Source organism: Nilaparvata lugens, chromosome 8 (genome assembly GCF_014356525.2).
Source record: "Nilaparvata lugens isolate BPH chromosome 8, ASM1435652v1, whole genome shotgun sequence".
In the NCBI taxonomy this organism is placed as follows: Eukaryota; Metazoa; Arthropoda; class Insecta; order Hemiptera; family Delphacidae; genus Nilaparvata; species Nilaparvata lugens.
The window spans coordinates 21,796,174-21,868,262 of NC_052511.1; the positions used below are offsets into that span (position 1 = coordinate 21,796,174).

The 72,089-nt window shown below is 33.9% G+C and overlaps 2 protein-coding genes across 4 annotated transcripts; both read right to left on the reverse strand.

The window, feature by feature from the left end:
- Positions 1–2,194: 2,194 nt before the first annotated feature.
- On the reverse strand, positions 2,195–32,026 carry LOC111058787 (poly(A)-specific ribonuclease PARN). Its single transcript, XM_022346361.2, has 14 exons — positions 31,899–32,026; positions 30,983–31,197; positions 25,351–25,499; positions 21,805–21,940; positions 20,237–20,390; positions 19,234–19,472; positions 17,071–17,189; positions 15,631–15,741; positions 12,885–12,954; positions 11,421–11,473; positions 8,776–8,862; positions 7,542–7,878; positions 3,861–3,925; positions 2,195–2,544 (listed from the first exon to the last, which is right to left on the reverse strand). Exons 2-14 carry the CDS (start codon positions 31,051–31,053, stop codon positions 2,459–2,461), a joined length of 1,677 nt encoding a protein of 558 aa, XP_022202053.2. The 5' UTR covers positions 31,054–31,197; positions 31,899–32,026; the 3' UTR covers positions 2,195–2,458.
- A 7,396-nt stretch (positions 32,027–39,422) lies between these two features.
- Positions 39,423–50,529, reverse strand: LOC111058778 (actin-5C). 3 transcript variants are annotated; one of them, XM_022346351.2, is made up of 5 exons: positions 49,980–50,529; positions 45,252–45,398; positions 43,592–43,831; positions 42,303–42,441; positions 39,423–40,964 (listed from the first exon to the last, which is right to left on the reverse strand). In XM_022346351.2, exons 2-5 carry the CDS (start codon positions 45,375–45,377, stop codon positions 40,339–40,341), a joined length of 1,131 nt encoding a protein of 376 aa, XP_022202043.1. In that variant the 5' UTR covers positions 45,378–45,398; positions 49,980–50,529; the 3' UTR covers positions 39,423–40,338. The 3 variants fall into 3 exon arrangements, with proteins under 3 accessions (XP_022202043.1, XP_039290183.1, XP_039290184.1); XM_039434249.1 differs by lacking the exon at positions 49,980–50,529 and adding an exon at positions 49,148–49,490; XM_039434250.1 differs by lacking the exon at positions 49,980–50,529 and adding an exon at positions 48,973–49,247.
- Between the last annotated feature and the right edge of the window lie 21,560 nt (positions 50,530–72,089).

Genomic DNA, 72,089 nt, shown 5'->3' on the forward strand with positions numbered 1-72,089 from the left:
CACATCTATAGACATATAGAATATTATTATTGTTGTCCTGTTTTTATATTGTTGATTTGTTATTAATATTATTATTGTTGTTAGAGCTACAAAACGTTGCCATACTTATTCATGTATTGATGAATGAAGAATGTTATAAATTGTAAATGTACCTGACCTTGTTATACAATTTGTTTTGTAATGACAATAAACAATTTTGATTTTGATTTTAATAGGTATGACTTCATCAAAACTGGAGTAACCACTAGAGTAGATTTTATAGTTCTTACTGGAGTAGGGACTATTTACCTAAGAGTGAGTTTATAGTCCAGTGAGAGTTGATGCAACGTTGCCAAATCAGCTGATTATAAATAAAAGTACATTCATATTTCATATTTTAACCTGATGAATTGTTAACGTCGTTTGGTTTTTGGGTGGGGGTGGGTATGGTGTTGAGGAGGCACTCTGCTGTTTCATTCTCAACAGGACTATTTTTATGAAATCTACTCTAGTGAATACTTTATAATTTTCACACTACAACACTGTATAACGTGCACTTTTCATTCCCAACAATGATCGTTTTTAGCAATTAGCAGTTGGTCTGATTTCACCCAAAAGAAGTTAGCGCCAAATCATGAGTCTCATAAATTAAATTCACCCCATAAATTCATCACCCCAAAATATACCTTTTTTGTTCCAACTCTATCATTAGTGATTGTATTGACAACTTAGTAATACTCTAATTACGATAAAAAATACCACATATCACTTTATAAGAAGTGAAAAGGAAAAGAACATGGATTTAGCGATTTTTCGCAAAGTTGAAAAAAATTAACAATTTTCAACGAGCTATAACTCGCTTCCTATTGGAGATAGAAAAACATGTAGAATAAAAATTGTAGAGAATTTGATGCTCTTCAAAAAAGAATAGAACAAAAATATTGATTGAACGATTAGTTTTTGGAGATATCGTGAAAAAACTGAAAAAAGTACCAAAATCTCTTGGTTTTCAGGCTGCCAAAAGTTATGCCTTCAGAAATTTTGGTGGGAAACCATAGATTACTCTTACTAATACCCAAATTGACTGATTAAAACAATAATATCAATTACCTTAATTATTGTTTTGTCCGATGTACTATTTGATTAGGCTATTAAATGCTGTAATCCAAGATTTGCACTGACCATCGTGTGTAAAGGTGACATCAGGTAAAGCTTATGCTGCGTATTCAATGTTAGAGGCTAGTCAACCAAACTTCCTACTATAAGCGTTCCAACTGCATAGAAGTAGACATTTTTAATAAATGCATAGAAGTAAAAATAATAATATCAAAGCTTCATGAATGCTACAATAGTTATTTGTAAAAAAATCTAAAGTGAAAAGTGCTGTTTTCCCGAGGCGAAGCCGAGGGCAACAATTTTCCTGAGGGAGAAAAAACATTTTTCACTCTTGATATACACAACATTTTTCCTCCACCTGCAAATTTTATAAAAGCTGCAAATAAAATAATTTTTAAAAACGTACGTGATCAAACAATGTGTTAAAAAAACAACATAATCTAAAAAGTAAACGAAAATAGCTGGCTTATAATCACAGTTCTCCGCCGACAGCGCTATCTGTCGGCAAAAGTTTTAACAAAAATGGCCGCCACAACTACAGCTATGATGAAGTTCCCGTTCTAATTTGATTAGTTAATAAGGAATATTCGTTGGCTGGTATTTTGAATAGCATGGAATATAAAAAAATATTTATGTATTTTTTAGTATAGTGATTTATGAAGTTTGTAATAATTTTAGCATACAAGCATATATTTCAAAGTTGATCAAATCTGGTTGAGGTATTGAATTTAGTTGGCTCAATGACTGACTACTCTATATGCTTCCTCATCAGAGCTTAGACCTTCTTACCTATTACAATGTAAGTTTTTAAAATAGAGATGCTTCCCATGTTATTTAAATGGAGTCACTTTTCCTCCCTATGGAGTTTTTTCTGTTTTTTACTACCGAGAGCAAAAAAAGTTACACTTTAGTATTATCTTTCAGGGAGTAAAGTAAGTACTTTAGAAAGTAGGTGGAGGAAAAATAATGTAAATACAGTTCGATTATCAATTTCCTCGTTTGCTAAAACTTTTTTCAATGATCACCAGAGTTCACCATTTATATTTGGGATTAACATTCTGTGATAAGGAAACCTTACACAAGAAATAAAAAGCATAAAGTTCGAGAAACTTGAATAAGTTTTATGTTCCTTCTATAAATAGACCTTACAAATTTATAAAAGAATTGTGAGATGTTATGATTTCAAATACTGTTCAACACTTACTTTGACAACAAATATCATTTTTACAATAACATCAATGACGAACACATGAGATCTTCAACAAGACAACAACACTAACTATTTCACTGCCCAGTATACCGATAATAGAAAAAGTTTGAAATTTTAGAAACACTTCTAAAACTTTCAAACGTTGATCAATCCTCAGTCCCAAGAATTATTCTCATCAAATTCCACGTTTTGATCTTTTTTGGGCAATTCTTCAAACTCGACAATCAGCCTCTTTTTTCCTGAAAATGCAAAATAATTTGCAATTAGACACAGTTGAATGAACATTGTTTGATATTCATAGTACATTGAATATTTGTGCATCACATTTTATGCAATTATTATAAGAAGATGAATGTATTTAATTTAAAAATTAATAGATTAACTTGACTTGTGAAGGGAAACTTGAGCTTTGAAGACGAATACTTATAAAATACGAAAATCAAAGAGAAGATATCAATTTAAAGCATTACAACTATCGAATCGATAGTCTATTGTGAGATTCAAGTTTTCAAGTCAGCACTTGATTAACATTGGTGTTGCTAACCTTGTCTGTCATTAAATATATCTGCCTTTTCTATGACAGAATGGCTCTATCCTTTTCTAGCTCCGCAACGTTGCCAGATTGTTTTAAACCATGTTGAAATATAATCAGTTACCAAAATAACTGATCTCAATTAACAAAATATCATTGAAAAATATATTTTCTTAACAAATAAAATATAATTTATTAACAAGAATGAACAGTTAATATTACATCAGATATACCGGAATCAGCTATCTTCTATAGAAGGCAATGGCAAAGCAGAGAATCGGCAACGCTGTTGTTCTATCTTTTCCACTGACTTTATAACGTAAACCTCACTTTAGTCTTGTCAACAAAACTATCCACTAGTGTCTTACAAGCAGAGCATGAACTTTCATCCTTCTTCATTCAAACTAATTTAAATATAGTATAAATTTTATAATATTAATTATAATTATAAAATATATAGTATAAAACACTCAGAGTCGACAAGCACTCGTCAACAAAGCTATCCGAGTTGCTGAACTGCAGTTTCTACCCAGTCATTCAAAACACTCAAGACACATCACTTGTTCAGGAGAAGTAAGAATTGATCAATGCAATAAGTTGAAACTTACAAGAGAGCAGAAACATAACAATTGAGAGGTTGTAACAAATAAAACTTGATTTTATACCTAATCAGTTAATACTTTCAGATAACATGATATCTAATCAGTCAATATATTCATTTATTAGGTCAAAACATTACAATATTGGACAGAAAAAACAGGCACTAGTCCAAAACTTCTTTTGTTCCTAAATTTAGTTAAAATATATGTATCCAATACATAGACTGATAAGTTTCAACAGCTTCAGACTCTCTGTACATTGAAGAAGAGAGATAGACATTGAAAGAGAAGATTTCAAAATAATTGAGAAGAACCTCTCTCATAGTTTATTTATCACACTATAATGCTCATATTTACTCAATTTGAAAGATTTAAAAATACATCAAGTCAACTTACTATACTGAGCACAAAAATTAGTACTCACTTATTGGAGAGTCCACATCCTCTGATTCCTCCGGAATGGTTTCAAAACTTCTTCTGGAAAAGCTTCTGAAAAAATCATCATAATGCCTTGAATTTTACATTTTTCAATAATAATTCTATAAGCATAATTTATCGAGTTTGGAATGAAAATAAGTTTACACTTATAATATAAAAAAATATCAGAACAAAAATTATTGTAAAAAAAATTGAAAAACTATTTCGCTATTTGCATTTTAATGTATGTTCTTGCAGCTTTGAGTGAAGAGCTACGGATGACATACAAGGTTAAACACCAATTTGAAGAAAACGCAAGATTTTGCTAACACCTTATTCACAATACAGTAATGAACCGCAAAAAATGATGTAGGCCTATCTATATAAGAGAGAGTAGGGTTGTGTTTGTTCGTGTGTTCGTTTGTTCGTGTGTTCGTTTGTTCGTGCGTTCGTTTGTTCGCATCAGAACATGTCAACTTGTGGATTGCAAACCGGAAAAACGGGAATGATTTAGATCTCCCAATTTTGCACATAGATTCTAAAAATATCAATCTAGTGCACCTGGAAACCCAAATTTCAATTTTCCATCTAGATTTTTCAGAATTAATGTCCAAATTTCATCTATGCTACCCTACCGTACATGAAGTTTCATAGGCTACATTGTTGTAGCCCAGAAGTGTTTTTTTATGAGGATTATAATGCTGTTACAAGAAACATTTTCGAAAGACCGTGTAGCGTAACGGTAAAACACTCGCATTAGCGATAGTTCCTCGGTTTGAATCCCGATTCTTCCCAATTTTTTTGTTCTTAATTTTTCCCTCGAAACGTATTATTATCAATCATTTTTTGAAGGAATTTGTTTTCATTACAATTGAACTTGGATTTTATCAAATAATTATTTTTAATGTAAAACTTTGCCACCAGTACAAATGAAATGGACATAGTCTTCATGATGTAGACCTATAATTGAATTTCATAAGAAAAACATGAATAGATCACAATAAAATAAGTAATAATTTATATTCTTCAGTTATAATGTAATATCAGACACAAATTCGCAGTGAAACAAGTATTTTAGGTATTTATTTTGGAATTGGGAAAACAAAAGGCTGCCTGATTCAAATTGAGGAGGATCTAATCGATACTAAAATTTATTGATGTATTGAAAAAAATCAATATGATTCTGTGAGGTTTTAAAGTATTATGTCTTCCTCAGTTTTCAATACTATAATAAAGGAAAGAACTGGCTTATACACGTAAGGAATAGGGAATTATGTTTGTCGCATCATCACGTCTGAAATACTCAACTGATTAATTTGAAATTTTGCATATAGATTCATAATTAACCAAGGATGGTTATATGCCTACTTTCAGTTCTTCAAGATTTCATTAGGTCAAGTTTTCAATTTGTCATGCTTCCAGTTGTTGTATAAAAGCAGCTGAACATTTATTATAAAAGGGACATTAGATGATTGGGGATCCTATTCGAATAAAAATAACTGATTTTCTGTCGCATCAAAACCACACCGATTTCTCAAACCGTTCAAAAGTTATTCTCATTCAAAGATACTGATAAGTCATTCATCTATCCATAATCTTTACTATAATAATGGAAGAGCTGGCTCATACACGTACGTGATGTAGAAAAATTATGTTTGACGCATCATCACGTCTGAACTACTGGACTGATTGATTTGAAATTTTGCATAAAGATTCTTCATTAACCGAGGATGGTTATAGGCCTATTTTCAAATTTCGAATTTTTTATTACGTCAAGTTTTCATTTTGCAAAGTTTTAAAATAGACCCGTGCGAAGCACGGGTTACCTACTAGTTATATATATTTCTTTCTGATAGACATATTATTAGTCCAGGCAATGAATGCTCAAAAACGGTATAGGAGGAAAAGTTTGGAAGACAAATTTTGATTCAATTTCCTACCATATTCATCTGAGAACTTGGTCTCTAGTTTTGAAATAAATCTTAGGGCCGGTTTCCGAGCTCGGAATTTAGCTAAGTCCTAGACTTTAAACAGCTGGAGTCAGAAAATTGGTTTTCAAAAACGGGGCGTAGTCGCAGTCATTGTCATAGTCACGTTTGAATTAAATTTCGAAAAACTAGAAAATTGAACCCAAAATAGAATAAAGAGAAAATAGTGTAAAGTTTCAGCTATTTTGAATTTTTTAGGAATGTCTAATTTTGTCAAGGAAAAACGTTTCCAATTTTAGAAATGTGAAAATAAAAACTACGACTACTGTTATAAAAGCTGCGACTACGCCCCGTTTTGGAAAGCTAATTTTCTGACTCCAGCTGTTTACAGTCTAGGACTTAGCTAAATCCCGAGCTCGGAAACAGGCCCATAAAGGTGTGACATTTTTGAAAAAACACGTTTGTCACCATATTTTACTATTTTAGCTCTTATAACTTTTTTAAAAATCGATGGGAAGGATATATGTTATAAGCTTATAGAGATTCAAATTCTCTTCAATTTTAAGTATAATTTCACGCATTTTTCCACAACTGTTGCAGCAGCTTTAGTGTTGTGTGTGAAATCTTCATTTTCCCAACAATGGACAAAGAAATTTGGAGGGGAATGTTTAAACACAATTTTTGACTTTGCAGCTTTGGCTTTTCCACTGGAAGTTATGCTCAACGCTCGTGGAGGGGAATAATTTTCAGTGAAAGGGCCACAGTTCGAATTGAGACGTAACTGGGAAAACATGTAACGGTGTGCGAGCCTAGGTCCTCTGAATGGGCCCATTTCCCATTCAGAGGGACAAATTGTTATGTTTTCAGTTATCAGTCATTTTTATCTAGTTGAATAGGAAACCAAATTTTATAGAGTTAGTAGGAGTAGAATCAGGAAATTATTTGGGCGTGTGAGTTCAAGTATAGTGAGTTTTATTAAAGCGTATGTGAGTGTTTCTGAAGAGTCCAAGTTTGAATATTGTTAAAATGGTGAGTGCCGAACTTTTGTTGTTTTTCTTATTAAGCTCATAATTTAATTTCATAGAATGACCGAGGCCCAAATTTAAATGCAGCAACTTAGCAGGTTCCCAAAATGTATAGATTAAAAATTGAGTATGTCTTCTTGACCTGAATCAATTGCTGAATAACTTTGTTCTGTTTGAAAATTTGACATGTTACCTGACTTTTATTAATTCGTTCTATATATTTAGAGTTCAATAAACCTGAAGTTTAATTTTATTAGTATTTTTCATTGAAGTTCCTGGCTCGTAGTTGCTAGTTGCTAAAATAGGTGACAATTAGTTAATGATGATAATCTGAGCATTTGAATGAACGAATCCACTAAAAGCTCCCAACCAATCAAGGATTCAAATACCGGTAGATGATTTGATAGCAGTAAACTTTAGCAAATATTATAGAAAAGAAGAAACAACCCCCCTCCGTTTACAGTATTATCATTCATCCCATCATCATCACCTAGGCTTAAAATACTTTTAGAAAGTCGCCTTTGTAAAATAATAAAAAGAATAATAAAATCAAGAAAACTAGAAAAATATTACTAATATACGGAATCTTCTAGGGCTACTCAAATATGTTATTAATGAGTATATAATTTACCGCTACCCTTTACTTATATGTTCTTTTTTCTAGTTTTTATGAGGCTATTCAAATACTTCGCTATGCCTTCAAAACAATAATTAGGCTAAATAAACGCAACTCACTCTCTACTGCGACTGCGTCTCCTTGCCGCAGCCGCCAGCGCCGCACTAGCGCCACTTCCCGTCGACTGCACTTCGCGTTTCCGCTTTTTCAGCGCCGAAGACGTGTCCGGTGAAAACAACTGCGAAGGCGTGACTGAAGGTGTACCTGACGGTGTACCTGACGGTGTGCCTAACGTGGGACTACCGCCGGTCACGCTCTTGCGTTGCTCGTACGTTTGGATGGTGACGTCATTATAGCTAGATGTGTCTATTAGAGTGGGTACGCTGTCAGCCATTTCGGCGTCATTCAGAGTCACCCAGGCTGACGCATCGGTGATCCAGTTGACTAGAATTGTGCCTAGAAAAAAACAATTATATAGAATTGTAACTAGAGAAGAACAGTTATATAGAATCATATCTAGAAGAGAACAGTTATATAGAATTGTAACTTGAAAAGAACAGTTATATAGAATTGTTCCCAGAGAAGAACAGTTATATAGAATTGTATCTAGAAAAGAACAGTTATATAGAGTTGAACCTAGAAAAGAACAGTTGTATAGAAATATACCCAGAAAAGATGTGGGTGGTCAATGATACAAAACTCAACATAAACTGAAATCAAGAAAACTACAAAAATATTACTAATGTACTGAATCTTCTAGGGCTACTCAAATATTTTATCAATGAATTTAGAATTTACTACCACCCTATACTTATAATTTCTTTTTTCTAGTTTTTATGAGGCTATTCAAATACTTCGCTATAATACAAATATTCTTGGACAAGAGATCGTCTTCAATTGTATAAGAGTCAAGACCCACCTTCAATTCAATTTTATTTTTCATGCTATGCATCGTATATTGAGGAGGCGGCGTTCAAAAAAGATCTTGTCACCAAAAGCTAATTTCTCACAAATGACAAAAAAACTGTTGTAACAATATTAACCAGTGTGGAGAATTGAATTTTTCACATGATTAATCAGGCATCCGAGACATCATACAGTACTAACACGAGTCATATCACATCAACCTTATTTTGTATTAATGAATTGTAAATATTTTATTATTTTGTAAATATTGTAAATTGGATTGAATAAAATTTGAATTTGAATTAATGACATGTTATCTTAGCTAAACGTTTTTCAAGAGACAGCACCGAAAACCTTATTGTATTCATTTGAAATGAGCAAAAATTAATTAAGTTATTTGATAAATTGAACAACAATTTACATTGAATTATACAAAAATCAACTCACCAACAGGTTGGAATAAGTCGGCTATCTGTTTAAACCTCCATCTACTAGGAAACGTGACATAGAAAACGTGGTTTCTTGAGGATACCGCTGAAAACAGAGAAAAAAAACAACTCTGAATAAATTAATCGGCAATAAGGTGAGAATGAGTAGAATGGAACTTGGTGAAAAGTTGGAGCATAATCGAGGCGTATTGGCGAATTTAAAGTGACGATTGAGAGGCGGAAAAACATTTTTGCCCGTGGTGCGAACGCTATTTTTCGCCACACACAAAAATAAACAATACATATATGAGAATAGTTGTTTACTAAGCACTTCCGAAAGCAGAAGTGGAAGGTGATAGCTCTAGCAAATCTGAGGTAATCTGAATATCAGGAAATTGTCCAAGTATTTTTATTTTTTATTCTGATTTGTCTAAATAACCTAAAAGATGATGTTCAATTATGTGGGAGGTTGAGTTTATACTTTTTCGCCACATTGCACAGGAAGCAGATGTTTTCCAGTCCCTAAGTAGATCTGAAAGACATTGTTTGCAGACGACTCTCGTCTAAAGTCAGAACAGGTTTCTTTCCGGCCATAATTGAGTACCCTTTCCAGCCGCTAACATGGAACTAAGAAAGGTGATCAAAAAACTTTTCATTATTTGTGTTCATTATTCAATAATTAAAACATTTATAATAATATCATCTTATTGTCATTTGAAAGAATAAAAAGTATAAACTCAACCTCCCACATAATTGAACATCATCTTTTGGTTATTTAGACAAATCAGAATAAAAAATAAAAATACTTGGACAATTTCCTGATATTCAGATTACCTCAGATTTGCTAGAGCTATCACCTTCCACTTCTGCTTTCGGAAGTGCTTAGTAAACAATTATTCTCATATATATATATATATATATATATATATATATATATATATATATATATATATATATATAATATATATATATATATTGTTTATTTTTGTGTGTGGCGAAAAATAGCGTTCGCACCACGGGCAAAAATGTTTTTCCGGCTCTCAATCTTTTCTAGTCCTCGGCCTACGGCCTCGGATTTGAAAACCGATTTCGAGCCGGAAAAATCTCATTTTCTGCTCTAGGTGCGAAATATACTATTTTATTCTTTCAAATGACAATAAGATGATATTATTATAAATGTTTTAATTATTGAATAATGAACACAAATAATGAAAAGTTTTTTGATCAGCTGTTTTTTGATCACCTTTCTTAGTTCCATGTTAGCGGCTGGAAAGGGTACTCTTTCCGGCCTAAGCCGGCTTAGGCCGGAAAGAAACCTGTTCTGACGTCAGACGAGAGCCGTCTGCAAACAATGTCTTTCAGATCTACGTAGGGACTGGAAAATAGCTGCTTTCTGTGCAGTGTGGCGAAAAATGAATTGAACAGTAATAGTCCAGTCACTATATAAATTGGTGCATGCAATTTATATTGTAGTTCTGATTTTTTAATATATTATTTGGGTACATAAGAGAAGTCCAGAACCAATTTCTTCATGCAAAATTTCCTTGTGCTAAGTAAAGGGTGGCCCAAAAACCTCGTATTTTCGGCTCATTTTTCAATTTTCAGCTATTTCTGCCAAATCTCGTAATCGGACAGAAACATTTGCTCTTGCCCTTTTTTTAGATTATAAAATTCTGAATAAAATGAGATCATTTGAAACTCTCTATCTCTAATGAGTACTGAGTTATGATTTTTCAAAAATGAGTGAAATTTAAAGAAAAAATCAATTTTGATGAATTTTAGTTTTTGATTAACAATATCTTCCGATTGTTACCATATAGATGTATAATTCAAAATCCCTCTAGGCGTATTTTTGTGCTCTACAATCTGAGATTAGGTAGAGCGCTCTATCTTATAAAGATTTCCAGGTACACCTGACAACAATGCTTCTTGTATTGTGAAAAACACCTAATTTTCAGCTTCAACCATCATCACCAACTACATTGTCCTCACATTGATATTTCGCACAATGACATAAGTTTATGAGATTATGTTCTAAGAGGATCACCCGTTAGATTCACTTCATTTCAGTATTTCCTAGTTGAGAGGCGCGCTCAAGGACACCTCAAGGATCAAAATTTCAAACATTTATAACTTTTGATACAATACTCAGATTCCATCGTACTACACTTCATTCTACTCGTCTCGTCAAGGCGGTCCAAATTCATGCATTATAAGTCAAATTCGGTCGAAAATGGAAAATGTTATGTTGAGTACTTAAGCCCATATTTCAATACCCAAAAAATGGCCAATTTCTATACTCAACATACTCAGAATTTTATAATCTAAAAAAAAGGCAAGAGCAAATTTTTCTGTCCGATTACGAGATTTGGCAGAAATAGCTGAAAACTGAAAAATGAGCCGAAAATACGAGGTTTTTGGGCAACTCTGTATTTAGCACAAGGAAATTTTGCATGAAGAAATTGGTTCTGGACTTCTCTTAATGTACCCAAATAATATATTAAAAATCAGAACTACAATATAAATTGCAAGAACACCCCCTTTTTTATGTCTATATTGACTGGACTAAACTAAATATTACTATGAATATTTTATATTACGATAGAGTTGAATTTTGAATAATAGTAAAATAAATATAATAATGTTATCAATAAGACTACTTACGGTCATTTCCACAGATATTTATGTATGAATCGTTGACTTTCATTAAATGTAACCTGAAAATACAAGGAACCTATTTAATAACAGATTAAAATAACGGAAGTACTCATCCAAATTTCAAAAGTTACCAGATTTTGTCACAAAAATGAGACAAATTTTACAATGTGAAATTTGAAAAATATGATATTAACCTTATTTTTCTAATAAACTTGTTATTATTTATATTTAATAACTTCAACTATAAGTAAAAATGCCTTGGAAACTATTCCAATGCTATATGTAATGCTATACTATAATAATGCCTTATTAAAACAATCGACGTTTTAATACATTATATATTGTATAGTAGCATATCTCAAATTAATCAGACAAGATTTACTGATTTTTGATAGCAAGCGTACAAAAATATTTCATGATTATTCAGTTGCATCTACATGTAGAAGCGAAATGGCTTTCACTCACTAACTCACTTGTATTGGAAGTTAAGTTCCGCCTAAAGTTGAGACGCCTAAGTTCCGCCCAAAATCGGCGGTGTTTGAGCGTTTTTCTCTGATTTTTCAAGAACTAGTTGAGATAAAATGTTCAAATTTGATACCGAAGTTCATATTAGGGTTTAGAAATTTTGTCTAGAGAAGACTTTAGAATGAAGCTCAAGATTTTTCTGCTTTTTCCTAACGCTCTCCAGCTTTTTTCTGTTTTTTTCTCATATTTTTCAAAAACTAAAATTGAGGTAAAATGTTCAAATTTAGTACAGAATTTCATCTAGGTTCTGGACATTTTGTTTCGGATCAAGCGAGCCTGCCGGCTAGTAAATGATGATATAAACTTATAGCTTTTTTGACAATTATAAAACGCAAAAACCCAATCGTTGCAATAAGAGATCTGTTCGAATGATACCATGATTCATTTTTGAGAAGAACTATTTATTAGTTTATCTAGGACTATGTTTTAATAGCATTAAGACATCACAGTCAATCCCACAACAGGGATCTTTTCGTAATGCATTATCAAAATTACACTATAATTTGAACATCATGTGAACTCGACATTCTAACACGATTTCCGATGCTGGTGGCATATACACTAAAACATGGTTTCTGATGCTAACAGCAGGTTTCACTTTGTCAAGTTTTCAATAAATAATGTATTCAATATACAAAGTTTACAGTTCAAGTGTTTAGTACATCAATCTATCATTTTGTCAAATTTTCAATCTGTCAAGTTCTGAGTTTATCAAGGTTTCAGTTTATGAAGTTTTCAATTCGTCAAGTTTTCATTTTCCTGTTCATTCTCTCTCTTTTTGTGATTTCAATCACAAAGAACCTCATTATAAAACTGTTTTATAAACTACTATTCTCATGATAATCAACTGATCAACTTCGGGGCCTATTCTCACTGATCAACTTCGGGGCCTCTGGCATGACATAACGATTGTTATTGACGACTGTAACATAAAATGTAGCCTACCTATTAATGAAAGGCGCCAAGATTCCTCTTTGTGTGACAGGAATGTCATTACTACCAATTTTCTTGCTAGCTGAAACAAAAAGATTCACCAGTTACTGTAAATTATACTATGTGATTAGAATATTCCTTGATGTTTCAACTGTTAATATAGTGAGATACACTTCATAGTCACGTAATAGGAAGATATTGTAGCCACTTAATTATTAATGTTATTCAGGAATTAATGGATAATAATTCATATTAATCAGGTGCTGACTTTATAACGTAAATGTTACTATAGAAGCAAATTTCAGGGAAGGATAGAAAACCAGAATTTTCAAGCACTGACAACATAGTAACGTGGAATAATTTTTTTTTCTAATCTTTACATAACCTGCCTATCAATATTTTAATTTTCTTTGCCAATGTTTATCTTACTTACATACTTGCATACTTGTGATGATCCCACTGGAAGCTTTGCAGCCGTGGTCGTCGTTTGTCCGATTCAACTTGAGGTCAGACGTCCTCCCAGAACTCTTTCATGGAATAGTAGTTCTTTTCCAGCAGATATGTCTTCAAAGATTTTCTGAAGATTGCAGGATCACTATACCTCCTTATGTCTAAGGGGAGCCTGTTAAACACCCTGCTGGCTTCATTCCTCGTACTATTCAAGGCTAGTGTTGTCCGTTGTCTATCTATGTGGACGTTCCCTCTCTGCCTAGTATTGTGGTGGTGAATGCTGGAGTTTCTTTCAAAATGATCAGGATATTTCAGGATTGTTGTCGCTGACTCCAGTATGTACACATCCGTTAATGTTAACACTTGTAACTTCCTGAATATTGGTTTGCAATGTTCAATATAGTGTGCACCACTTATAATTCTGACTATTCTTTTTTGCAGTAAGAATACTCTTTCTGCTTCTGTGCAATTTCCCCAGAATATGATGCCATATGTTAAAACACTGTGGAAGCAGCCATAATAAACTTTCATCAATACTTCAGTGTCCACTACTTTCTGCAGGCGACGTGCAAGGCAACACACTACGTTTAATCTCTTAGCAACATTATTAATGTGTTCTTCCCAACGTAGATTTTCAGCAATGTGTACTCCCAAGTATTTGGCATTTTCATTCAATTGCAAGTGTTGATCACCAATGCGCAAACGTGGACTAAAGTCTCTTTTCTTAACATTATGGAACTGCATCACACACGTTTTCTTTTGGTTTAGTACCAGCTTATTTTCTGTGCACCATATACTCATCTCATTCAAACCTTGTTGCGTTTTCTTAATTGCTTCAGAAGAATTCCTGTCTACTAAGAGGTGACACACATCATCTGCAAACATCCAAATCTCCCCCGCTTGTACTGAAGTTGGAAGATCATTCACAAAAAGCAGGAAAAGAACTGGACCCATATTTGAGCCTTGCGGCACTCCTATGTTAACATCCTGTTGCACTTGTGATCTTATATGTCGAATAACATTATCCTTTCCCATGTGACTCAAAGTGACCAGTTGTTGTCGGTTTTTCAAGTAAGTCATTATCCAATCCAAGGGTTTTCCTGTGATTCCATACTTGACAAGTTTTAGCTTCAACCTTCTGTGATTAACACAATCGAATGCCTTGGTCATATCGTAGAATATTGTGTACACCTCGTCCGTACAATCTACTTTATCGTACACTGCAGTTAATAAGGCAAAAATTGCATCTGCTGTGCTTTTTTTCTTACGGAATCCGAATTGTCTACCACTTATCAATCGGTGTTGCTCCAAATATGGAATCAATCTGTCCAGATAAGCAACTTCAAAAACTTTGGAATAGACTGATTGTACAGCTACAGGTCTATAGTTGCTTACTACATCTTTTTCATTCTTTTTATATATTGGGACCAGTTTAGATGTTTTAATCGCTTCTGGAAACTTCCCTTCTTCAAATGACTTATTAATAATCAACGACAAAGGTTCAGCTATAATATGCGCTGAGGCTTTAACTAGTCTACATGGGATATTGTCAACTCCAGCACTTGGTTTATTGCACACTCTATCAATAATTTCAATCACTTCATCGGCACAAGTTGATCTTAATTGAAATTGACGACCATCGATTTGCTCGCAAACATCCTCTATAATATCTTGATTGTGTAATTCATCACCAACAAGGCTCTTATCGTCATATATTTACACCTGGTTATCACTGAAATCTCCTGCAAATCTTTAGTATAAAGAACTGTACATTTTCTCTGTTATTAATTCATCGTAAGTCATGGTTTTTATTAGTATAGCTATTCATTAGCTTTTATAAGAAATATCTTTTCAAGACAGATAGTCTCTTATCATTTTACCCCTACTAGAAAAATAAGTGAATGTCAAGATATATAATTATTCAGAGGCAGATATACAATTTCGATTTTTTCACCATTTTCTGTCCACCTCTGTCTAATTATCAATAAGTCTAACTGTTCAATTTATTTATAAAATGGTTAGTTTACAAATAATTTTCAACTTTTGAAAGGCCTCCATCTTCAAAACTGTACATAATAATACTGAAAATGTTGATAGTCTTGATCATCTTGTCAGTATAATAATTGAACTCTTACAAAGCAATAACGTTAACTAGGAAAGTTATTGTTTCGATGAAACAGTATCAAAATATGGTACAAAAAAATAAAATAGCAATTTTTGACTTTGATAATACATTATAACATTGTAACTAATTTTTCTATTAATTCCAGAATAGACGGGAAATTCTGTATATATGAACAATACTTACCTAGAAAGTTTGAGAATGCTATAAATACTAGTCCAGTAATGTATGCATCAAATCCGGCCTCGTGGTTTTTCGTGGAATTAGGCTCATAACCATAATCTTCATCAATACATCCTTGAAAAAACAAAATAGAAAAGTTTGAAAAGTACTGAAAAAGACAGTATGCGATACAAAATTAACTCCAACAATTCAAATAACTCCAAGTATTTATGCATTTTGCATACAAAAATATAATATACATACATGTATTCTAGGTACCATGGCACAGTATACATACAGTATGGAAACTCGGCTAGTACCCTGGCGCAAAAATCCGCCATCTTGTTAAGAAGTTCCGTATTGTAATAGTATTGATGGGAGGTTCGGATCACTTTACTGATCCGGATCAATTGATCTCGTTCACTGCCACGAGCCAATCAGAAGACCAGGATTGGAACTTCCTAAGGTCACGTTACGTGTCTAGTATTTGTGCCATGTAAAAAGCATTGTTTGGATAGGCGTTTGATTGATAGTTTCCATTCTGTATCTATTCTGTGACCATGTTTTAAACGACGATTGATCAGCTGTTTGTCTAAACATGGCATGTAACACATAATAAACCTATCTTCATGTAAACCTATATAAGCATAAATGTAGATGTGATAAGTGATACCACATATACACAACTTGTGTGTTGACTGTGGTGACACACATGTATCAATTTATTACGGATTAGACATGATGAAAAATGATAACTAACTTTTATTAACAAAATTACGAGTTTCGATAAAGATGCTAACCAGTCAATACTTAATTTATATTAGAGTTTTGGTTTTGGATGAATTATTGGGGCCAGAACAAATTAAGCGTTTTACAAGCGTTTTTAAAGTCAGCCGGGCAGGAAGCTCTCCGATTGGGTTGAAAAAACACTTAGGGCCGGTTTCCAAACTTGGAATTTAGATAAGTTCTAGACTTTAAACAGCAGGAGTCGGAAAATTGGCTTTCCGAAACGGGGCATAGTCGTAGTCCACGTTTAAATTGAATTTCGAAAAACTAGAGAATTAAACATAAAATAAAATAAAGATAAAATAGTGTAAAGTTACAGCAATTTTGAATTATTTAGGAATGTTTTATTTCGTTAAGGAAAGACGTTTCCAATTTCTTATAGAAATGAGAAAATAAAGATTATCATAAAAACTACTACTTCGCTCCGTTTAGGAAAGCCAATTTTCTGACTCCAGCTGTTTAAAGTCTAGAACTTAGCTGAATCCCGAGCTCGGAAATCGGCCCTTAATATGGTCTGGCCCTTAGGAGAAGACATTTTTATGTTTAATGATTTATTAAGGATACACATTTGTTTGAGTGAAGAGCTATATTTTTCAAGTATTGCATAAAATCAACAAGTGATTCATTGTCAGTTGAAAACTTGCCAACTTGATCTAAAAGTTTTACTTATCAACTTACCAACTTCAGGAAGTTGGAACGGAACTTCACTTATTGCAGGTACAAGATGAGCAAGAGTTGATGTTGAAAGGAATGATTTGAAAGGCTCAACGTAGCACATGTATTTCGTATCCAGTAACCTATAAAAATATAAGAACCACACACAATTGATAAATTTCTCAAACATGTAAAATTATAAAATAATGAACAATAACAGATAATAGTTAGTTATTCATTTGATGAGGCAAACAAATACAATATAACTTATTTAAATACGAATAAACAGGCAATAAGCCTGTTGTTCCTTTCCTAATTATTCATAGTTGAGGATGATATTGTATGTATCAATGTATGTAAGTAAATAAATATCCATTCGCCCAAAACTTCTACTTCGGAAATTTCGTCTCATATTAACCTGTCAGTCCGGTTATTTATTCATGTATACATTGATAGATACAATATCATTCTCAACTATGAATGATTGGGAAAGGAACAACAGGCTTAAAGTCCAAAACTGGTCCTTTCTCAAATTTGGATAGAAATTGTCCAAAAATAGGTTATGTTTATCACTTCATAATGTTTTGACACACAATAAGTTTCGGTTGACGTGTAAGGTTCTTTGAACCTTTGGATCTTTGAATCCGTCCCTTCAAAACATAAAAACATCACTTCATAAGTTTTTTTTTTTCAATTTTGAGGCCAAAATATATATAAACTAGGAATTTAGAATTCAGATACAGTAAGTTGAAAACCAAAATAAATAAAAATATTTCTCTAAACCATCACTGATAACCGAAAAAACTGTATTGAATTTTTTTAAACTTTATAAAGAACTCAGACTTACTCAAACTCCCGGTTGAATGGAAGCATTGATGTTATTAATTTTATTAAGAAAGATGGAAGTGGATCACACTACAGATAATACTGTTGCGAACTTCAGACCAATAGAAATAATATTAAAATAAAAACTACAAATAGGAGTTGATAGGAAAATTCTAATAGTTTTGTGTTCCAGAATTGTTAGATATTCACACTGATTAAATATAATTCAATGTTGGCAAACTGCCAAAACTTGTGTTATTTATATGGAATGCTCATAGTTAAAAGTGGAACCTTAATCTAGCTGAGATAAATAATTATAAATCACTAATCCAGCAAAGATGAAACAAGAATTGAAAACACAACACAAAATAATATTCCAATATTTCAAAGTAATAAACTTATCTTAAAGTAATCAAATTATCTTAAAGTAATCAAATTCATCTTATTTTTATATTGAAATCTATAATTCCCGATCTAGTAATTTCTAATATAATATTTTTTATAGTAAATTTCTTTAGTATTCAAGTCTTCTTGAGTAGAGAGTTTATATTATTTTCTTGAAGATTTGAAAGTATAATTTATAGTAGCATGAGTACTATGGAATGATATGGTGTTACTCTTGTAGTTTATTTGTTACTAGCAGGTGACCCGTGCTCAGCAAGGGTCTAATTAGAAATTTGAAATAGGCCTATAGCCATCCACGGCGAATTAAGAATTAATATTGAAAATTTCAAGTTGATCAGTCCAGTAGTTGAGACGTGATGATGCGTCATTCCTGAATTTCCTATCCCCTGCGTGTATAAGCCAATTCTTTCCTTTATTATATTAAAGATTATTACTTTTATTTCATTTCTATTTTTTCCTTAATATCTTGGTTATGGATCAATAACTATAATTTTCATTAACAAAGTTTTGGTACGATATGTTATTATGTGTTTTAGATATTTACCAAATAAAATGTGTAGTTACTTCTGTAGTTGAAAAATATGCAGGTCATTGCAGCTTATACATTGATTAAACGCAGTATACTTGATCCACCTGGTAAACCAGATCCAGAAATCACCCCTACACACAGGACACAGACGTATAGTATTGGGTATTCTTGTAATATTAATACGATTGAAATATTGATTGAAAAGTGCATTTCGGAGAATAAAAAGTGATTTGATTTGACTGGTAAGGTTGATTTATTTGAATAAAGTTTTATTCCAATAAGACTCATTACTCACCTAAGTAAGTTGAAATTTGGCAGGCAATACAAGTTATACAAACAAAACTAGAATGACATTTTATTGATGGATTGTTACTATATCGCCTATTGTAATATCAAGTCACAAATGAGAATTAGTAAAATATACTGACCTTGGAAATGTATCATGTAGCATATATTTGAACTCTGAATACTCGTGCGGTAGTGGAGCGAAGAACTGATTCAAAATGTGACACAGATCCAGCAGTAAATTGTGGCCAACAATCAATTTGTCAGATTCAGCCAGCTTCCTCATGACTAGGGTGAAACCAACAGCATCTTGCAGTTCAATCTTCTCAGCTTCGTACTTTTCAATTATCTCTTTCTCTTTGTTGTAATCCTTACGAGCGAGCTGAAATAAAACAATAAAATATCGGTAAAATTGGGTTTTTATAAAGAACGGCAGAATGCATTTATGCCTAGCAAGCTAAGTTCATCTTGTGTGCGACTCTCTATTCCTGAGCCCAACCATGTAGGAGGTGTTGAAAACAAAAATTAGTTTACGAATGCTGAAAAAAGCTATATAGTAGTTAATAGTAATATTATACCACTATAATATATTGGGTCGATTCATATGCGCTTGGCGCAAATTAAAGGTTAGCGACCCTATATGAGCTGAGTCAAATTATATTTTGAGAAAAAATGGTCAGAAATGTTCATTTTGAAATAGACGTTTGACAAAAATTGGACTTCTTTATGACAAAATTTACAAATGCTACTTGGATTTGATAGAATATTCAAAAAAGCAAGCAGCATAGTGGGTTTAGAGTAGTACAATTTAATATACTCTTGGAAATTGTCTAATCACTTTTTAGAATTTGTTATGTAGGCTAACTTATTAAAAGCATCAGTTGAAGAATTTGTTCACCTGTTTTGATTTGTGAGGAATTGTTTAAAAACATAGAATTAATGCAAAAATAGAGATGTGTGTAGCAAAAGAGGTTGATGAGATAAATAATGAAATGAAAAATCTTATAACGAATTAAGAAAGAAAGAAAAAAATTGGGAAACGTTGAAAAAATATGCTGGATGATAAAGAAATGAGTGAATATGATTTAATAATGTCAAAAGTAAAAGACTTGTGTGAGAAATAATGGAAAGTTCAAGTATAATTACCATGGCTTTATTTGATGAGACCAAGCCAATTCCTTTTTCAGAGAAACGTTTGCTAACTTGCTGGTGTACCAGTTTCTTCGCGAACGCATTATTTTTCAGTAAAACAATTTCTCTTTCTTTGTCCTCCGATTTGATGAAATCCTCTACCTGAGCACTACAAACAAAATAATCATTATATTTAATCTAATAACATTGAAAAATACTGAATGTTCATAATAATTCTACTCCATAAAAAATTCTCTAATGAAATTAAGACAATTTTCCATATGAAGTTGGTATTCAGATATCTCAGATGGTATTTAAATTGTTCAAGAATCTGTGGTGTAGTTTTGAACATTGCTGTTTTTCCGGAGGTTTCCTTCCAGTGTTTATGAAGTTTTCCCGGAGACAACCCGGGAAATTTTGAACTTTGGTACAGTGGCTCAACCAAAGTGCACAAAGTGATCTGGAAAGTATCATGGATACCTCCTAAATCGGCGTTTTTCCAGCGTTTTCGAGAACATAAAACGTTTTGATCTGTCAGAACAGAGGTTCTACAGAGGTACAGCTAGAGAGAGCTTCAATATTCTGCAAAGGGGTTTTTAGGGATAACAGGACTTGAAAGTTTAAACTCGATATGAAAATTCTGTTTGGGTAATGGCGGTGCTACTTCCAAGGGTTCCTTTTCTACTGCTTTTCAATGCAAACTTCTATATCTTTCTGGAAAATTGAACTTGAAAGGATGAAATGAATGTTTTATAAGTTTTGCACATTGTTTCAAAGAACTAGACTGAAATACAATAATTTTCATATTTTCATCACTTTACGTGGGAAATGATATTCATATTCAAAATGGAAAGATATTATTTTTTCAACTCTGAGCTACATAGTTAATAGCAATTTTTTCGAGAACTGGAAGATAGTAAACGTTTATATTCGGTAAAGAGGCTCAGCTAGTGTCTAAATATATTTTATAGAGAAAGCTTCAAAATTTCGCCAGCGATACGACCAAAATGGGTATTTTTCAGCATTTTCATGAATGGTGTCAGTCAACTGGTGATTGAATTGAGCCTAAAAATCTGTACGCCTATTTGACAATTTGACGGAGGAAGCAAGCTCAAACAAAGAATGCTGGCGAGCGAAGTATTATTTTTAAGTGAGTGTTTATATTATAATTTATAATAATATAAACATCGCATGTAAATCATCAAACAAATAAGAGGGCATCGAATATTGTCATTGCAAAAGCTATAACAAATTTTAGCTTGTTTCTGATGTATTGATCATAGAATAGTAATTTCAAATCAACAATATAAATTGACATCATTTATTGGAAAATACCTTCTGCCCCCTTGAAAATTGAGCAATATAATACTAATGTAATGTGAAATTCGTACAAGAGCTCCAAAAAATCATTGTTCATATGAAGAAGCTTTTCCAATACCAAGGAACTAAAACGATTGTTATGTATTCTATAATACACATTCAATTGAAATATGAAATGCATTACAAATGGGTCTCACATTACTGATATCGATTATTATTTTGAAAATTATCAATTGGAAAGCAAAACCGACAAATAAACTTACCAAGCATTTTCGACACACAACTTAAAATCACTTGGGACCGTGATGATTTCGTTGTCAGAGTCTAACAAGTTTTTCTTGCGGTTCTCTAACAAGTCCAGAGCTTTTTCCTCGTCACATGAATTCAAATAAGAAATACCTGGAATTAATGTTATAATATTGATAATATTAAAATACAATACTATAGTTTATCGCACTAGTTATAATTTAGTTAGTTATTCTTAGAGTTAGTTAGTTCATTTCAACATAAATTATGCATAAATAGGGTTTGTTAAAATTATAGTAGCAGCTTAATATTTCAACTAAAAGGATAATTTGATGGAAGTCATGGAATTTGACATCGGACATCGTAATTGAATTAAGGAAACTACTTTTCTGTCGCTTCAAAATTTTGGTCCGCAATCTTGGATCAGCCATTTTTAATCCAACTTCATTTTAAATGGGAAGGTATGTCATATGATATATGATTTCTATATAGAATTTCAAGAGAGAATGAATTGTGAAAGCCGTACATCGATATCTCGAACCGTTTCAAAGTTATTCACATCCAAAGAAACAAATAAATTATACAGAAATGAAATAAATGACTACATTCAAAATAATAGTCTACTTGACACATCAAACTTTTCTATGTTAACAAACACTTGAAAAAGTGAAATTTGATGGTTTAGATTTTTAATTTACAACTCATTTTCATTTTTTTATGATTTATTTGTATCTTTGTTATCAATTTATATGGCATCTTGAGAAGGTATAGCTTATTTTTTAAGATAAAGATAGAATCGAAACAGCTACGAGTATATACATTATTCTAGGTTTGAAGTAAAAAATTCCATCCTTGTAAGCATTTAGGGGCGAATATTCATGTTTCTCACTCATAATCCTCTGCTTTCTCTGTCAACACAATAAAATCCTTGACATTTCCTTTGTTAGCTCTACCTTGACCGTGTCTTACTATATGCTTCACTGTCTGTCGGGCCTCTCCAAAGTCATAATTTGGGTTTTCTCTCACTGCTCAGTCATAGAGTGCTGCAGCACATCGCCGCCCATGGCCAGTTATAATTCTATGCAGAGTACACCAGTCCTGACTACTTAGATTGAATCCATCTATTTTTGGACAATTTCTATCTAAATTTGGGTAAGGAACACTTTTGGGCTTTAAGCCTGTTGTTCCTTTCTTAATCATTCCTAGTTGAGAATGATATTGTAACTATCAATGTATAAATAAATACACTCTCCCAAACTGGGTAGCTCATACATACTGAGGGAGGAATTCTCCATCCAGTCTTCTCTACACCTCCCAACTGTTGAGTTCTTTGGCTTTCATCAAAGGACCTTTGTATGTGAATGACTTTGAAACGGTTTGGGATATCGATGTGCGGTTTTTGCTATTCATTTCCTCTTGAAATTCTGCATCGAAATCATATCATAAGGCCATCCTCCCATTAAAAAAAATGAATTTGGACTCAAAATGGTGGATCCAAGATGGCGGAAAATTTTTTTAAAGCGAAAGAAAAGTAGTTTTCTTAATTCGAATATGATTCAAAATGTAAAATTTCATTACTTCTATCAAATTATCATTGAAGGTGAAATACGTAGGCTATCCACAAAAAAGATTACGTTTTCGTCTGTGTCAGCTAGAGGCGGGGCTAGCGCGGCCATTTTGGGGTCAGAGCGCTGTGCAGCTTAGTAGGCATCTAGCCGTGCTAGTGAAAGGTTCGTACTGTGCTCAGTTAAGATACTGTGACGGTATGAAATGTCTGCGGTCATTGAAAATCCCGCGATCTGCGTGCAGTAATAAGGTTTCTGACTGCAAAAAAACTGTAAACCGATAGAAATCTATCGGCAGCTTTGTGAAGTGTATGGGGACAACATTATCACTGAAGGTGGAGTGCGTCAGTGGGTCATCAAATTTCAAAATGACCGAACCAATGTTCACAGCGAAGATTGGAGTGGGAGATCCAGCATAGTGACAGCCGAACTTGTAGAAAAAGTCGATGCTTAAGTCCGTGAAAATCGAAAGGTCACAATAACGGAACTTTCTTTGAGTTTTCCACAAATTTCGCGAAGTTTGTTGCACGAAATTATCAGCGAAAGGCTTGGTTACCACAAGTTTTGTGCAAGATGGATTCCAAAAATCTTGACAGAGGACAACAAAAAATCAGCGAATGGCTGCAGCATTGAACTTTTTGGACGCTTACAATACGGATGGTGACTCTTTACTCAATCGCATCGTTACTGGTGATGAAACACGTGAACTGTGAAACAAAATTGCAATCAATGCAGACTTCCACCTATTCTCAGCAGTGAAGAAGTGTCTGGCTATGCAGTGTTTTGATGACGACGCACAGCTGCAAGAAGAGGTAACAAATTGGTTGAAGGCGCAGACGGCTGAATTCTTCGACACAGGAGTTTCCAAGCTCGTTCATCCCTATGATAAATGCCTTAATTTGAATGGTGACTTTGTAGAAGATCTGTATATAATAATAGCTATTTATGTATTAAGAGCGTAATGCGCGACTTTATCGCTCACACAAAACAGTTATCACGTGACGCGAAGCAGAGCGAGATAATTTTGCAAGAGCGATAAAGAAGCATTACGCGCGAATTACATAAAAATGTTTTTCTACAACTGCCCAAACCTGTTAAATTACTTATATCTGGCGGAGTTAATAATATTTGGTCTTCACTGATATCCATCATGACTGCAGAGTGCAGAACCGGTACAATTACCGACTTTTTAGGTTAAGATATGACCTACTTTTGGCGAGCTGCTTATCATCAGCTGATTAGCGAGCATAAAGAAACTCTTCTGCGCATGCACAGATGATTAGCGAGCGTAAAGAAAATCTACTGCGCATGCACAGATGGTTAGCGAGCAAAAAATTAGATTCTCCTCAGAAATAAGCTGTTTTACGAGGAGAATTGAGTATGAAAATTCTTTTTTTTTACGCGCAGTTGTAGAAAAAATTTGTTTCCTATACTCAGTTCATTTTTTATTCCAAAACGTAATCTACTTTCTGGATAGCCCTTGTATTAAGCTGTTTTCATAAAAGAAACGTAACATAGTTTTTTCAATTCGAATAGGATCCCCAATGAAACCTACAGCCAAATTATCATTGTAAAAGGAATAATAAGCTGATTTAATAATTTTCACCAACTCTGTATATGAAATCCTTATTAAGGCTCGTATAACATTAGAACACCAGGATGGGTAGCCAGTGGGACACCAGTCGTGACCATGTGTAAAGCAAGCTGGGACACCAAAACCTGGTGTCCCTAGAGTAATAAACACAATAAGAAATAATGCCCTATGACACGGTTGGACACTTGATGTCCTCATGTAATACGGGGTCTAAATTAATTTCATATTAATACAGACTTGATTTCTAGAATTGAAATACCGAACTGAAACTTGGAGTATAATCACAGACAACTAGGCCTATAATGAATGTTACTCACGCTAAATGAATTCGACACCATTGTGAAAAAAAGCTATAGTTTAGGTCGCTATGATATAAATTTCAATATATAAAACAAAATTATCACCTTGTTTGAACACCTTGTTGAAGTCGAAACCATGTTCAGCTAGAAAATCAATGCACGAGCTTTGACAAAGAAACCTAGAATCGGCAACATGTCGAGTTTTAGAATTTGGTCTCGGAAACAGGTAGAAGTTGTATGCTTTGTGATTGTACCTATTAAAAACCCAAAAATAAATGCGTTAGTAGAGATCCAAAAATATGAATGAGAAATAATAATGATATAAGTTATTGAAAGACGGATCAATCAGAATTAAATATTGTCGAACAGACAATTATAAATCTGGATGATCTTCTGTGCTAGAACATTGAGTAGTAGAAAAAGGAGGTAACAACAATATGGAGGACACTGACAATAATATGGTTTCAACTCATTTCTTTGTCTTTAGTCATCAACTTACCAAAAGTAGCTGATCCACTGCGTTTAGTTTATAAAACTATGTTAATAATTGTGTACAAATAGGACAAAAATAGCATTCAAGTGAGAATATCCAGTCAATTTGTATGAACAAATCTCTCAGATCATGCAAAATTTAACACCAAGTTTTATGAGATGAGGAGGCCTTTACACTTGCAACTTGACAAATACCCTATGCTTGTTTACAAATTCAGACGATATTGTTTGTGCTAACCAAATAAATAGATGAATAAAATAGCTCAAGCTCAATCGAATTATTATATTAAGCCGTGTCCACACTGAACAAATGTTCAGTAATTCAGTTTTCTCCATCCATGACCAGCACTTGCTGGATAGATTGCGTCATTAGGTCAAACTTTGAAAAACGAGATCGAGATGGGTGGCAGTTGAAGTGAATTGAAAAAACCCTGTATTGCCTCCTCATTCAGGGAGTAAGGCGGCAGGTTTACAAGCTTTGCCCGGAGCACCCTCTCAAATATCTTCACTTCCTGCACACGGAGACTCACTGGCATCCTGTTGAATATTTTTAGCGCACTGACAGGAAAACTACTGTGTGACCGTGTGAGTCTTGCATGAGGTCGATCAATGTCAGCCCGCTATCTTGTGTTGTGATCATGCACTAAACTTGTCCTCTTTGAAGATAGGTGTGCTGTCCTCTTCTCAACAGTGACAGGGAGCTGAACAGATACTGACTGTAGATTGTCGTAAGCTTCAGCCTCCTGAAGATCGGCGCACAATGTTCAAGGCGATGAGAAGCAGTGATGAAATGGAGAACCTTTTTCTGCAGGAGCAAAATCCTTATGCAGCCACCTGCATGACCCCACATCACAATACCATAGTTGATATGGCTGTGGAAGAGACCATGGTATGCTGATACAAGGTACTCCTGGGAAATATGACTTCTCAGCATATGCATTAGATAGATTACTCTTGACAGTCTATTAGATATCATGTCAATATGTGGCCCCCATGTGAGTGTGGCATCCATCATGAACCCAAGCAGCTTCACATTACAATCCCCAAAGGTTGGCGGATTCCGCTGCAGAGTGCAGAGCAGATGCTGAGTCTTCCTCTCATTCATTGACAGGCTGTTCACTTGAAACCAAGCACTGGCAGCCACCAACAGTTCGACATACATGTTCGGCAAACATGTTTGTTGAGGAGCTCAGGGACAAACATTTTAAAAGGTTTGGACAATCAATGTTTGTCAAACAAAAAATTACTGTTTTCCAAACATTTTCAGTGTTGACAGCTGTAAAACATAAAACCTGTTCTCACTTACAAATATTTTGTTTGGTGACGCGTCCACACTGGCCACGGGCAAACATTCAAATCAAATCAAATCAAATCTTTATTTGTCCCAAAAACATAATTACAATGACAAAAATGGTTATAAATGAAAAAAGTAAAATACAATATAAAATGAAAAAGAAAAATACCATTAATAGGATTATACATAACTATATTAAAAACGGGAAGTCCCTGCAAGGTTCGAGGAACCTGAGCGCAGAGGCCGAGTGTTCAATGCTTAACAGTATATGAAAATAATAATGGGATATTATTAAGAAATAGGGAAAAGAAAAAGTGAGTAAGGAAGGGAAGAGAAAGAGCAGAGTGAAGGATAGGGGAGAGTAAAGAATAGTTGAAGATTACATAAAAAACATGAGAAGTCTTTATACTAAGCTATGAGGAAATTACATTGCCAAAATTACATTGTTCGAGATTATCCATGTATGAATTTCAATTAGCAGTTTTCTATTCAATTTACTAGTGATAAAATGGTTAGGAATAACATTGATGAGCTTTGATACCTGATATAAAAATTGTTTTCTACAAATTGATAAAATAGTATCTGTAATTTGAAAGGTAATAGATGAGGGACGGAGGTTATATGGTGAAACACGCAGGTTGAAAAGATTCATATGTTTATTTATGTAGATGATTAAATTTTTGATGTAAAGCTGCCTGACAGTTAAAACATCTAGCTCACTAAACAGGTACTCACTTGGATAGAGTCTGGGTTTTCCCAATATAGCTCTTATAATGTGTTTTTGAATTACAAAAAGTTTCTCCAAGTGGTTTGAGTATGTTCCACCCCAAATTTTTATTCCATATTGCAGAAATGATTGAATGTAGGCAAAATATATGAGTCTTGAGATTTTTTTATTACTAACTTGGCTGATATTACGGAATTTACTTATCCAATGTCTGAGTTTGTTACATGTACTATTGATGTGAACATCCCAACGCAAATGTTGATCAATCATTACACCCAAATATTTAACACGATGTTCTCTATTAAGCTTTGAGCATGTACAATTTATCCAATCAGACTCTTTGCAATTTACATTATGGATTTTAATGGAATCCAAACCTTGCGGCTGGCCTATAGAATTTGGAGAGAAAGACATGAAATTACTTTTTTTATGTTCAATGTTAATATATGCTCATCAAACCAGGATTTTACTATTTTAAGTCCGGATTCTGCTGCTTTTTTAGTATCCTCCCAATTCGTTTCACTGAATAACAATGAAGTGTCATCAGCAAAAGCAATTGAGACACCATTTTTTAATTCTAACTTGAGAAGATCATTAATGTAGATTAGGAAGAGAATCGGCGACAAGACTGTTCCTTGTGGAAGACCGTAATCAGTGAGTTGTTCAAGGCTGGTTTTACTATCAATTTTGAGCAATTGGAATCTATTTTTTAAATAGCTCTTAAATAATTCAAGGGCTATTCCTCGAATACCCAACTTTTCCATTTTTATCAGAAGTTTTGAGTGAGGAATAGTGTCAAAAGCTTTAGCAAGGTCTAAAAATATGGCTATTGTTTTATTTTTGTTATTGAAATTTTCTGTAATTTTCTGTGTTAGAAGAGATATTGCATCTACTGTACTTTTTTTAGACTGAAACCCAAATTGATTTTTGTGAATTATATTATGCTTTAGGAGATAGCTAACTAAACGGTATTTTATTAACTTCTCAATAATTTTGGAAAAAGTACTCAACAAGCTGATTGGACGATAATTTGATGGATTAGAAGCATCACCTGATTTATGTAGGGGTATGATATTGGCCAATTTTAAACTATCAGGGAAAAACCCCTCCGCAAAACATTGATTTATTATCACCTTCAATGGTTTTATAATATGTGGTGAAATAGTTTTTAAAATCCTATTGCTAATATTGTCAATTCCTGGAGCTGAGTTATTGTTTAGAGAGTTTATTGTAGCAGTAATTTCATTTTCATTGGTAGGTGTCAAGAAGAAAGAGTTGTAATGCTCCACACATGAGTCCTTGAAATGATTACATGTTGTTGCAATGGGATTATTTGACTTCAATTCTCAGCATAAAGTTTTCCTACGCGAGCAAAATGTTGATTTAGTGTATCAGCTTCTATTTTGGGAATTTTTTTAGTATGTCTTCTACCTAACAATTCATTTAAAGTTTCCCAGATTTTCTTAGAGTTGTTTATATTCTGATTAATTTTATTCTTATAATACTCACATTTATTCTGTTTTATTAATTTATTAAGAAGATTTCTGTAATTTTTATACTCATTTCTTAAACGGTCATTGAAAGGCTGCTTTGAAAGTGTTTTAAACAATTTGTCCCGTTTTTTAATGGAATGTACAAGTCCACGCGTAATCCAAGGTTTAAGGGGTTGTAATTTATGCGGAATCTTTACTGTAACTGTTGCAAGTTTAATGTGATTTGATATTTTGTCAGTTAAAATTTGCATTGCTTCATTCACATGTAAATTGTCATCTAATAAGTTATCCCAGTTTTCAGTTTCAATGGATAATATTAATTTATTGAAATCTATTTTATTGAAAGAATTATTTTTACTTACAATTTTGTCAGTTGAAAGATCAATGTGGATGCTGACACAAAAGTGATCAGTGATGTTTGTTTTTATTACTGAACTTAATACATTGTCAGGATTGAAAGAGGAATTCTTTAAAAATATGTGATCGATAATCGATTCAGTGCCGTTTTGAACTCTAGTAGGCTTGTTTATGTATGATTTAAAACCATTCAAAGATAAAATTCCGAAATATTCATTAGTCGCAAGCGTAGACTTATTCAGATGTATATTCAAGTCACCGGCAAAAATTATATTGGGCTTATTTTTGATAAAATACAAACAATCATTCAAACAATTGAGAAAATTATCCACATTGGTTGAAGGAGACCTATAAACAGCGATAAGTGTTATCTTATCCTTCGCACCTGGCACTTGTACATCCAAAAGAATTGAGTTAGATTCTTTTATTTCGTAATCCAACTCATCTACTATAAAATTACATTTGAAAAAGACACAAATTCCATCACATTTATTTGTTTTACATGGCTTGTTAACCACTGAATAACCATTCAAATTAAAATTAAAATCATCCTCTTCAACTATCCAAGTCTCACTGAGGATAATAATATGAAACTCTAATGAACAATTACTGATAATGTATGACAGCTCATCAAAATTCTTTCGCAAACTTCTTATGTTTACGTGGATAATGTTCAGGTAAGATTGATTATCACTACTACCAAACAACTCAATCTGAGATTGAAAAATATCCTCTATTATAATAGTATTGTGAGTCTCAAGAGAAATATGCTCTTCAGGGTCATTTATAAGAACCATACAATAAAAGGAAAAATTAATAGGAAAACGAAAAATAAGCTATTTAAAATCTTGTAATAAAGGATAAACTTAAAAAGGAATTAAGAAGGAATAGAATTAACTCTGAGAAAAGAATAGGAGAAAGTTAAAGTTAAAGTAGATAAGAAAGTCTATTACTATTAATGAAAGAAAGAAAAAATACAGAGCTCGGTCATCTCGTGACACATATCGCCACATTTAAATATATATATCAGTCTTTAAATAATAGAAACCAGTAAATACAGTGTAGTAATACATTTATTCAAATGGTTTGAGGTCCTCCTCGTTAGTTATACGTTTTACCGGAGAGTCTTGTTGTTTACGAATGAGAATCATTGTTTGTCAAACATAATAAAATTTGCCCAGACTGTTTCAACAAACATGTTTGTCCAGTGTGGACACGGCTTTAGAAACAAAGTGGTAGTCGGCAGTGCCAAAAAATGGATGACTTTCATTTTTTTTACTTAGCTGAATATTTTGGTAAAATTAATTTGATTATGATTCAAAAATATTTTTTTACAATATAGCAATAAGGTGACACCATTTAATTTCTACTCACTTTTTTGTAGCTCTATCGAACTTAAAAGCAGCCAGTCCAAAATTGAAAGAAAAGAAATTCCATTGATCCATCTTTCAGTTTCTTGTAATATTCGGCCGGCGTATCGTAAGTGCTTGTCTCGATTCCATTGTTTAGACCCGTAAATTCACCGTCAATAGTGAAAAATTCAGCATCATCAATGTCGGCTTCAATAGTTGGTAACAACGTTTTGAAATCTGAAATGAGGCACTCATATTGATTTTACAATGTTATTGACAGAGAGATCTTGCATACCCACAGGGATTGGCCAAATAAAAATATTAAAAAACACTTATATTTGTTCAATGCCTAGGCCACATTCTTGCCAAATAGCCAACAAGTGAGGCTTGCGTCCATAAAAATTAGTGGAAGGAAGACAATTGCATTCAATCGTCCCAACTCCATAGAAATTGGAGCAAAGGCAAATCGAGTCGAGTGATGGCGAGCTCTTGCGCTCGTCATTTGTACGCACTCGGCAAGAGTATGGCAATGGCATAAGAGACCACACATAAATATTGTTACTGGGATCAATTATGATAAAATTAATCTCTGATTTTAATTAAGTACTGCATAAAGTAAGCCTACTGGCTTACATTTGACCCTAAGCGTCTAAACCAAGATTCATTCAATTACGAGAATATTTTCAACTATATTCAGTTGAATTCAGCCTAATTTAAGCAAACGCAGAAAAAATTCAAGCAATATAAATACAATGCAATTTTATATAATGTAAACAATCAAAGCAAGCCTATACCAGAATTCAAATAGTAACTTAGAATATTAGATAGATAGCGGTCCCAATTTACAAAGTAAAATCATGAAGGTGTATTTTAATACTAAATCTAATGAAGCTTTTTTGTCGTGTCCAATTATATAAAACGAATAGGGTACCACTTACTCTCTCTGGTAACTTCCATCACAACTTACAACGTTTACATTCAAAATCACACAAAACACTCAAACATTGATCTGTGAACATGAATGCTGACTGAGCCTAAACAATGTTTTAGTTTGAGGTTAGAAAATAATTAGTAATTGGAAGACATGGCCCAGTGCTGACAGGCTCAAAGATTCGTGCGAGGCAAGCTTCGAGAGCATCAATGAGGCAATGTGCGTCCGTCGGTATGTGTTGTACACATGCCTCGGCATTCGGAAAAAAAATATTTCAAATTCCACCTAGTATAGCCACATACTTCCAGTTCCTGATATTCTCAATTCCGATGACTGACAAATATGCCGAGCTCCACCCAGCAACAGTTTTCAAGCAGAGGACATTCAACATGAATATTCTGAGTTGCAGATATTTCTAATTCCGTGGTCCCGTGAGTCAATTTTGGTATCCAATGAACTTGACCTGTAAAAAGGTTTGAAGAATACGTCTTTAAAATTTGAAGTGGTTTAAAATTTTTCTAAAGTTATTGTGGAACTTACAAACAAACGACGGGCTCTAGTAAGTCAAAAGTGAAAACCTCCGTTTCACTCACACAAGGTCCCATTGGAATGGACCTTCAAGTTCCGGATATTTCCAATTCCGCTGGCTGAGCTGACAAATATGCTAATTTCCACCCAGCAAGTTTTTGAGCATTGAACATTATGGATATTTCGAGCTCCAGATATTTCCAATTACTGTACCTTCATCGAGTGCCACCTTTAGTAGCTGACGCACTCCCTGACAAATAAATACTGACAGGGTTTTGGCTCACACACACACGCCTCAGAGCATAGTGAATTAACGGGTAACGCACGCCTCACCCGAGGCATACACCTATGAGTAAGCCGATTAATGCAAGTCAATACTGAGGCCCGATTGCACAGAATCCAATTAAATTTCAACCATGATTCATTTCACAAGAACCAATGAGAGAAGGTGTTTTTGGAATGACTGCTTCTCTGATTAGTTCTCGTAGACTTGGACACGTTTAAAATTTAACCAGTTTTTATGCAACCGTCACTCAGATTCAGATGGCAATGATACTTTTGATTCAATCCAATTTTTGTTGATTCAATGAAAAATTGAACTAAAGTATGACATTTTTTTTTGTTTTCTCCGATTAACCTCGAATCAAGTAGTTTTAAAGAAAAATGAGCCAAATAATTAATGTGGCCACTCTCATTGCAAATCCATTGATGTATATTGTTATGTACTTGCGATTCAATTTGACGCTGTGGAAGGGGAAACAGTCGAGGCGGAACGGCGCGGCTGACTCTCTTAGCCATAGTAAACAGCAAACTGGAAATCAATTATCTCTGTAACCATTAATCGGAAAAAAATCTATCATATGTCATTCGATTCGTTACATTATGGACTAAAATATTAGTCGTATTCATTTCCTCAATAAATCAAACAGTTTCCTTGATAAAATAATATATATGTAAAAATTGAGGGGGTTTGTGATTTGATTTTTTTGTTTTCTTCGATTAACTTCGAAGCAAATAATCTAAAGAAAATTAGACAAATAATTAATGTAGCCACATTCATTGCGAATCCATTGATGTATATTGTTATTCATTTGCGATTCGATTTGACGCTGTGGAAGGGGAAACAGTCGACGCGGTATGGCGTGGCTGACTCTCTTCACCATAGTAAACAGTAAAATACAGTAGTAGGACTACTGCTTTCTAAGTTGCATCTTATTCACACTATGGCGCTTGAAACAATCAATTTTGTCTATTGTTTTGACATGCGATGAAACTAATTTTTCACATTTTAATTCTCTTAATTCTCTAAAATAATTTTGTTGTTATAGATGTGCTAAATCATGCATTCTATGACAGACAAAGATATTGTTTGCAACCAATAATATATTCATACTATTACATAATATAATACATATTTAAAATATGTGTGTATGATCATAATTCCATGCTAAAATGTATCAAAAGTTATGTCAAAAACTGAGATAAATCATAGATTACAATAGTGTTAACAGTGGCAATTTCCTGAAAAATAATAGCGTGCAGTGTTTACGGTTTTCTACAGTAATTATTCTTCAAGCCAGGTTGATAATAAACCTTCAGTTGAGCAAAATATATATGACGGCTGAGGCATGAAAACAATTATACATTGGGCTTGTTGAGTCGAAACTTTCTGTGATTCTCTCTGTAAAGTAGCTTATCTTCCGTTCTTACTAGTTGAATCTAGATTATTTAGACAGTCCAATATGAAAATTCAGTAGATTCTAAAGATGAAAGCCATGCAAACATACAAATTAAGGAAGAGTAAGCATGCATAAAAGGTAGGAAAATCATGAAAGAGTTTCACATTTAACCACAAAGTACCCTACAGGCCATTCCACACAGCACGTGGCGTGCATGGCTGGACGCACGCTAGCTACTTTTCAAAACATCGCTTCCCAGCTAATCAAATGAAGCAATTCACATAGCAGCCACGGCCACGCGGCAACGCTTGCTATATATACTAGCCACGCGTGGCTACCGTTCGCTCTCTGAGCGATCTTTTCAAACGTGTCCGGCCACGTTTTGGTCCGAGCATGCGCAGAACGTATACTAGACGTATACTATCATTGTCAGCCTCAAGGTCGCCCATTAAATGATGGAATTCCCCATAGGTATTCCTTTTTTTATTGATTGGATGTAACCACTGGTCCCGTGCTGTCACCGAATACAATAAAACCAGCTCATTATCATTACTACTGCTGCTGTTGGAGTCATCAAACCAAGGTAAGCCACAAGAAAATCCAGATTCACACCACAGGACCGTCGGAGTTGACATCTTCCTGCATACTGACGGGAAACGTGGCCGGTGTAGCATCGCAGCAGTCGTGGCGGTGTGAATTGGCATGTGGCTAGCGTGGCCGGCGTGGCGTGCGTCCAGCCACGCACGCCATGTGCTGTGTGGAATGGCCTTACCGTATAAGATTAATTGAAAGACGATTCATCATCTTCTATTATTTTTGTTAACATATCGATTTTTCACCTTCACTCGCATCTTGTCATTCACTATACAAGGTTGGCAGAAGCTTTTCTTTATGTCGATTAATGTTGATTGAAATTGATTTTGATTAGGGCACCAAAAGAATAGATCATTTTCTATTTGAAGCATTCAAATTGAATCTATTGAACATGATTTCTTATGACTTAGCATTCACAGATTTAGTTGGGTGAAGCTATTTGAAAAATGTACCTGATTATCAATTCCATGGTTTTTATACCATATTCTAGTTCATTGTGATCATTGAAGGGTTGAAGTGATGAGTTAGTTCAAGTGAATTCTAGTACACAAGTATATTGTGCTTATGATGGGCTCTTCTTCATTTTCTATCGATGTTTTGCTCCAGTAGAGAAAATTTAAAATGTTGGTTTTACATTTTATAAGCTTTATAAATAATATAAATTTGATAAGTCCAATATTAAATTAATCGATGTTGACTTTCATTGTATCGCTTTGTATCAATGTTACTTGCACTGTTTGCAATTCATCACTATTCTCTCAAGAATTAGTTTTTATGAATTTCATGATCTGAAAATTGAAATTCAAATGCTATTTGGATGACGTTCACATTCCACTGGTTTTTTTTCAATAATTGTTACATTGAAGAGTGAGGCAATTCAATCCATTTGGAAGTAAAAGGAAATCACAGTGCGATTGAACAGTGGATAGTAACTTTGAAATTCAGTTGCTCAATTCATTACGGCTTGATACTATCATTTATAATTATAGTTGATCAGAAATATGGATTGTCTATAATGTTATATTTCAGTTTGACCAATCTTCTATCACAGTCTCGCTTTCATTCATAAACATGATAATCCTAAATACGTTGGTTACCTTAAAGATGTAGCTTATCTTACGTCGAACAATGTACAATATAAACAATTTTCATTAAATTACTATTATGATAATCATTGGAATTTCTGCCTGTGATTGAGAAAAAGTCATTTTATGAGCTTTGAAATTCATACCTAGAAAAAGTTGCATTATTACTAGAAATTTTGTTATTTTTACTATTTATTATAGGTACTGTACATTGATTTTTGTGATTATAGAGATCAACGACTTTATTCTGAATCAGGATAAGGATAAATAGGGAAATTGTGAGATGGGGATAACATCCATAGTTTCATAGCATCAATTTGAAAGCTCTGATAATAATGATTTGAACGGAACTGCGATTCTGGCTTGGTATTTCCTCTTCATGTTCAGTGAGAATAGTAAGCTTCAGAATAATTCGTTCTCACTATATGTGATAATATTTGGTAACATTTGTTAATATTTGAACCGAATGTGGAACAAATTAATCTACTTTCAGCTTGAAAATTTTTTTGTTCACGTGATCTGATGATATTCATTCCATTATCAAGTGTTAAAATTATAAAGAATGATGAAACAAGTTAAAACACAAGAAAAGCTACGAAAATAAATTTTGAATCTTCATTTTTCACAAAATAAGGATAAGATGAAGGAGTCGGACACATAATATATTTTGAAACTTCGTTGAAAAACATCAATATATGAAACTAGAGTTATCAAATTGTGTTAACTCTGACTCGTATAGAGAAGGCACACTTCATATTAATATAATAAATTCTGTGAGAAAACAACGAAATTCTGATTTTTATCATGAGCATGGTTAAATCAAGAAAATTGTAATGTTTTTTAAGAGTATTGAAAAGTGAAAATCTATATACAGCGCATGTCAAAACAATAGACAAAATTGATTGTTTCGAGCGCCATACTGTAAATGAGATGCAATGTAGACAGCAGTATTATTCTGTTTACTATGGTGAAGGGAGTCAGCCGCGTCGGCTGTTTCCCCTTCCACAGCGTCAACTTGAATCGCAAATACATAACAATATACATCAATGGATTCGCAATAAATGTGGCTACAATAATTATTCGTAACATTGTTCTTTAAAACTACTTGCTTCGAAGTTAATCAGAGAAAACAAAAAAATCAGATCGAAAAACCCCTAAATTTTTACATTATATTACTTTATTAAGGAAACTGTTCGATTTATTGAGGAAATGAATTCGACTAATATTGTAGTCCTTAATTTAACGAATCTAATGGCATATGATAGATTTTTTCCGATTAATGGTTACAGAGATAATTGATTTCCAGTTTGCTGTTTACTATGGCTAAAAGAGTCAACCGCGCCGTTCCGCGTCGACTGTTTCCCCTTCCACGGCGTCAAATCGAATCGCAAATACATAACAATATACATCAATGGATTTGCAATAAGAGTGGCTACATTAATTATTCGGCTCATTTTTCTTTAAAACTACTTGCTTCGAAGTTAATCGAAGAAAACAAAAAAATCAAATCGCAAACCCCCTACATTTTTACATATATATTATTTTATCAAGAAAACTGTCAATTTTATTGAAAAAATGTATATAACTAATATTGTATTCCATAATGTAACGAATCGAATGGCATATAGTAGAGCTGTTTCCGATCAATGGGTACAGAGATAATTGACTTTCCGTGATTACCTGCATTTTTCAACTTTGAGGGGTGCTAGGGGGGAAAGCTCCAAGGGGATTTCTTGGGACTTTTGGGAGAATGACCCTCTGTGAGGGTTCTATCGATGGTAGAAGATTCAGCTTTTATTTAATTTTCGGATCGAAAAAACCTTTATTGACTGGGCTACTAGTATAGCCACATACTTCCAGTTCCTGATATTCTCAATTCCGATGGCTGACAAATATGCCGAGCTCCACCCAGCAACAGTTTTCAAGCAGAGGACATTCAACATGAATATTCTGAGTTGCAGATATTTCTAATTCCATGGTCCCGTGAGTCAATTTTGGTATCCAATGAACTTGACCTGTAAAAAGGTTTGAAGAATACGTCTTCAAAATTTGAAGTGGTTTAAAATTTTTCTAAAGTTATTGTGGAACTTACAAACAAACTACGGGCTCTAGTAAGTCAAAAGTGAAAACCTCCGTTTCACTCACACAAGGTCCCATTGGAATGGACCTTCAAGTTGCGGATATTTCCAATTCCGCTGGCTGAGCTGACAAATATGCTGATTTCCACCCAGCAAAAGTTTTTGAGCATTGAACATTATGGATATTTCGAGCTCCAGATATTTCCAATTACTGTACCTTCATCGAGTGCCACCTTTAGTAGCTGACGCACTCCCTGACAAATAAATACTGACAGGGTTTTGGCTCACACACACGCCTCGGAGCATAGTGAATTAACGGGTAACGCACGCCTCACCCGAGGCATACACCTATGGGTAAGCCGATTAATGCAAATCAATACTGAGGCCCGATTGCACAGAAGCCAATTAAATTTTAACCATGATTCATTTCACAAGAACCAATGAGAGAAGGTGTTTTTGGAATGACTGCTTCTCTGATTAGTTCTCGTGGACTTAAACACGTTTAAAATTTAACCAGTTTTTATGCAACCGTCACTCAGATTCAGATGGCAATGATACTTTTGATTCAATCCAATTTTTGTTGATTCAATGAAAAATTGAACTAAAGTATAACATTTTCTGTTGGTTCGGATACCACTCAAAACGGTAGTCCATTCTAGCCAGCATCACTCTTATATCATGTATAGTATATCATAGGCATAACATGCTAATTATAATTATCTGTAGGCTAAATTTGATTGCACTAGCCCACAGTAGTCACCATGTAACGAATAAGTTAAATTTTAACCGTGATTAACTTTACGAGAACCAATCTGAGAAGCAGCCTTTTCAAAAAAGCCTTCTCTGATTGGTTCTCGTAAAGTTAATCACTGTTAACATTTAACCGGCTTTTGTGCAGCCGGGCCTAAAATTATCAAGAGGTTGCCAATAGACAGTAACCTTTGCTGTTCCCAGCAGACAATAATCAAATTCAAACTATTTTCTGGCAGTCACCAATCCCACAGCAGTCTTTGGTGCCCGGGACTTGTCCTCACAACCACTCTCTCCTTTCCTTATTGGATGTTCCTGTTTCCTCGAAGAACAGGATTCCAGTAGGTCATCCTCAGCAAAATATGAACCAGTCGTAATTGTTCATTCATAGTAATAGAATTTTACATTTACATAAATTATTTGTTTAGAATTTAATCTGCTTTTCAAGACCTCTATTTACACGACTTCGTAATGGTGTATACTGAATGTCTTGGATTTAGTAATGTTTTTCCAAGTCCACTATCACAATATAAGGTATGCCAAGTGAAAATTCAATACCACTTTGTATATCAATCAACAAGTCTTCAAAGAAGATTTAATAGATACTTCAGGAGAAAGCTAAAAGATTTCAGCTGGAATATAAAACTTGAGATTCTGCATAAATAGTACATTAATTCAATAATGTATTTTTCAGTTGTTCCTTTATTCTAATTGGAATAACAGAAAAAGGCAGACTATCATATGCTGTCCAATGCAGAAGTTGAACTAATTCTAATATAATGACACCACAGGTAAGGGTAGCAGAAATGATAACATGTTTTAAATGTATAATCAATTTTTATTTTCCCACATCTATCTGTTGCACGTGGGAATAAATAATACTTTGGGCTTAGTGCAATTTTCAACGATCACATATGGGAAAAATGCATTATAAAAAAAGTTCTATCCATTTCTTGTGCCGGGTGAGTCGAGTGCATTAACCCCTTTTCGCTGGGGCGCACTTTCGCACACGCGCGCACAACCACAATCCTAAATTACTTACGCTTTAAATAATATTCATTATACTTGTAGTAGTAATAGTAAAAAACAAAGCACAATAATTATCGGAGCACAACTGATAGAAGTTGCGTCGCGGGCCAAGTAATTCTTCAACAGCCAATACACAATCATGTATGTAAAAAACTACTAACATTACTTGAAAAATGGAATGCAAAATGTGTCTTTTCTCTCTTAAATTTTTCATTAAACGTTTTCCAAAAATAATACACAAAACAATAAATAATTGAATGAAGAAACAAATATTGATGAATGCATATGTATATATAATATAAATATTATGATAATAGTAATTAAGAAAGTGTTTGATGTTTTTGTGTGTTTGAATGATGGAACGCGACAGAAAGTTGGCAGCAACACACACACCTCTCGAACCAGTTAACGTTGATCAAAACTAGTCCATCCATCAGTTAACCGTTGACCTGGAACTAGTCCATCTCAACACACAACACGGCACGACGAGACAAATACAATGCAATAATATATATAATATAATACAAAGAATAAAACCATGTGTAGATGTTGGGCTTGTTTGCTCTCTCGCGCTGGATGGTGGTTGTCGAATGATGAAGGGGAGTAGGGGGAATACAACCACCACACGCACACATGCAGTCTCTTTCTCGAAAGAAGGGGGGAGAGGGGAACAGAAATAGGGTTGGTGGGGAGAGGGAAATGATTTAGAAGCACTTCCTGTGCACAATTGATGGGCCAGACTCGTCGTACTCCTGTTTCGAGATCCACATCTGTTGGAAGGTGGACAGGGAGGCCAGGATGGATCCTCCGATCCATACGGAGTACTTCCTCTCGGGCGGGGCAATGATCTTGATCTTCATTGTTGATGGGGCGAGGGCAGTGATCTCCTTCTGCATGCGGTCGGCGATGCCTGGGTACATGGTGGTACCTCCTGAGAGGACGGTGTTGGCGTACAGGTCCTTACGGATGTCGACGTCGCACTTCATGATCGAGTTGTAGGTGGTCTCGTGGATTCCACAGGCTTCCATTCCCAGGAAGGAAGGCTGGAACAGAGCCTCGGGACAACGGAACCTCTCATTTCCAATGGTGATCACCTGACCGTCGGGCAGTTCGTATGACTTCTCCAGTGAGGAGGAGGAGGCAGCGGTGGCCATTTCCTGTTCGAAGTCGAGAGCGACGTAGCAGAGCTTCTCCTTGATGTCACGCACAATTTCTCGCTCGGCGGTGGTGGTGAAGCTGTAGCCTCGCTCGGTGAGGATCTTCATCAGGTAGTCGGTCAAGTCGCGACCGGCCAAGTCCAGACGCAGGATGGCGTGGGGCAGAGCGTATCCTGAACAAAACAGCAAACACACATTCATTAGATTCAACCAAAATAGAAAAACATACTTCAACCGAAAATGACTTTGCAATAATTTTATAAATGGAAGAAAATTTATTGAAATCAAAATCAACTGTAATTTTCAGACTCCCCACCAACAGCTCTGAACAGTTATACCAATCTCAAGATTTTCAAGAAAATGAAAGAAAAATTAGTTCTTTGGAGTCATTTCTTGACATCGTCACTCACATAAAAGTATATTCAAGAAATCTCAAGAAATATAAAAACAGAAGACGATTCGTTTTATTTAATTTCTATACAGAAATTTCATTCAGAAAAGAGCATTGACGGCTTATTACAATGGAGCCTTCAATTCAAATATTCAATTGTTGAATGAGAGATATACAATTATTCTTTCTATGTCCATTTCAGCAAAGAGCGTAGACTTACTGCTTATTTCAATGGAGCCTTCAATCCAAATATTCAATTGTTGAATGAGAATATACAATTATTATTTCTATGTAAATTTTTGACATAGTGTCAATCATGATACTAATTTTTCAATGGTTCTTTAATGACTGATACTAATACTTGAATGGTTATCTAAAGTAATCCTATTGTAAGATATCTTCCAGTTCAAGTTACGGTTGAATGAAAGTGACAAAAACACAGATACTAATCTCTATTTCGGATTCAAATGCATATTAGTTTGTTAAGTCAAAATTATCGAAGTTCGTTGCCAAAATTTCTTCAAGTCATTAGACTTATAAGAGATACTGACACAGATAAGACTGCAATACTTTAATCTATCAATGTCAACAGGTGTTCCAATTGGGAGTTCATGTATCGTCAGTACGAAGTTTCATGAACAGACTCCTGTAGGGGGTGCCCACAAATTACTAGTATTACTATTTTACAACCATCAGGGATTATCTAAAAGCCGTTCACTATATTGGCCTCGATGATAATAAATTAAAATCACTAATACCATTGAAAGAAGTATTACTCTAGTATTCAAGATGTATTCAAGATGAATAATTTGTTCCTTTATCATATCAAGTTTTCATAAGTTCCATGGAATAGACTATAACAAGAGCCTCACATGTACCAAGAAGTCTTACGAAAAAGAGCAGGAGTATATTATTTCTTATGAAATACAACAAGTCTCACAAGTACAAGAAGTCTTATGAACAGACAAGTACTACTGGTAAATATATAACCTCACATGTTATATATAGGTTATGGACTCACAAGTAAATGTAACCTCTCAAGTTGTTTTTAGAAACTGACCCTAGTGAGACTGCATGACTAAGCGGGAAATTTTTAGAGATTATGCATTGCATTGCATACCTTCATAGATGGGCACAGTGTGAGAGACACCATCTCCAGAGTCAAGCACGATACCGGTGGTACGACCGGAGGCGTACAGTGAGAGCACGGCTTGGATGGCTACGTACATGGCGGGTGTGTTGAACGTCTCGAACATAATCTGCAATATCACAAAATAACAATAATCAATATTTGATTTATAATAAGAAATTACTGTACACAAAAACATTCACACTTAAATGACATCAAGTCATGAACTGTTACACATTGCATGTATCCTACAATAAAATACATTAAACGGATACTGCATAAAGTTTACAATGAGAAGATTCTTACATAATCTAGAATAAAAAATAATAATTATATTCAGAGTTTCAACACAAAACTCGAGGTCACTAACAGCTTTAATACTTCAACAGTGTCCCTGCACTCTAATAGAATCTTCTCCTCATTCAGATCAAACTTCAAGGTAGTTGATGAGCCAATGACAATCCTAAGAGTACAGATGCAAAATTTTATAAAGGGAGTTGACTAATAGTAAACTCAAATGTAAAATTAGTCTATTATAATCTATTTTTTCAACCTTAAGAGTAATTCTCAAATTTGTGTCAAGATCAATTACTATTTTGCATAATTCAATAAGAAATAACTCTCCTCCACATAGAAAAAATCTTGTTATAGAGATTACACAAGAAAGCATTGTAGAATGTTTCTACGAATAAAATTAATTTGAAAATCGATCAATTTAATTAAATCTCTGGGATTATCAAGAATATTCAACGAAACTTTGTTTATTTTGAATCACATGTGAATTAAACGCATGAGAATGCATGTTAATAGTTTAGAGCCAAGACATTAGGTATTCAAATGATTCACAATCCAATAATAAATTAATAACTAAAAAATAAAATCAGTTGAATTTCAACAACTTAACTAAACAAACTTTAGTAGCTAGCATCTGAGCTGCTGAGAGTGATTTCGACATAAAACTCTAGGCTTGTGCGTGGAAACTGAATGTATGTTGATGTATGTAGGACCCTACAGGTAAGTTTTAGATAGATTCCACAGAGAAGCAAGTTCAAGCTTATGCATTTGTAATAATAGGGCTCATTTTCTGGGTCACTTATTTTGAATCTTACGTCAATTGAATCTATAGCTTCAATGGACATAAAATTCAATAAGTGTACAAGAATCCGGGCCCTAGAGTAGGCTAAAATGGTCATCCGTTCAACGGCAACAGCGGACACCCTCTCTTGAAACTATCATTCCCGTTGAATGAATCCTATTTAGATTGTGTTGCGGTGGGCTACCTGTGTCATCTTCTCCCTGTTGGCCTTGGGGTTGAGTGGGGCCTCAGTGAGCAGAACGGGGTGCTCCTCGGGGGCGACTCGCAACTCGTTGTAGAAGGTGTGATGCCAGATTTTCTCCATGTCGTCCCAGTTGGTGACGATTCCGTGCTCAATTGGGTACTTCAGGGTCAGGATACCTCTCTTCGACTGGGCCTCGTCACCGACATAGCTGTCCTTCTGGCCCATACCGACCATTACTCCCTGTACCAAACAATAATCAAATTAGTCACGTTTCCCCAATGTGTAATCAATAGGTTACAATATTGTAATCAATAGGTCCAATTAAATAAACGATATCAATTGCTGATTCTAAGTCATTTCCAAGCAAATGCTTGGATTCGAGTCAGCTGTATAATCTTTTAAATAGCTAGAACTAATAGCTAGTTAGTTGCTATGAGGAGCCTTTTTCATACTGATTGTATATTTTTTTATTGTAGCCTTCCATTGTTATGAACGAAGAATAAATAACTTAATGTCATTTCATATTGGGGAAAATGTGATCAACTAGATTCATTTCTGTGATTGTAAAATGCTAATGAAATATACTTAGGGATTTTGCGACAAGGGTGACTTAATAAGAAGGTTTGAACGATTTTACAATGAATAGGTGACTGCAATCAAATTAATGAAATATCATACTTTGGTAAGTCCTTCAAGTCATGTTAATGGGGTAAAGTATAATTTAAAACATCCAGGAAACATAAACACATTCTATTTAACGTAACAAAGTGTCATTACTGAGTTTTGATTCAAGATAACTAGCTCATATTACTGGAATATGATTCATAAATGTTCAAGAATTGATTACAAAATGATGACCTTGGAATTATTCACGGTAATCATTTGTTGAATGACGAATTGAATGAGTTTCTCAAGGAAAGTTGCTATCAAAACAAATGTGAGTCGACACCAACAGCTTTCATTCTGTCAGCTTTTACCAACATATGTTTATGCCAATCTGTACTGAAGTTGAATGAAATATAGCTTGAACATACAATTCTACGACATCAAGTTCTTGATTAGTCATTATTATTGTTCAAAATGAATACAAATATAAATTAGTCTGATGATTTGAATACATACTTGTAGATACAAGTAGAAAAAAACTTTTAGATAAACAGAAAAAATATATATAAACATATTATAAAGAGGGATGAAAAGTATGGTTTGTATCGAAAAGGTTGGGCTACTATGACCACATCTGATTATAATGCGATGAATTTAGAAAAAGTGAAGAATTTCTCATTAACAAACCTTGTAAAATAATTGAATCAGTTTGTAGAAAAAGTATGTACAGTACAAATATTATTTTCATCCCCAGAGTTTTGAGTCTAAAGCCCTGCTTCCAAATAAAGTGATGCTCTGCTGAACAGACCAATTCTATTGGTTGTTACAGAAATGTACACATAGTGACAGTCTGTTACTGTGTGAACACTCCCAAAAGAACCATAGAACCATAATATCCAGCTGAGCATGAATTCTTTGAAAAGTAGAGCTTTAGTACTCAATCAGCAGATATATCGAAGGAGTTGAAAATCAAGACCACATTGATTGGTCTTAAGAATGAACAGTCTTGATAGATCAATGTAAATTTCTTATTGTATATTTTGAGCAGACAGACCTGATGCCTGGGCCTTCCGACGATGGAGGGGAAGACGGCGCGGGGGGCGTCGTCGCCGGCGAAACCGGCCTTGCACATTCCGGATCCATTGTCCACGACAAGAGCGGCTACTTCTTCGTCACACATTTTGTTTGGTTATTGGTAGATCTAAACACACAAACAACAAAAAATCGTTAGATCGCTGTTATTATAAACAAAATTTCATTAAACAGAACAGGATTTCTAGAAATACACAATATCTTTCAAAAACGTTTGTTGCTTCAAACAACAGTAAATTAATTATTCCCAAATACTAGACCTCATTGGAGGAACTGTAACAACCCTAACTTGGCATTTCAAGAACGGTTTGAGTATGTATACTCCAGGTGAGGGGGTCGGATATGAATGACACTAACACAAAAGCCTGTTAAATTTTAATCATTATTAATTTCACGAGAACCAATTAGAGAAGCCTTATTCTAAAAAGCCTTCTCAGATTGATTCTCGTGGAATCACGATTAAAATTTAACCGGCTCTTGTGCAATCGGGCCAAAGCTCGTATAATATGCGATATTAGGGGTTGATAGAATTGACTAACTCGGAACTCGCTGACTCCATGTTAAACTGCCGTATGAATCAAAACTTCTCTGATCGGTGTAGTATTGATTCATATGGCAGTTGAACATGGAGTCAGCGAGTTCCGAGTTAGCCAATTCTATCAACCCAATATTAGACCTATGTTTAATATTATGTCAAATATGAAGTGACAAATAAATAAAAACACCAAAAAATTGAAGATATAATAAGGATGTCTTGACTTGCTATCAAAGTATAACTTTGGATCTATGACTTCTTATGTTGGGATGTCAACATTTTAAACTTGAGCTTGAAGTACAGGAGGGATAAGATGGAAAAAAACCTACTACTTTTTGCTAGGTTCCCCACGAAATTTAAAAATGACTCATAACTTTCAATGGAAATGATGAAAGTGAAAATGTTTCAGGTCGGAAAAAGTACCTTTGGGCCTAATCCTTGAAGGAAGACGACGAATTTTCAATGGAACTAGCTACAAGGATTCAACCTTCAAAGGGAGTAAAAAAGTGGTTGATTTTTTTAAATTCTAGAAAGTTAGGTGAAGTTATTGGTTTAGCTCACGTGGAACCCCAACTGAGATATTACAAAGAAATACAATTTTGACAGACCTTTCTAATTTATAGGGACTATGATTATTACAAACAAAATTTCATTAAATTGAAGAATGGAACTGAAATCCTAGAAATACACAATATCTAAACTGAATTATTAATATTATTGTTCACTATTAGATTATTCAAATAAACCTTATATAGACCATACTATAATACTGAATATATTCCCGATAAAAAAGTAATTTCAATTGTCAGATTAAATTATATGAGCTTTTAAATCAGTTAATAGTTCAAGGGGTTTTTAAATGAATAAGTAGTTTGAAGATAGCTGAATAGCTCTTTATTAGTGATTGACATAAATCTGATATACACAAAAACTGAATCTATTGATAGAGTCAACCAAACAGCTTCAAAGAGTAACCCTTTATAAAGCTAGATTGGCACACAACAGTGACAGTGACAATCAATTCCCATAAGTTCTAATGTTATTATTCATATTCAGTCCTCTCTGGCTGAGAAGGAATATTCAAATTTGTTTGCTGTCACTGTTTTGTGTGAATCCAGCTTAATTACTTAAGCACAAAATCATTTGGATTGTGGTCGACATTTAAATGAATATGGGCATCCCACTTCCAGGTAGTATGTTGGTTGTGCTCTACTGCACATAGAAGTGTAGATTGGGCATTGATCTATATCTATAAACTTTAAATTTATGAAGCGTTGGTTTGTTGAACTACCGCTTCTGAGTTCAATGAATTGAATTAATGTCCACAAAGTGATGCGTAATCCAGACTAAACCTGATTAAAAGTATGTAATCAAACTGAATATTTTTGAACTAAAAACTTAGAAAAATTGCTCGTACATTTATGCAATTAGCTAATTAAATTACATTCCAAATTATACTTTGCTCAGATTTACAGTGTTAAGGTAATACAATATTACGAACGAGCAAAGAGAGGATTGCGTTACAATTTAGAATGCTCTAGTTGATTTTTAAAACAGTATGTGGAATGGATTAGTTGGAATTTAAAATGCTCAGTCATCAAGATGAATAAGGTATGATGTAATGTAGTTTTGTAAATTTTCAAATCATTTTGAGGCTAGTCAACAATTGATAGAATTAAACAGACTGATTAATTTCTACAGTATTCTTTGATATATGACTCAGTGGCTTAGTCATAAAGATATCACGATAAAGGGTCACCTGACCTCAACCACATATTTTCATGGTTTCAACAACCAAATTTATTTTATAATTTTTCTGCTGCAATTGTCTATAAATTATCAACTTCTTCTGACTTAGCCTGTTAGTAATTTTCGAATGACAGTATGTATTTGTATCCTTCAATGTACAAAGAAATGAATTAATCAGTACCTAACAAAGTCTGTAGTATAATAAAAATTGAATGAATACATTAGGCCCTATACCACCTTTCAAGTATATTAATTAAGCCTCATCAGAATGTCAGCAAAATTGATAGCAATAATGAATCACATCTATCAGAATTTTCTTGTATTTTTGATCAAATGATAATTTTATCAAGAGTTTCTAAAATCTACTCCTAACATCTTTGCTATAATCCTTAATAGCAAAGTTACTGCTTTTACATAAAAGCCAATGGGTTTGACTGCCAGTAATTCAAGTATAAACTATTTGTTGAATGAGTTTATATAATTGAAAATAGACATAATTGTCACTAACAAACATTTGACATTCAATTGAGAAGGAAAACTTGGGAAAAATTCAACAAGCTAGTGATAATTTACTTTACTATTAGAGGCTGAAATTAAAAGCTGTGTTAAAAATCAATTCAGTACTACTCAATTTAATTGTCAAAATTAAAATGTAGAAATTGAAGGCTGAAGTTTATCAAAAAGTAGATAAAGATGTGATAAGACTAAGAATTTGTTAAGTAATTTTCAAGGCTTTTCCTGTTAATGGTCAGCTTCTCATTACTGATAAGCTACAAAACTATTCAAAATATAATTCTTGTATGAAATTTAAAAGTTTACTGTTCTAGAGGCTTATTCAATAAATTTAACAAAGGAAAAATAACTTTGCATCAAAAAGTAATCTGTCTGTGTCAGACGTTACTAAAAAAAAAGAGACAATCATTTTTTATTATGAATAGCCCAACATAGAGTAAAAACTCATTCCTTATCCATGCCATGGAGTTCATAATTAAATTAAAAGGTAAACCTTACATGATATCTTCCTCGACTTCTTTTCAATTTACAGGGTAGGTATATTATTCTGAGTAAGATAATTATAAAATACTGCAAATCAAGAACTCAAGTTCAACTCAACAAATTGTATAAACTATTTACAATTGAATGTTTGAAATTTACAATTGAATTCGAATAGAAATGATTATGCGCAAGATCTAAAAGGCAGGTTATGTCAAAGCCATGTGATAGGTATATCAGCTGTATTTATTATTGATATTTCTAACCTCTCAATATAAAAGCTAAAAAGTTAAATTTTCAACAGAAACTGTACTTTAAAGATGTTGAAGGTATAAACTTAAGTAACTAAGAGGTAGACCTAGCCTATAAAAGTTTGGTTATAGAAAGAAATTATTTTGAGACCTACAGATGATTGAACAAAGCTGAATAAATGTTGAATAACTTTTAAAAAAGATGATAAACAAGCATAGATTCACTATACTCATCCATAATCCAAACTCCAGCAATGTAAGCACTGAGTAAAGACCCCACCCATAACACAATTATATCACAAATCACGAGTAAAAATCAATAACACTTACTAGCTTATGCCTAAATGGTAAAATAAGTTAAATATCCAAGAGATCACTTTGCACTATGAACACTTATTGAAGACTGACGTGAAGTGGTTTGGTTCACGAGTATATAGGTTCATCTTGTAGCAAGGCCCCTCATACACATCCCCCCTACCCCCCTCTCCAACAATACTAATAAGGGCATGGTTCCACATCCAATGGCAGCATTCTTTACCATATATGGAATAGCAACCGTGGCACGCATGACTTCATGTGGGAAATAAAACATGCCGGTAGTCAAATGAGTACAATCAATTCACGTAATGAAATTGCTTTGAAAGGTGCAAATTCCCACGCTAGCAGAGATCCCAAACTGAAACGAAAGGTTGAATAGGAAGCCTCACCCAAACAAACTACAAATGGGCACCGCGCCCGTTTTTCAAATAACCAACCCTATTTTTGAACAGCATTCACAAAATAATAGTTTACAATTGCTAGAAATAGATTTCAAAAGCTTGCCAAGTGGCTAAAATAGCTTGGCTTGCACGTGATCTACTTTCGACCAAAATGGGACGCATTCTCATACATTGGTTAACCATTCAACATTTAACAATTACTATATAAACAATCAATAGCAAGGAAAAAAATGTACTTTAAATTTAATTCAAATTAAGATTAACTTAATTTTTTAGTATTGGAACAGTTTCGAGACCGGTGACTCCATGATGCCGACATGTACAGACATCGCTTATTGCATCAAAACTACACAAATTAGTTCGAAATAGAAATTATATTTTGGAAATAAGGTTCAAACACTAAAGATTCAATCAAATAATGCAATATAAAGTTGAGAACTTACCTTGAAAAGTTACAAAATTGAAAGAGACGACACGTCACAAATGCGTTCACCACTACTAACTTGACGCAAGTGAAGGAAATGATGTGAACCGTTGGAGCCGACTTGCTTACCACGAAATGGAATCGTCCAGTGGAGGGGAGCCAACAAAGGGCCGGCTGAACTCAGAAATCGGTTTTTACTGAAACTACGGGTTGAAATTTGGGTTCAACGCTAAAAAATCGTTTATATTGTTGTATTCTGGAAGTAAAATTGGGTATTTAGATGTAATAATGGATAAAATGTGAGAAAAGAACGTTTGCTCACTGCAGACAAGACACGGCCTCCCCTCCAAAAGGCAGAATGGACTAGTCCAGGCCCCTCCATTGCACAGCTCAACTGCTCATACCATATATGGGCATAAAATGAATACAGACTTGCTATTGGTGGACAGCGTTTAGGTGTTGTTTGATTCAACTCTGGCTGAGTCTTGTGCACAGGATATTTCCTACTGTTCGTCCGTTGTAGATATCTTGACGTTGAAAGTACGTCGAGTCTTGTTTTTACCGGATCTGTTTTGAAAAAATTCCTCATCGTTCTACTTCTCAATATTCGGCAGACTTTTGTCTATCTATTGATCAGACCACCCGGCCTGTTTACGCGTACCATTGTTCTATTATTAGACTGGAATTTTTCTATTCAATTTTCCATATAACACATCCCGTGCCTTATTACAAATTTCTCATAAATAAATACTACCGAAATTATTACCGCCTTTGTTTTGTACCAAAGAAAACCACAACATGCCACAAAACTATTGGAAAATGATACAACACTAAAAACGAAGCAATATTGATTTTCATCAGCCTACTCACTTTCTAAAAATCAATAGACGACCCCTTCAAACCTCTCGAGATGCAAGACGACCCTATTATCAGTAATAAAGGACCTATTCAGACATTCTCCCTTTCAAAAAGAAGGTGTAGGTTGGGGAAATATATGAAAACTACCTCAAATTAAATGCAGATAAAAGTTGGTCAGAAAAGGAAAATATAGAGAAATCCCTTCTTCAGAATAAGTTGATTAAAATCTATTTATTGATTAATTTATACTTATTATCAGTTTTATCCTTTATATTGTTTTTAAATCCATATTTCCAGAATAATTTTCACAGTGAGCTATTGTACTTTGGAAGATTTGCCTTTGCAAAAGTCGATTAAAATGGAAAACCGGTTTCAATTTTTAGCCCTCCTTTGAGATAAAGCTCTAGATATCACTTGAAAAATTGTTGATGATAAGATATCATTCAGTAGGTCTAAGTGATGAAAAATCAGGATACAACTGCACTTCACACTTCGCAAAGCTCAAGTTTCAAAAGTTTTTAAAATAATAATTTAAAAAGATGACTCATATATTTTTAGCTCAAACAAATTTACAACGGAATTTCGTATTTTGGTCGCTGACCCATTTTTTTAATTCAATTATGAATTTCCTTCATTTTTAAACAGACCTGAAGTAAATCAGCAAACAATTATTATAATTACAGTATTCTATTCCAACAAGCTGGAGCCTAAAAAAGGAAAATCAATTAAAAAGTAAAACTTTTCAAGACTGAATGATGCATCTAATAAAATTAATGTTTAGCATAAATATAACAATGGAATGCTAAAATACTCCAATGCAGTAACATAGTCACTATAGCCTACATAATAACATGCGCTAGTCACGTCTATCTCCATCACGTCTCTATATCTCAATATTGAATAAATATTACAATACGTTACGTATTGTAATAGGAATACATATAATATTGTTATTTAATCATCGAATTACTCATATACAAAATATTACACATATTAGGTATGTAGGTACCTAATTATTTTTATAATCTCTTCAAATCACCTCTAATTGCAGATTACAAAATCAATTACATTTTTCCTTTCCTTGCCCTATTACCATAGGTAAAGAAAGTATTGCTTTCCGGAAAAATTAAAAAATTAAGGTACCCCAATTTCTATACGTTTCAAGGTCCCCTGAGTCCAAAAAAAAGGATTTTGGGTATTGGTCTGTATGTGTGTGTATGAGTGTATGTGCGTCTGTGTACACGATATATCATCTCCCAATTAACGGAATGACTTGAAATTTGGAACTTAAGGTCCTTACAATATAAGGATCCGACACGAACAATTTCCATCAAATGCAATTCAAGATGGCGGCGAAAATGGTGTCAAAAACAGGGTTTTTCGCGATTTTCTCGAAAACGGCTCCAACGATTTTGATCAAATTCATACCTGGAATAGTTATTGATAAGGTCTATCAACTGCCACAAGTCCCATATATGTAGAAATTTCAGGAGCTCCGCCTCATCTATGCAAGGTTTGATTTTAGTTTCCCAATTATCAGACTTCAGATACAATTTAAACAAAAAAATTCAAGATGAAAAGATTGAGCAGAAAAATCTCTACAATATTAATGTTTAATAACATTTTCACCTAAAATTGAAAATAAGCTCGAAATTCGAGAAAATGTGATTATACAATTGCAAACTGTTTGCAACTGTTGATCCTATTAAATCATTCACTATAAAGAGATATCAGACCTCATGTGTCTTCAGCGTATTGTCCTGTCACCAGCTGGCTCAGATCTTTAAATAGTAGACTTGAGATGAGCGGGAACACTAGCGTTAGGGGATCAATTTTCATAACGGCAAGGAAAGTTGTGTGAGTGCATCACACCAGATTTTTCAAATTTTACCCTGTATAGTTATTTATCAGCTCTATCAACTGGCATGAGTCTCCTTTCTGGGAAACTAATGGGGGGCGGGTCCACCCCATCCTTGAGAAATGGACTTTGTAACCTCCTTCTCGTGCAGGAGGTAGGTAGGTAGAGCAGTTCATAAAAAGAACACATAGTCGAGATATTTCATCTGTAGAAAAGCTGTTTTGACGACTTTTAAAAAATCATCGTTTTTCACAATTTACACAAAGGAAGAAGTACTCTGAAAACAATTATATATACACATAATACAGAAGTCTGATCGTAGTAGTTTCAAATATGTTGCCGCCAATCGTCATTATGTTATTCCCCTAAATTATTCTCGTTTAAGAATAGGGATTGCAGTTCAATGAGCAAGGAAAGTTGTGTGAGTGTACCACACCAGATTTTTCCAATAAGATTTGTAGGCCTAATATGAAAAATATTGCAATCTAAATTTGATTAGAGGCTGCTCAAATTTATTGACTTATATTACCTCATAATACGGCTATTATACTATCAGTATGGTGACTGTATTAGTTTTGGCTATTTTTAAGGCTGCAGCTATGACAAATCTACAGGTTTAGACCAATAAATTAGGCCTTAGTAATGAGTCATCAGAGATCACTTCCTAGATCCACAGGTAGTAAAAAATACAAGGAACTAATTTTTGGTGATTTAAAATCAGCACTGATCTAGAACTAAACATAATAATATTGCCAGAACATATTTCAGTCTTGCAGGCTACTAATCATTCAAGATTTAAATACTTCTGTAAAACGAAAACTCATCAACAATTATTATTGCTACTTTCCTTGTTTGGAAAAACAGGTTCTCCCCAGATGACTAGTTCTAGTGGCCATTCTAAATAATTTTACTGATTATATTCATCTTAGAAAACACTATTCACAAAATAAATGTTGTTAGTGATAATAGTTTAAAGTTTTCAACCGAAATTGATGTGAGGTGTCTCAGAAAATGATAATATTTTGAAGTTGTTAATGAAACAAAATTCTTCGAATTTTTCCAGTAGATACTTTTCATTGTTAAAATGATAAGGTGAGGAACTCGAGGCTCATTTGTGTAAATTAGGTGGGAGATATAGTGAGATAACACCAACGCTTCATGTTTAGCCAATGCTGTCAACTTGTAGTGAATCAATTCAATGATAGACACATGCTTAGTCACGCACGCTTGGTTTCGCGCTTGGATGGGTGACCAAGTGACCGTGGTAGCACTGGTTTACAGCTGTTTGTGGAGCCGGTTTAACGGAAAGTTGGACTTTTGAAAGGATACAGGTGACACTCAAAAAATGTTATTTCGATCCAAAATACTCCCTAGTTCATATAATGTACAGGGAATAGGCCTAAAGGGGTTTACGAGTCATTGCTCAATGCTTCAATCAACTCCAATTAGTAAGGTTCGAAGTCTTATTTTGGACTATGTGTAAAATTATATAAATTTGAGAGAGGAATAGCACAAGGTTACCTTATTTTCCGTCTCCCTATCATTTTTATGATGTACTTATTGTATCAATCAATAAATTATTTATACTCTGTCCAGACTGCGATGAGCGCTGGAAGATTAAGCCGACCCTCGCTCCCGCACGCGCAGGCACACACGCCCGGCCTACCTGGGCCATTGATATACTATGTACTGTATACTACTTAGTATACAGGTGGACAGACCTCTACTCATACACACAAAAGGAGGCTGCGCTTGTGTGTGTGAGTAGTAAGAGGGTCGGCTTAATCTTTCAGCGCTCATCGCAGTCTGGACAGAGTATAAAGTAGTATGGATACTACAGTCTACAGTACGTCCATGGAAGCACATCTTTGACAAAAGAATATAAATTCAAATAACATAAAAAAGTATCTTATCTCAGTAAGTATATCTTGAAAACAGTATTTGAAAATAATGTTGAGAACCATTTAAAAATCAACTTCAAGAACTGAAAGGTCTTGATAGGGCAGGCCTTTGCCTTGAAATTTGTCTTGGAAGCAAGTACTCGAAAGACTTAGCTACAGTGAGATTTATTTAATACAGTCAGCATTCTTCTAAATAATAACACCCATTCTTCCAATTCAACCAATGCTGATAGTTAAACTATAACAACGTCCCAGCAACCCTTCAACAAAGGAGTTTACTGCGTACTTTATATTGCACTGTGCATCCTTTTATAGGGCTATCAAGTTCCTACTTTAATTTATGACACAGGTTTCATAAAATATTTAACTAGAAATTCTAAGAAGATGAGGATACTCGTTATAGAGTCATGGGCGTATTCAACAAGTAAATCATAAAAGATTCTGAGGGTCTAGAGAAGATTTAAATTGTTCTTTGGAATGTGAAAATATAGTTAAAGTTGGTGAAGTTTAAAAGAAAGCATGTTGTGATCATTGCAAGTGCTCAGGCTACATAGGTCACGTGTTCTTGATACTCTCGTTGGGTAGGTGACTGCTTGAGACTAGCTCCACTAACGTTTGAGTTTTAAAATCACTAACTGGTGATTCGAAGCCCACCTAAAATTGTGGATTAATTTATCTATCATCATCCCTTCCATTCGCCACTCACAAGCCCCACATTTGCTCAAGTGGTCATCATCCTTACAAAAAAGAAACAAATTATTAAAGATTATCAGGGTATAATAATATTATAGTGTTATTGTTATTACTTATTAGTTCTTGAAACTTTAATGATAATGACAAGTAACTTGCTTATTGGCTGGATTGAGGGACTCAGGTTATATAGTCACGAAATACTCAAGTTTTCTATCATTATAAAACTTTCAAAAACTTATTACTAAATTAAAGTAGTCTTTCATTTATTTGATTATCATCAAAAATATTTTTCATTCTTAGGAAAACATTTCGTCCAAATGATTTTATCTCAACTCACAACTCACATCACCTATCTGCAATTACAAGCCTAAAGTTAATTAGTAAGAATTGTCTGCTATATAGTACCTAGTAACTGAATAATGTGGTTTTAGGGTGGGTCAGTGAACGTTCTATTGTAATCAGATCAATAATTTAGACCCTAGAACCAGGAGCGAGACTAATTGCATCATTCGAGAGCTTAATTGCATTCATTAATCGATCTGTGCACTTTCTAGAGAAGGTCTACGCTCTACGGTGTCGAGGCTCATCTAGCTGGAATCAATCTCAATCTACTGAACCCACCTTGCTAGATTGAGTTCAATCTAGTAGTAGAGCTCCTAGATTGAAATCAATCTGGTAGTTTAATAGTTAAGCTCTAACCTTTTCATTTCTGCATTTGAAGTTGTCCCAAATCTCATAATCAGAGCAGTTTTCATGAAAGTCCGCATGACTGGACGATTAAGCCTAATCAAATCCCAACGAGTATTATGGTATTGACTATTGAATGAATACAGTTCTAAAAGCAAACGGTCAAAAATCAAATAACATTTTTTGATTTGCTCTGAAATAACGTCATCTAATGAAGGTAATGCAAATGATTCAATAGGCTGTACAGTTCTCAGATGACTAAAAGCCAGTTGCACAAAAACCAAATCAAATTCAACCACTGAGAAATGATGTCATCTAACTGTAGAAGTGAGTATATGTGGCTATGAAATGATGTCTTTTGACGATAATCTATTCAGATTCTTGTTCAATTCTTGTATAGTGTCTAATGACGCATCGATAGAGTTCTATTGTAAGATTCAGTTTTTACTGTCACCAATTGCTGAATCAGAAGCATCAATGTCATCGATAAGGAATGATAACAGTTTGAAGTGAATCTCAGAATAGTTATGGACGATTAGACAAATTGCCTGTAGTGAGATCCATTTCAAACTGTCAGCATTGGCCTAATGAGAAAAAGCATTATTGAGTTTGTTTGGGATGTAGGATTGCTGGCAGCACAGAATAGCCATATAGATTGGTTATTCTATGGCTGGTAGTAGGCTATGAAGCAGAGATGAACTAAATCTATACTTCCATCTATCTAATTCTATATCTATTCTGAATCTATACTAATTAAATTATAGATTTTGTTTCTCTATGCCTGATAGTTAATAGTTTTATAATGAGATTCACTGCCAGCTCTTAGCTCTCCTTATAAATAACATCAATGCTTCACATTTGACAGATGCCGCAAATTCAAAGTAGACTTACAGTACTAACGAACGTAATGGTTGTAACAAAAATTGGTTCTTGCCAACCAGACATCCAACTTCCAACATGATTAGAAGTAAATAATCCAGTTTAGTTTTTCACCAACTGTGCATAAATAATATCACCTCACCAGCAATCTCTGCTCTGCCCTGAACCCCTGTCAGACGCATGTTTTCGAAAGGTCAACAACACCAGTAATAAAAATTGCGGCCCAGAGTTGATTCGAAAAACTCGAGTGGCTGCTTTTTGTGTCTTCTTCTTTTTCGTTCTCATTTTCCTCCTGCCATTCAGTTTCTTCTTTTCTTTTCCGTTTTCTTCACCAACTCCTTCGTAATGATGTAGTCTGCCACTTTGTTTTATCATCCAATAATAATGATGATAATAATAATTATCACTTCTGTCTGTACTCTATCATCCAATGATAATGATAATAATAATAATTATCATTTCTGTCACTCCTTTTTCTCTGTTCTCTTTTTCTTTATTTTAGTCCTTCTTCTACTCTAAATCTTCTCCAATTCTCCTTCTTCTCTACCTCCACGAGGACCTAGATTCCCAACTCCAACTCCACCCTTAATAAATACGATTATTCAATATTCAATTCAATTCCACGACGTTATTTCCAAGCTGCAACTTGGTTAAAAAATATCAGAGGAAGGAATATGAAGTACGATTATTTGGAATAGAAAACAATAGAAGGTACAGTTCAAAAAATATCAAGATCAAAATGTATTACTGAGGATGAAGCTCTAGGCCTGTGCGTACGTAATGGGAGGGATGCTAATTAATTGATTGAATAGTTTCATTTTTGTTGTTGGTCATCCATCTTGTTCTCAGTGGAATTATTACTGCCACACCAAAGAATATGAGTGTTTTTTCACTTTAAAGTTATATAAGAATACGATAGTTTCATTTTGTTAATAGTGATACCCACGTGAGCACTAAGCTTGTACAAGAGTAATGTGTAAAGGGATTTTATAAAAGATGGTTTTGGGTAAGCTCGAGCCACCGGTAAAGTAACGTTGAAGCTAATAATAATTCATAACTAATCAGATTGAGAAGAAAGGTTGTTAACTGCACACACTTGGACACAATAAAAGCACGTATTTCTCTCATAACACTCTCCTCACAGTCTTTCTCACTCCTTTCCCACTCACTCACTCATTCTCTCTCAAGTTAAGAACGACTTTCATCCTGAACTCTAGCAGCCAGTCAGTCACCTTTCTACAGATCTCCCAAATAGCCTACAACGTTCAACAGAATGTTTTTTTGCACACGTGTGTATTTTTAGGGGAAAGGGAGCATATATGTAACTCAATAATAATAGTTGCCGGGTCACTCTTGAGAATTGGGTCAAGTTTATAGCTAGCTATAGATCCTGTCTTTGGTGTTTTTCAAACTGTATACTGGTAGTAGTATAGATCCTGTCTTTGGTGTTTTTCAAACTGTATACTGGTAATAGTAGACCTAGACTATTGATGAAAAAAGCACGTTTAAAAGTTTTTGAATACACTTTTGTATAAATTTTAATAAGAAACGCATTATCATAGCAATTTAGCATTTCAGAATAAAATTATATAAAAGCTGCTGAGTGAAAATAAGAGTAGTATTATTACAATTAATAAATTATTAACGGTAATATAGGAAAAGAAACATGAAAAGTCTTAATGAAAAAATCTCATTAAAAACTAAAATTAATATGGTACTCTTACGAGTTGAGAGTAATTTATTAATAATTGTGAAGCTGAAAAATAAAAATTTGATGTTAGGGCTCGTATAATAATACTATCGGTCAAATGCTTGTTATCGTTCGAGCATCATTTCCGTATCCATTAATTCAAAAATGGCTAGTCAAAAAAGATGATTAATTTTCGCTCCCTCTTTGCTCACATACCATAAAATTTTGACATTTCTATATTATTTTATTTTATTACATACATTATTTGCAAAACACGAATAGGTTGGATAACGTTAAGATACAATATAATAATAAATAAAGTCGTTAGGCAACTGCATTTAAAATCGTATTGCAGCTTTAATTCGAAGGGCTTTCTCAAAAGCTGCACCACTACATAGAAAATATGGGACAGTGACCGTTTTTCTCAACCTTGAGACGGAAATAGCTCCACCGAAGTCAACCCTTCCTTAATCTAATTTTCAGCTCACAGAGCCCCCATTCAAACTTCCACAGAATTATATACTTCCACGAACATATATACACACTAAACAAAAATATATGCCAAATGAATCCTAGAATAACAAACTATATACACTACTGAAAAATAGGGCATGGAAAGTCGTATATACACTAGATAACATACACTAACTAAATGATGAATGGGTAAATATATATGATATTATGTACTACATAGTACATAAACAGTAATATATACTACATAAATATATACTATACAAGGTAAATATATCATATACTTTTTAAAAATATATCCTGCAAACTTCCAACACTAGATTTGAGAACATAGTAAAGAATTTCGGGCTAGTGTGAGAACTTTTCAATTGGTGGTATATTCGTCCAAACTGCGGTTGGTGCAGTGATGTTATTGGGGGGGGGAGCCCTAAGACCCCCTGCCACACCAAAGGGGGCTAGGGGGCCGGTGACCTCCGACTTGGCACACTTCTGATATTATAGCAATAGTAGACCAGACAGGTCGACCTCACATTACTCTTAACTCCTCACCCTCACACTCTCTCACTCTTTCTATCCTTTCTACCCCTCTCCTCTCCTTCCCTGTCTGCAAAGTTCTTCCGCATTTCATCCCACTTCCTCCATTCCACACCAACCGTGTATCCGATCAATCTACCATTCTCTTTTACTTCGTTCCGTCTACTATCTCATTTCTCCTCTGCTACAGTGAGATTAACTTAAATAATATTGTAGGCATACCTAAAAGAAAAAAATCAATGCCTCTCAGATAAATGGTGACAGATAAAAGTGGATTCCGATGAATATATTTTCTCATCAATTGGTGCAATTTCTGTGTGAGAGTTGTTTCGTGAACAAATTAATATTGATATTTGATAGGCCTGCTCTTTTCACAACCCAACAAACTTTTTCCCCTCGATTTTTTCATTTTATTTATTGAGAACATTAGGTCTAAATATCAACATCAAACAACATGAATGATTAGCAGATATCATGAATGAACATAATATTTCAGGTTGAGTGCTGGCAGAGAGGTAAAGAGTCCCAATAAAGACAAAGTTGCCTTTAATAAAGACAATCAATCAATCTCATCTATGAGCATAAAATTACAATTCTATAGTTTTAAATACGAAAATAGAATTTCAAGTTTCTCATACTATATAAACTATATACTTTCTCTATGCTATAACGATCATCATAAACTTTCACGTACAATCAAACTAAATTAACACATATTATGCTCATAATCTGAGTTTACACTCAATCAATTCATTATTTCTTAAAAAATGAGAGATATTTTTCCAGGTATGCCTCTCTTCTCTCAGTGAGCACTATGAATTTGAGAAGCATGGGTTGTAAAATTGAATAGAATTTCTCATTGAACCAATTGAATAAATATTTTATTCCAAAAACAAGAGAAATTTTATCTTTATCAGATCTGCCGCTCTCCTCTTAAGCTCTTAAAAAATAGAGCTCTAGAAAAACATTGTAAAAGATCTATTAAATTCATAATTGAACCAACTCATATTTTCTCTTAAAATAATCTGAATAAATTCAAAAATCCACATTGTGAAAATAATTAAGAACTGAAAAGTCTGTGTAGTGAACAGCTACAAGATCTAACTATTTCGGACTATGTGTAACCTTATCTTAATTTGGGAGAGGAATGGCACAAGGTTACCTTAGTTTTTCCCTCCCTTTCATTTTTGATGATGTAATTATTGTATGAATCAATAAAGAATGAAGGATATAGGATGAATAAGCGTGATTTCTCACGGAAATAAGGGCATTTCTCTCTTACTAAGGACAGTCTCTCTTCTTTCAAGTTTTTTCTCGTCTCACGATGGCAAATATAAAGGTAATGCCAACTGTTGAAATTCAAATCTATAGTGAGGTTTTTTAAACTGTTAGAATTGGTTGGATTGATGAGTTATTCATAAGGAATACTGACAGTTGAAAGTTACCATTTCTCTCTTCTGATCTTCTGGTCTTCTACTCTTCGCTCTTGCTATACTCTTATAATCTTGCAAAGGTTGCTATCTTGTAGAAAAGAGCATCTTAGTACAATACGCACACATATAACTTGCAACTCTATATCATGTACTGAAACTATAAATAGAAAAATATCAGAGAGAAGATACAAATATTTCATACTGTTTTGATTGTAAATGTACTGTATAGCTTGTATACTTATACCTTGATACCTTGTTTGTATTTTTATCATGTACTGTATATTGCTGTGCTATAGAGATAGGATACAAACTTGTTATTGCTAATGCAAAATTCAAGAGCAAGGTGGAGGAGTTCTCAAGTTCTCATTAAATTATCTTATTAACTTGCGACGTACATCATCAGTTCTAGCCTACGTTGTTTAAATCCTCCTACTCTATAATCTACTAGTCATACAGTCGCAACCATCTGTAATTTTATAATTATTGCATCTGCATCAGATCAATCAAGATGGACGTGGAAGAAAAAATGAGAAGAAGAAGAAGAAGAAGAAGAAGAAGAAGAAGAAGAAAACAACTAGCAAGAGGAAGGTGGAGCAGGATAAGGAAGAGGAGAAGGAAATGGAAGAGTAGAAGAAGGAGAAGAGAATCAGGGTCGAATTTTAATTTAATTTGATATGAGAATAGTTTGCATAGTGTCCGTATTTAGACTCACATACACATAATACACATCTCAATGCAAGGTTTCAGACTGAAGACTAAAATTTTATTGGTCTACCATTATATAGTATTAGATTAGTACGTCGGACAATAGGAAGAAGTTTCAATACCAAGGTTGTTTTTTTAGATAAATTACGTTACTGTTTGGTCAGTTGCTCTTTGATGTGAGTACTAGCAAATCAATGATATTCAGGAGTAATTTTCATCTGTCACACCTTTATTTTATGGATAAAGATTTTCTTCTCATCGTGATAAAATCGGTTGGCATTCTTCTGATTGGCAAAGTCGGTTTCCGGAAATGCTAAAAAAAAGAAACAGCGTTTCTAGGAAACCACTGAAAAACTTAAATCTCGCGCTTTGTTTGGAGAAACTTTCCTCTCTCTCTCTCTCTCTCAACTTTCTCATATACCTTATGAGTACAAATTTTGAACACTTTTGGTTGGAGTGGTACACGAAAAATCAGGAAAAACGTAAAAGAGGCGAAAAGGATTACGTCGCTTTTGGGTGCATACTTGGGAAATTATCATTTCTGACTTCAAAATTCAATGCTCGTTTTCACGTTCGTCTATTAAATTCAACCGCCGTAGAATGACGCTATCCAACGATGGTATTGCCATTTAAAACCTTCGAAAAAATCGGACGACAATGCGATGACGGCAGATGTCATTTTACGGCGGTTAAATTCAATAGACGTATGAGCAACTGAGAATTGAACTCTAAAATCAAGAACGATATTTTTGGAAATGATCTCATGCTACTACAAACCAAGCAAAGTTTATTCATCTCAAAGTTTTGTGTTTAACAAACTTGACAGAAGGCTATTCATCAACCTGTGTGGTAGAATGGGTACAAATGGAAGCCTGCTTTTCAGTTGAGGGTGGCAACATATGACATTTGTGACAGAAGCGAGAGGCCCCACCTACTCTCTGGAGGTTTCAGACCTCCATCAACTTAACACATCATAAATTACAAACATTTCTACTCCTACATCTCCAATCCTACTCCAGCCTCTACTAGTCTGATCTAGTTTCTCATCCTAGACATATTCTGTCATTGTCAGTCCATTCCACGGTCTCTCACTCACCATTCTTATTCTCATTCCTTTTTCATTATTTCTCTTTCTCATCCCAAACACAGTCCAATTCTTTTTCTCTCTCCATTCATGAGGGAATATATATTATCTTCTTCAACGTCACTCTTCTTTAATATTATAGATAACTTTCTTTATCACTCCTGGACTGTAGTATGGTTTCCATAATATTTAGATACACTTCAAACTGTCTGCTTTCCAGTTTTGGTTGATTGCCATTCAACCAAAGCTGGTATATAGCACCCTACTTCTCCTAGTCTCCATGATAATGCTCTCATGCTGAGCTAATTTGTACAAGACATAGGTTTGTTTACAATGATATAACGTTACAACCAGCAAGGTAGACTAGGATGGGTTCCATCAATACGTTTATAAAAGAAAAATAATATTTTTGATGAAATAAACTAGTTTAAAACAACGAAACCGTGATAAGGAAGTTGGCCATACTGTAACAAAAGATTTCTGGCAAATAGTAGATGTTTGTTGGATTGATAGTACTAGCTGAGTTGGAATAAAACAATACTAGGCCATATTCATGAAAATATCATAGAATAAACCTTCAACAAAATAAATGAATGTTTATTTGTAAGACGATAATTTATAAACGCAGACCATCAACTTTGACACGAATCAAATGGATATCAAGGATACAACTTGACTAGTATTTATTTCAACAAACTCTATTTTCATGCAACTGTAGTTTCTGAAAAAACCAAAACTATGGTAGGCTACTTATCAAATCAAAGTAATGACAAGTCAATACTGAAACTATATAAAAACTTATTAACTTCTGATACAACTATAACTGTAGAATAGAACTCGTCATTCAAAATAGTTAGCCTATTAGGCTAGTTACACACAAATCGGTTTTTGGACGTACGATTTTTGCCGCCCTTATGAAATTTATTAAATTAAACAGATGATGTTTGTCAAGTTCCATTTATAAGGATCTGAATTTATAAGGATGGTAAAAAATCGATGTTTGAGTAAGTGGCTTTAATTGTCTGATTTTGATAAAGATCAATAAAGTTTGATGTTTGATACAATCCATCCGAATTCCCCACGAACTGACCAGACCTGGCATACTATGCTGAGATTGACTTCAAACTGTCTCAATTCCTCATAAATAACATACATGTTTCTCATTCAATCAGTGCTGACAATTTGAAGTGAATTTCACCACAGCTCCTTTCGCCATCAATAAGCCGGCAGCATCTAAACATCTAAAGCCTTGACCTCATGCAACTGAGTACTGCCTAATATAGACTTAGCCTGAGATAAATTTACTTTGACGACCTTTTTCCGAGGCGTACGGTCGATGACCATTTAAGGCTTATATCCTCTTAAAGCCTTCTTATCGCCTCTTATAGCCTTATCTACATCAAAACATTGCTTGCTGAATTTTATTCACAATCCTTACCAACTATTTACATACACATTATATAGAGGAATATCGTTATCTACAATATCTATTCATATATTACAGATATTATATATATACAAAAAATATAACACAGATATAGCTTTATTGATATATTGGTTCTACCTACAGGGCAAAACCTTGCAAAATATTCAACTTTGGAGATCGATTTTTCTCTTTTTTGGCGTGTTGTTTTAATCGTAGCTTATCAATAGGCCTATGTGTTTTTGCCTATGATGCTTTTATACGCATTGGAACTAGTTTTATTGCCTAATCCGTCTTCCTGTTGTGGGAAGGGGAGTTCGAGGGGTTAGAGGAAGAGAGACAAAATATTTGACTTGCAAAATCAATTTTTCTCTATTTGGCGTGTGGCTTTAATCGTAGCCTACCGATATCTGATTTTGGTGATGATGTTTGTTTAATTACACTTTGAAGCTAGCTGTATTGCTTAATCCGTCTTCCTGGTGTGTGTGGGGAGGGGGAGGCCGAAAGAGACAAAATCGGAAGTTGGAAATCTGTTTCCATTTATGGTTAAAGAGACAATTAGTGAATGAAGTCTACTCAGGGTCGGTAGCTTCATTTCCTGCCTTGATATGGAAGAGAGCCTCATTGGTATGTGTGAGAGAGATAATTCGGTAACAATTTAAAGGGATAAATAGACAATCAATTACAAAAAAGAGAATACTATATCTTTATTTTCCTCCCCTTTTTTGAAGTGATAATTCACGTGAGAAAAATGAATAAGAAAAGTTGCACTTTGATTAATAAAATTTTGTATTTGAAAATCTGGAGAAAACTTAGATTATTATGTTGTACCAATAAAAGTTTCATTAATTCGAGTGAAATAATTTCTTAGTAAATTCTCTTCTTTTTTCAGCGAGTTTTTCAAATCCATCTGATATTTAATGTGGGAAGAATAGAAGAATGAGGCTAAATTGGACAAAATCTTTTATTGGAAAGTTCAAAGGAGACGTAAATTGTCTTGCTGTTCTATAATGAAAAGTTCCATTGATACATATATAAATACAAATGTTACTAATACAAAATTTACTGATATAAAAGTTCCATTAATTCGACTTTAAGAATGTCTGTTGTAATGAAAGAAAGACTGTTGATGGGATGAATATCAACGGATATCCTCATCCAAAAATGGGAATTCATGAGTGAACAGATAGCCACATCAAGAACGCTCTGAATCTATAGATGATTCACCCTGATTAAATACACACCACCGATGATTCATTTTGATTAAATTCATCGATCAATTTGTCACACTCTTCCTTAAACTGCAATTTTATGTCGATGGACTCATTCCATTTGAAATCCCATTACATAAGCTCTTAGAGACTGCTATAGTTTTCCCATTAGTTTATTTAAAGTACTACTATAATATTTGTAATGATAAGAATGAGTTGTCCATTAGTCATGTACAGAATCAGTTATCAGTGAAGAAAAAAGACGAAGGTCATAAACTTATCGGTTGATTGTGAGTTTTGTAATATTAGTCCAATTACTAACGTCTATTTTGTCACAGAGGAGGATAATTAATAATTATTTATAACTCTTTATCACACATATTGAAAGAAATTTCAGTACATGTACAGCAATTTATTTTCATAGATTGTTTTATGAAAAATCTTCTGTAACGCTATTAATATCTACTGATTTCTGTAGACTAATCATGACTTATGACTGGAGTATCATGAATTCTCTTATTCACGCTGCTTTAATCTCTGCCGTCTTATATCAAGTTTATTATTTATTATACATCACATTATGAGTTGTTCCTGATATGATTCAGCTATCGGTTCTCCTGATGCTCTGTTGGAAATGTGGCAACATCAAAATCATTTTACGGTGTAGTATTGAATTTTGATGTTCCATCAAGATGTTGGACCCTACTGAAATTATAATAAATATACTCATCTTATCTGCTAATTCAGTTTCATAGTTTTAATTCAAAAACTCATACACAGTAGCATTGTGGTAGCAATAGTAACAGTAACATTTTTAATGCGATAGATGGTATAGAATCATCCATTCTTTTTATTGGGATGAAAATAAAAAACATAGAAGCCACATTTCCGGTGACGTCTTATCCTCTGAATTTTTATCACATACAACTTCCTCTAGGAGTAGGATCCTGCATCCCAGATATTTGATAAAAGTGAGGATAAAAAGTGGCTCTAGGATGTGAAGGGACTTGAAGAAGTATTCTGATGAATGCAGAGCCACAAAAGATGTCTGATTATCTTGCAACATGCTCCGGTTATAGTAATTCCAATATGTTCCTCTACGTTGAAATTGTAATGAACTGCTAGTCAACATTGATAAGAGTTTCTCTGATCCTTTTCAATCTCACTGATCAGACTCTCTGATCTCACTAGGCGTCAAATCTGAAAACCCGTAGAAATCAATCTGAAAAAACCAACCAATCGAGGATAATGATTAAATTAATTATGGGAAAATAGTTACAAATGGATTAACTATGATATTCCCGTGTTATCGGATGCACAAGTTAAACCGTCGGTCCCGGCTGAAGTATGACAGTCGTAAGGCCCATTGACGGCTTAAATGATATATTCAGACGAGGTGGAACTTCCGTCAGGAAATCCCCACCAATAAAAGCCATACGAATATTATTATTATAATTTTAATGAAAATATACTATAAATATAAGACTATTTCAATTATAAGACTATAACGAATCAAACAGTATCATTGTCAGCCGAAGTATTCTTTCTGGATTTTTCCATCGTATAAGAATAGCTACTATTGAAAAGGATAATTCGGGTTTAATGAAATGCTAATATAATTTACACTTTTTGTAAACTAGAAATTAAAATTAATCTTGAAAATTCGATTCGGGGATGGATCTTCATTACGATGGAAAGAACCTCAGAATATGATCATTGGCCAGCTTGTGTTAAGCTAAATTTTGTTTTAGACAATCCCATCGGCTGTTTTCATGTCGAATAAGCAATGGAAATCAAATATTCATCCAATGAAGAGCTCACCAATGAGGAAACTTCGTGAGTTCTTCATTGAATGAATATTTAATTCCCATTGCTTGTTGTCATGCTTATAGGATTTCTACTCTCTCATCGGCTACCTTGTAATTGGTTTAATTGTCTCTTACTCAAATCCCATTGGCTAAAGTAGCCAGATCGACAAATGACAGAATTGCTACTCACTTCTTCTGAGAACTGAGAGATTCAGTTCTCTCTTACTAAACAACCATCAATTTTTGAGGTCGAAAATGATAATCAAGCATTGTGATTGATTGAATTCATTTTTATTCAACCCCAAACATGCTATCGCCATTTTAACAAAAATGCTTTTCTCTCATTGTTACTCTACGGTCTCTACATCGTATCCAACAGGGGAACCTCGATTACCAAACTCATATTATTCAAGTGATTAAATATCACGTTCAACTGTTGAACAGGTTCAACTCACTCGAAGGTTTTAACAAAATGATGTTGAAGATGAAAGGTTTATGTTGACTTAACGTTCCTTGTTTCCTCATGAATAAATTCCCTTGGTTTTCCACTGATGAAATTTAAATTCGCAGTTGTTTGAGCGTGGGAATGAGTCCATCATTCAAAGACTTTGCGCTCATAAAAGCTTAATCATCAGAATCTATCTATCATTGCTAGTCGTTCAATAAAAAAACACTAGTGTCATCATCATAATAGTGGTAGAATTATTCTAATAAGTTCTATTATTGAATCCTATGAGATAAGATCAGAATATTATTCATACATTTATTATGACAACTAATTCAAAAACTAAAAATTCTGACCAAAATGAATCAATTTTGAGAAAAATATTGTAATAAAACACTTATCATTGCATTACAATGACTCATTCACCCAATTTCGTAATAGCTCTAGCTTTAAAAAAGCCGTTGACCTTTTGAATCAATCCATGATTCAGCAGTTTAAAAATTTGTTTCTCAAGTTTGCATTACGCATTTAAAAAACTGAACTCACAGCTATTCTTGGAATTTTCTATGCTCTATAATTAGTTGGTCAATTTTTGAAAATCTATGAACATTCAGATCCATATATCCAACATTGAGGGGGCTCTTATCGCGTTCTGATAACCTCAAGGTAACTTGCAAGCTCTTCCAATTATCAAAATTAAATCGTATCATCATTCTTTTGATTCTACTAAATAAATCTGTGTTTCATCATTTCCCTCCTTTTCCCCTCTTCTTCTATTACCTTTATTGCAATTTCTTCTCTTCTTCTTTCCTTCATCATCCCCTCTTATCCTGTTTCAAAGTCTGAGAACTGATGAGTAATCGAGGACTAAAAGGAGACAGTAACCTACAAGTTGGAAAGAGAGCAAATTAGACTAGATAGAATGAAGAAAATAAGGGAAGAGAGTGGCCAATAGATTTTCTAAGCAGGACTTTGAAGAGGAGAAAGGAGGAGATCGTTTGTGGAAGACTCATGTCCTAAGCAAAGTGAGATGGAATGATTGGTTGTTTGTGTGTGGCACGATAGAATATAGGAGAGAGACTGAGATAGGAGAAAGAACGAGTGAGATGCTTGTCATCATGCAATGAGAAGTGCGTGAATGAGTCAGACGTACGAATTATTGCGAAGCCGGGGATGTCAGCTGACGTCATCATGAGACCAAGTCAGTAGCGTGTGGAATTGACTCATCGTAGCCAGAGGTCTTTGCTCCATCACTTTGCTAGATTTGTAATTATTATTTCAACAAAACATGAGATTTTTTAATAATTTATAACTGACGACAAAAATAGCGTAGGACTGACTTTATCACAATTCACAAGTAGTTGTAACGAAAACGCCCTGCCCCTTGGAAAACGAGGCATATTCAATCACAAACCTCTCTCCACTTATTTCTCAACAACCTCAAAAAATGTTACCACATATCATAGAATTTCAAATTGGAGAGACAATTAATTATAGTACTCTGTCAGTTTAACAAGTTGATGTTTTCAATAAGGAAAAATATAAGAGATTGTTAAATTCTTGGACAGAATGTATAAATTAATATCTTGCTCAAAATTTAAACTATCCAAAAAATCGATCTCTTTACTTCAAAATAGCGCCTCAAACATTATTAAAAACGATTGAGGTCTAATCATATATACAAGGAACAAACTATAATAAAGCCCTTAATATAACATTTACTGATATTGAAGATGACGTAGGTACTGTATTATATATGAACAATAATAATAATAATAATTATCACTACTCTTTTTAATACAGATTGGCACTATAATGATTTTCTTTTAAATACTGAACTCAAATTTCATATTCTACACGGCTACTGCTACTCTAAATACTTCTTACCTACTACTGTATATTTCATCAATTTAAAAATATTCTCAAGTAATTGTAGAATCACAATAATCAAATAACATCAATGTGTTCTTATAGGATGTTATAAGGAGCTTGTAATACTTTTTAATTAGAAAATTTAAAATTAAATCTTCATTTTCTTTCCACATTCATCCATTGGTTTATCACATAAGAATTATCTCCTAAGCGTTCCTTATAATTTGATCCTCCAATTTCCTCTTCATTGACCAGCCCCTCTTCCCCCTCCCAAAATCCCTTCTCCTTTTCTCTGGCCACTATTCGTGTCTATTGGCTTGTTTGCCAGAATATTGACTATTCACAAACACACACTATGTTCATTCATAGTGCTACTAGTTGTAATAGCTCGACCGGGCTCTAGAAATAGAATACAATCCAAAGTTAGCAGCACTGGATTGAAATAGAGGGGAAAGGACTCCACAAATAGCTTACATATATAGATGTAGAGCCCAAATAGCCCCGCAAATGAGTTTCAGTTGAGTAAGGTCAATGGAATGATGAAACTATCCATTGAAGTTCAAACGAACGCTCTAAAATAGAAACACAGACTTTGGATACTTGATGCTGAAGAAAAAGGAGGAGAGGACTAGAAAGAAAATAAGAATAAAATGCAAAACACAAGAAGAAGAGGAGGAGAAAGAAAAAAGAAGGAGGAGAAGAGGAAGAAGAATGAGAAGGAGAATAAAATGCAAAGCATGAGAAGAAGAAGAGAAAGAAAAAATTAGAACTAAAGAAACAGTAGAAACAATAGAATAATGAAAACTATAGATTCGTGAATATTGTACCAAGTATCCGACTAGCCTACTTTATTTATTGATAGTATAAAGTAACTGTTTACTCCATCAAAATCTGGAAGAGGAACAGTTTCGAGTTCAACCTGTTTCTTATTGATTTTCTTTCTCTCTCTGTCTGTCAATCAATCAATTTTTGAATAGTTGAATCAAAAAATATAAACTAAAATAGTAAATGGCTATAGTAACCTTCCCAATTCTCTTTTTGAGAAAAATGTGGAATACCATCAAAATTCAGTAGTCTACTATACTAAACTGAACCAAAACAGTAGAAAACTAGTATCCCTACTAGTTGAACGAGCTTTAGCGAGTTCTCACTTTCGACTAACTGAAGGATAAAGTCGTTGTCTGTCTGTTTGTATGTTCTACAATAACTTGAGAAAGAATTGATCAATCAGCTTCTAATTTTGAACACTTATTCTTCGAACCTTTTTACAGTTCAAGTTCGTTGGACAACAAAATTGGCTCAATCCTGAGTCATTTTTCAGGATATAGAAATAAAATTGAAAGTGCATGAGAAAAAAATTCTTGTGATTTATTATTCAATCAGCTGAAGAACTCATTCCATTCAATGATTACAACAGTTTTCCCATTCATTAATTCGTAACATCAGCTGAGGCAATTTGGAAGCTATCTGACTGACAGACCTTATTCATGTTCAATAATTTTCACTAACTCTGTATTATTAAAAGTTGCTGGTTTCAAAGATTACAATACAACAGTTTTCAAGCGAGTTCTCAAACCAGGGGGTCTTCTTCTTCTATTAGTGCGTCTCCTATCAGAGGTTCGCTATCAGCACATAACAGCAATCCGGATCTTATTCACTGCCGCTCGAAACAAGTCTTTGCTGCTGCAGTCAAACCAATCCCTCAAATTTTTAAGCCAGGAAACACGTCGCCTTGTGTTAAAAACCAGGGGGTGACAAGTATTTTATATTTATTTACATAAATTTATTTTTTATTTCATATTTGAGAATGATATTGTATGTATGAATGTATGTATTGTATGTAATGTATGTTATACAATAACATGATATTACATAATATAGCATTTATTGAATATCTGTAACCAAATAAAAAATGACACCACATAACATGATACATGGGAAGTTTAATTATTATAAAGTTTGTTGAAACAGAAAATATAGTTAAATTCACTTTTAAACTGTCAGAAATGATTGAATGGGAAGCATCGATGTTATTTGAAATGAATGCTGACATTTCAGAGTTAGTCTCGCTGAAATTACAGTAACTATAGTAATAACTATATTAATAAACTATATTAAATAATTTAACTTTAGGAGATAGGTACTCCAACATAATACTATAGTAATCTTTAATTAAAAAACCCACGACATCATGCTTTGTTTATTAATAAAATTATTTTATTAATGATTTATATTTCTTTATATTTCCAATATTGTAATAATCAAGTGAGAATAATATTAAGGCAGAATTCTGCAGGATTTTTTATTTTACAGTTATTATAGATAGGAATTCTTCCCCCACACACGGACCAATAGTCTATGTGGGGGAATATTTATTTCCTGAAATTATTTATTATTGAATTGTAATGTAAATGTTTTATTGATGTATTTTTTGATGAAAATAATTGAATTGAATTGAGTATTGTTATATAGTTATATAGTATATAATAACAAATTGTTATATAGTTACAGTACTGTAGCTGTAATGACTCTGGGAAGTGTGCTGACTCATGGGTGGGTGGTGGTGAGGTGGAGGAG

Excerpts from the sequence above, each read along its gene's own strand:
- LOC111058787 (XM_022346361.2), bottom strand. The coding sequence starts at position 31,053 with ATGGATCAATGGAATTTCTTTTCTTTCAATTTTGGACTGGCTGCTTTT. Across the intron at positions 25,500-30,982 it reads TTCGATAGAGCTACAAAAAA|GTACAATCACAAAGCATACA; the intron begins GTGAGTAGAAAT and ends GGTTTTTAATAG. Across the intron at positions 15,742-17,070 it reads GTTCCAACTTCCTGAAGTTG|GATGTATTGATGAAGATTAT; the intron begins GTAAGTTGATAA and ends TGTTTTTTCAAG.
- LOC111058778 (XM_022346351.2), bottom strand. The coding sequence starts at position 45,377 with ATGTGTGACGAAGAAGTAGCCGCTCTTGTCGTGGACAATGGATCCGGA. Across the intron at positions 43,832-45,251 it reads TCGGAAGGCCCAGGCATCAG|GGAGTAATGGTCGGTATGGG; the intron begins GTCTGTCTGCTC and ends TGTTTGGTACAG. Across the intron at positions 40,965-42,302 it reads CACTGTGCCCATCTATGAAG|GATACGCTCTGCCCCACGCC; the intron begins GTATGCAATGCA and ends TGTTTTGTTCAG.